The sequence below is a fragment of the Apium graveolens genome, chromosome 5, assembly GCF_009905375.1.
Source record: "Apium graveolens cultivar Ventura chromosome 5, ASM990537v1, whole genome shotgun sequence".
Classification (NCBI taxonomy): Eukaryota; Viridiplantae; Streptophyta; class Magnoliopsida; order Apiales; family Apiaceae; genus Apium; species Apium graveolens.
The window spans coordinates 307,314,571-307,386,659 of NC_133651.1; the positions used below are offsets into that span (position 1 = coordinate 307,314,571).

Consider the following 72,089-nt stretch of genomic DNA (forward strand, 5'->3'; position numbering starts at 1 on the left):
GTAAGTAAAGCAATTGTGCCAACAATTATTTTCACAAAGCCACCTGCTAAAGATAGCATAGATCTAATCAAAGAAGCAACAACCATTTTGAGAGCAGCTAAGAAGAAGCAATTGAGTCCAATCAATTGGAAGAAAATTGATGAGAACATCCAGAAGATATTTGGCCCAATTCAGAAGCCAGACAAAATTTTCAATCATCACTCTAAAGTCATGAAAATCTCTGTGAATGATATCAGTATGAACTACCTGGAAAGGGGTCAAACTTCCTGTGTCAAGTCTCCAAAGAAAAATCTCATCATGAAGGCTAAATGAAACTATCTTAAGGTTTCAGACAAGAATCCTATGGATACAGTGTTTGAGACACCAAAGTCAGATGAAAAGAAACTGTTGTTCTATAAGGATCCAGCTGATTCAGCATTGAAAAGAAGAATTGCCAAAATTTAAAGAAATGGTAAGGAGATTTGTGTGATAGTTGGACACCCACTGTTTGTGGAAGCTAAGAAGGAAGAGAAAGAAAGAAACAGGATAGAGAAGAAGCAAGCTGCTTTGGATGCTAAGAAGCAAAAGCAAAAGAATGAACAAGCTGCTATCTTGTCCAAGCTTCAAGCTGTAAAAACCACAAGAGAACCTCCTGTATAACCAACTGTAATCACTGAACCTAAGGATCTGAAAATGCAAGAAGAATCACAGAAGGTTTAGATACAAACTTCAATCCAAGAGGAAAGTGAACTTTGATGAAGAGGAATTGGAAGATCAGTTTCCCAAAAAGCCTACAACTACAACTCAGACATCAAAACCCTCAGTGGTATTTGAAGAATTCAAAGTGGTTGATCCAACAAGGAATATTCATGGTGAACCAATTATTCCCAAGGATGAGCCAGTAGACTGGGATAGTTTACCAATTTCTGAGCTAAATTTGCCCATCTTCAAGACAAAGAAGACAAAGACAAGAGCTAGCAAGAAAGTGAAGCCTGTATCTCTCAAATCCAAACCTTTACCCAAATCCCAACCCACAGTCAACAAGAGGGATCTCATGTACATTTGTGATATGAAGGAGTTTTCAGACTTGAATCTCTACTTGGATGAACTGGAAGAAGTAAGAGGAATTGATGCTTACAGACATCTTCCAGAAAGACTGGTATTTAGATACAAGGGAGGGAAAGAGATGACATGGCCTCTTCACAGGATTCTCCAAGAAATCCAATCTGTTCTGATTAAAGTCTACTCATCCTTCAAGAATTTTGGATACAATGTGACTGCAAGAAGAATAGTTCTAAAGAGGATTGAGGAACTAAGGAGTATTAGAGCCAAAGATGCACTTCCAAAAACTCTGTCTATTCCCTTTACAGGAAAGAGAGTGCATCCAAGGCCCTACTGGCTGATGGAATTCATGGATGATAAAGGTGTTAGAAGATTTTTCAGATTGGAGGACCAATTGAGTATCTCTAGCAATGAGACTCTTTTGGAAATGCAGAAAATGCTAGATCTCTCAGAATCTGATGAACTTGAGTTCCACAGACAACTCCAGAATTAAATTGAAGAAAATAACAGAAGGATTGGAAATAAATCCAGAAAATCAAGGAAATAAATCTATCTGCTCAGACTAGAGGAACACCTTGATAACAATTGTGAGCAATTTTATTGTGAACTTTGCATTGTTCAATTGTCAGTAAATTTGTAGCACTTATTAGTTTTATCTACTATTTTTCAATCTGTATCTTTAGGATGTTTTGTTTTCATCAAGTTTCTCTTAATTTATGGCTACAATTCCAGTAGACATAAATTGGGGGAGATTGTTAGGAATATGTTGTGTACTTGATGATAAGCCAAACAAAACACCTTAGTAGATTTAACTTAGTGAATTTTATAGCACCCAACGGTTGATCAATTATAGTCCCGACGGATGATTCAATATAGTCCCGATGGATGACTAATTGATATCCATCGGGTGAGTGGCTTATGTAACAATAACTCATGTAGCATATTTTTGCAAACAACTTTGTATAGATTCTGTAGTAGCTTATGAGTCATGTAGACTGCTAGTAGATATGTAGAATAGGTTGATTAAATATAAATATAAGATGTCTTATAATTCTGCACAAATGAAATGGAGTTAAGTGATAAATGGCTACTCGACGGATGATCAATAAAGCTACCCGACGGATGATCAACAAGGCTACCCGTCGGATAACAAGCATGTACCCGACGGATGATCAATTCAAACATCTGTTGACAATGACAACACAGTCACATGCGTTGGGTGTTTGCAAAAGGAATGTGGCGGCCTGTTTAGCAGAAAAATGAGAACAAAGGAGCATTACCATTTTCATGCAAGCTACGAAGATTTTCAAAGATGCTGGAATAGAGTAATGAAGCAGCATAGAGTTAGACTTGATAGTTTTGTTTTATTATCTTGTCTTATTCTATGTAAACTTGGTAATATAAACCAAGTGCAACAAGTAGAACAATAACTAACAAGACTAAGAAAATACATTCTCAGAGAAACATTTGTAAGCTGTATCCTCTAGCATTTCTCTGCAAGTTTTAGTGGTTCATACTTGTAAGCAGCTGTGAGCTTATTTGAGCTACACATGGTTCTCTCTCGATATATATATATATATATATATATATATATATATATATATATATATATATATCTGGTGGATACATTCAAATCCACCAGAAAGTTTTAAAGACTTGTGTTTTTATTACTTATGTTTTGATTTCTATAATTATGTCATTCCGCACCTTGCAAATCAAACACTTATATATATTGTCAAAACCATTTTTCATAAATCTCATAAAGTAGCCAGAATAACATCCAACCCCCTTTCTGTAATTCTTGTTGTATTGTTAGGGAATAACACTCTGTTTGTTCTTCTATCCTGAAAGTCTAGCCTCGAACTTCATCTTCAGTGAAGGCGCCAACTGAGGACGCGCCCAGATATCTGAGAACAAAGGATTGCTCATCTGGCACTGTCTTCTGACGCTTTGAGGGCGCGTCCTCCTTATCAGGAATGTCTAGCACTGTATTGTCAATGATCTTTGGAGGGGGGAAGGAGTCACAACAGGAGTAGGATCCTTAGCCTTTGGATCAAACTTTGCAGGAGCCTGCTTCCTGACTCTCAATTTTTTGGTGGCCCCAATGGCAAACCCTTTAGGAAGAGAAGTCATATCTGCGACATAAATATGGGAAAATATTAGATATGGACGCGACAGGTAAAAAGGACGCGTCCCATGTGATATGATAGAAATATTAAAGTAACAGTAGTGATTTCTCAATTTTAAAAACTCCTAAAATAATTAATAAAATTATGAAGCCATAAAAATGATTTTAGAGATAACCCAAGTATTTATGGAAATAAATCCTGAATAAAATCACCTTTAAATATAAAAGTGAAACAACACAGCTTCACAACGAATTACACAATTGAGACTCGAACACCAACGATCACACCTAATTAACAACAAAATAATATCCAACTGACAACACCCATACACATATTTTAAATATTTACTTATTCAATAATTACACATTTAAATAATAAAAATATACGAGTCGTTATAATAGTTGAGTTTGCAGTTCTTCACAAAATCCATCATTTTGTGATAGTCATCAGACTGTTGAATCTCCTTGTTCACCAAAGCTGAGAAGTTGTTTTTCTCATAGATAAAACTGGTTTGAGACATGATTTTCACTACAGGTGAAAGACATATGTCATAGCCTATTTATTTATTCGGGGATTTAACTCAAGTCAAATAAGAATGTAACAAGTAAATAGTGGTTCTATCGTCAAAGAGATCTCTCAAAGTAACATCTGTTAAAGGATTAAGAAACATTGTTCATCTACAGACTTGAGGAATTAATTCACTGGAAGAAGTTCAAGAAATTGATCAAGCCTCAGTGATATAAATCAAGATTGTGGATTTGATCAAGTGTCAGGGATCTTGTCAGGGTATCAGATAATTACAGGGTTTTAATCTGAAGAAAATCAAGTTATCAAAGTCAAGACATGAAGAAACGTCACGGAAGTTAGTCACTCATGAACCAGACAGTACATCGAGTGTCAACATTGAAGTGGTGGAATTGATTCATAATTTTCAGAAGATTTTCAGAAGAATGGTTGTTGTTCAAGAGTAGTATTAATTCTCTATTAATTAATTAAGTCATATAATTTAATTAAGAAAATAAATTATATCTGTAAAGATTAATTTATTGATTAATTGAATTAATTGATTAATTAATTCTGAATTAATATTATGAAATTTCAGAATTGATTTTGAATTTATATTCAATATTAATTCAACAAGACAATCATTTGAACTGGTATGACAATCAATTGTCATACCGAAAGTCATGCCAGTTCATTCAATAGTCATGCCGATTGTCTTGCCAGTTCATTCAATAGTCATGCCGATTGTCTTACCAGTATAATCAATTATCATGTCGATTGTCTTGCTAGATCAACGAATTGTCTCACTGATTGTCTTGCCAATTCACAGATTGTCTTGCCAGCTCAATTCAGTCCTATTGATTGAATTATAAATGACAACAGCAACAGATCATTAACAGACATCATTCAATACATTTCAACCAACTCAAGAACAAAAGAAGCAGCAGCCGCAAAATATTTAATCTCTCAACTACATTTCATGTTCATTAATTTCTAGTCATTTAAGTAAAATCCAAACCACTAGAAATCATTCTCTTGTTCTTGTGTAACTATCTAGCGGATCAAAATCCCTGGAACTTAATCTCAAATTACCTCTAGCATTTGATCTTTTTATTGCAAAAATAGAAAAAGTTCACGTCGAATTTATTCTAGATTTATGATAATTTATTTGAGATTAATCCCTTGTAAACGATACCATTGTTGTAACACCTTTCAAGTTTAATAATAGTTTTAGTTAACTTGAATTATGTTTCACTTTTTTATTCCTTATTTAATTCGATTAAACGGTAAAGTTTGTATTCAACCCCCCCTCTACAAACATATTGCGACCTAACAATAGGGGGTTAAATATCAAATAAGTCACTTACTGCGTCCAAATGTATCGAGTGAGTCATTGATTACAAATCTGACTCAGATGAGTCACTCATTTAAAAATTTGTATCAAAAATATCACTCTATCATTAGTTGAAATTCTTAAAAATATTATACATTGAGTTTCGCATATTTTTTATGAATGATATTACATCCAAATGAAAGGTTCTAAGTTCCATTATTTTAAATAATATTGTTAGATTTTTAAAATTTTATCAACTATTTATTTTTAATTTTTTTATTTGATTTAAATAAAAATAAATAGTAGATATATTTTTAAAAATTTAAAAATATTATCTAAAATACTATAACTCGGAATCTTTCATTTGGATGTAATATCATTCATAAAAAATGTGAGAAACTCAATATCTAATACTTTTAAAAATTTCAACTAACGATAAAATGATATTTTTGATACAAATTTTCAAATGAGTGACTCATTTGAGTCAGTTTTGTAATCAGTGACTCACTTAATATATTTGGACGCAGTAAGTGACCTACTTGATATTTAACCCTAACAACAGGTGCCATTGTTATAGGTTTGGAATTTGCAGAGAGAGTTTGCTTTTGAGAAGAAAGAAATTAGAGCAATTGAATCTTGAGAATGATAAAAGAAATGAATAAAAGTGAATTTACTTTTATACTATCTCAGAAATAAACTGACAAAAAATGATAAAGTAAAATAAAGTAACCCATAAAAATTGCCCAAAATAGTCATTTTAAAATAAAACTGTAAAAATTCCATCACTTATCCGTCGTGTCATGCTTACAAGCTGTAAGTATATTCGATGGATAATTTTCAGAGAATTAACGGCTAGGATTGAGACAATTCGACGGATGAGGATAAATCAGTTATTCGTCAAGTTATAGAATATTCCAGAAAAATAATTGATTTCATTGACAGATTGTATTCCGACGGATGATCAAACTCGATCGATAATGATCATCCGTCGGGATGTAAATTTTGACTTAGCCAAAATTTCATCCAAAACTAGAAAAGTCAATTAAATTTCTGTCTGCATTACAACTTGCAAAATACCTGAAATGATTTCAAGAGTAATTAAGCATACCTAACTAACTTACCAACCTTCAGAAGGTGAATTCATCCAGTGGCTTGGTAAATATGTCTGCAAGCTGTTTTTCACTTGGAACAAAATGCAGTTCCACAGTACCTTTCATCACATGTTCTCTTATGAAGTGATACTTGATGTCTATGTGCTTTGTTCTTGAATGCTGTACTGGATTTTCAGTGATGACAATTGCACTGGTGTTATCACAGAAAATAGGAATCCTATCCACTTGTAGACCATAGTCCAATTATTTTTTCATCCATAAAATATGTGCACAATAACTACCAGCAGCAATATATTCAGCTTCTGTTGTAGAAGTAGAAAGTGAATTTTACTTTTTACTGAACCAGGACACAACCTTGTTTCCTAGAAATTGACAAGTTCCTGTTGTACTTTTTCTATCTATTTTACACCCTGCATAATCTGCATCTGAATAACCAGTTAGATCAAAACCAGAATCTCTAGGGTACCAAATGCCAAGTTTTGGTGTTCCCTTGAGATATCTGAAAATTCTTTTAATAGCTACTAGGTGAGATTCTCTAGGATTAGCCTGAAATCTAGCACAAAGACAAGTAGCAAACAATATATCTGGCCTACTAGCTGTTAAGTACAGAAGTGAACCAACCATGCCCCTATAGCTTGAAATATCCACAAACTTTTCAGTAGTGTTTAATTCAAGCTTAGTTGCAGTGGCCATGGGAGTTTTTGCAGATGTGCAATCCATTAGATCAAACTTCTTTAAAAGATCATGAATATATTTAGTTTGACTAATGAATATTCCATCACTAACTTGCTTAACTTGTAAACCAAGAAAGTAAGTTAATTCTTCCATCATGCTCATTTCATACTTATTTTGCATCAATTTGGCAAACTTTTTGCAAAAAATTTCATCTGTAGAGCCAAATATAATATCATCTACATAAATTTGAACAAGTATACTAGAGCCATTAACATTTCTAAAGAATAAAGTTTTATCCACAGTACCTCTTGTGAAGTGATTTTCCAAAAGGAACTTTGATAAAGTGTCATACCAGGCTCTAGGTGCTTGCTTCAGTCCATAGAGTGCTTTCAATTGATAGTGGACATGATTTGGGAAATTTGGATCTTCAAAATCAGGAGGCTGACTGACATAGACTTCCTCCTCCAAATCTCAATTTAGAAAAGCACTCTTGACATCCATTTGATAGACCTTGAAATTGGCATGGGCTGCATAGGCTAAGAAAATTCCGATGGCTTCAAGTCTTGTAACAGGAGCAAAAGTTTTATCAAAATCTATTCCTTCTTGTTGACAATAGCCCTTGGCAACCAATCCAGCTTTGTTCCTGACCACTATGCCATTTTCATCCATCTTGTTTCTGAATACCCATTTGGTGTCAATTGGATTCTTTCCTTTAGGCTTGGGTACCAGCTTCCATACTTTATTCCTTTCAAATTGGTTTAGCTCCTCCTGCATAGCTAAAATCCAATTAGGATCCAACAAAGCTTCTTTTACCTTCTTTGGTTCTTCTTTAGATAGGAAGCTGTTATATAGACATTCTTCTTGAGTTGCTCTCCTTGTTTGAACTCTAGAAGATACATCACCAATGATGAGCTCAAAGGGGTGATCCTTTGTCCATTTTCTTTGTTGAGGTAGATTAGCTCTAGATGAAGATGCCACATTATTATCTTGATGTGTGATTGAGTTTTGATTATTAGAAACTCCACCTGAGTTTATGGATACCATTTCTGTGAGTGATCTATTCTGACTTTCAGCTCCTTTTGATGACCCGATGGATGGTGTATTTTGAGTTCCAACGGATGAAGCTGATTGTCTTCCAACGGATAAAGCAAATTGTCTCCCGACGGATGAAGCATTTTGCAACTCGACAGATGTTGAATTTTGTGCTTCATTAGTAGTAGATTTTTCTGCAATATTCATTGTCATTATTTCCTGATCACTTTCATCATCACTATCATCACTAACCATCTCCACATTATCAAATTTAAGGCTATCATGGTAATCTCCATCCTGTAGTCCTTCAATCTTCTTATCATCAAACACAACATGTATTGATTCCATAACAATGTTGGTTCTGAGATTGTAGACTCTATATGCTTTACCAACAGCATATCCAACAAAAATCCCTTCATCTGCTTTAGCATCAAACTTTCTATTTTGATCAGTTTGATTTCTCAAGATATAACATTTGCAGCCAAAGACATGAAGAAAATTTAGAGTTGGCTTCTTGTTCTTGAACAATTGGTAGGGTGTCATACATTTTTCTTGATTAACCAAAGAAATATTCTGAGTGTAGCATGCAATATTTACAGCTTCAGCCCAGAAGTATGTTGGTAACTTTGATTCTTCAAGCATTGTCCTTGCAGCTTCAATAAGCGATCTGTTCTTTCTTTCCACTACTCCATTTTGTTGTGGAGTTCTTGCTGCTGAAAACTCATGCATAATCCCATTCTCTTCACAAAATTCTCTCATAACAGAATTCTCGAACTCAGTTCCATTGTCACTCATAATTCTTCTAACTTTGAAATCTGGATGATTGTTGACTTGCCTTATATGATTGATGATGATTTCACTAGCCTAATCTTTAGACTTTAGGAAATATGTCCAAGAGAACTTTGAGAAATCATCTACAATTACTAGGCAAAATCTTTTCCTTGAGATGGACAACACATTGACTGGTCCAAACAAATCCATGTGTAGCAATTGCAGAGGTTCTTCAATTGTTGAATCAAGCTTCTTTCTGAATGATGCTTTAATCTGCTTTCCTTTCTGGCAGACATCACACAGTCCATCCTTAGAGAACTCCACTTGAGGAATACCTATAACCAGTTCCTTCTTGACAAGCTCATTCATGGTCTTGAAGTTTAGATGGGACAGCTTCTTGTGCCATAACCAACTTTCATCTTGACTTGCTTTACTGAGAAGACAAGTAACAAATTCTGCATTTAGTGAGTTGAAGTCAGCTAGGTACACATTTCCTTTTCTCACTCCAGTGAGAACCACTTTGTTGCTCCTTTTGTTTGTCACAACACATGCTTCTGAATTGAAGGTTACTGAATTGCCTTTATCACAAAGCTGGCTGATACTCAACAAATTGTGCTTGAAACCATCCACTAAGGCAACCTCCTCAATGATGACATTGTCTTTAGAAATCAAGCCATATCCCACAGTATAACCCTTGCTGTCATCTCCAAAAGTAATACTTGGTTCAGCTCTCTCCTTGAACTCTGTGAGTAGGTTAGAATCTCCAGTCTTGTGTCTTGAACAACCACTATCCAAGTACCACAGATTCTTTCTGTTTCCCTGCACACATCAAAACCAAATCAAGTTGATTTTGGTACCCAAGTTTTCTTGGGTCCTGCCTTGTTAGCTTTCTTCTTTTGTTTCTTAGGTTTGATCTCATTTGACTTGAGGATATCAGATTCATCCTTAGTCATCCGAGTTGGACCTTTGAAACCAGTCATTAAAACAGAATTATCATGCACATTTTAATTAACAGGAAATGGCATGCTATTTGCAAACATGTTATTCTAGTAAGACATGCTAAATGGCATTTGAGGCATACTAAATGCATCATAATAATGATTAGGTGCAAATGGCATATTATCAAATTGTGCATTCATATTCTGTGCAGACATAGCATTCATAGGCATAGAAGGCATGGCATACATGTTGGGAAAATAAAGTGGTATAGATATGGGAGTAGGCATAGCAAGTTTACAATTAACAGACAGATGATTAACACTACCATACTTAACACATATTTTTCTTGGAGCATATTTATCAGGTGTGTAGTTGTTATGTTTGTTAATTCCTACCTTCCCATTTCTATTATTTTTCTTTTTAGTTTCTGTTTTAACCTCAATCTTTTCTAATCTGTCATTCAATTGCTTGATAGACAGATGACCAACATTCACTTTCTTCTCCTTCTTCACTTGACTTGATTCTCCTGAAACTAAGTTTTTGGAAACTGATCCATATTTTTCATTTAACTTGACAAGTTTGGATTTGCTCACAGGTTTGCTCACAACCGACGGATGAGGATTTATGTCACCCGACGAATAATCTTTTTGATTATCCGACGGATGACTCTCATCATTCGTCGAGTCCACATCTGTTAGCAATCCTTCAGCCAAATTGGATTCCAGCTTCTGTTTACTTTTTTCCAGGCTGCATCACAAAAGGACTCAATACCTTAAACTTTAGTGATTTGAGCATGAACATCTCTGGATGATTTCCATGCCTTAATCACCTCCTGTTCTCGTTCAAGTTGCTTCTTCAAAATCTCTTCTTTCTTCAAGGACTCAGTTAATTCATCCTTAGAAATTTTACACTCAATTTTTAATTTTTCAAATTCAATAAACTGAGACTCTTGTACATTATTCCTCTCACTTAAAAACAAATTATTTTCTTTGATTTTAGCATTTTCCTTAGTGAGAGACTTAAGAGTAACACGTAAATAATATAATTCTGTAGACATGTCATTAATTGCATCATTACACTCAACTTTAGATAAATGTGCTAGGTTAGTGGTGATTACCTGATTACTTGAAGAACTTGTTTCTGTTTCATCAGACTTGGCCATTAGGGCTAGATTGACATAGCTGACATCTTCATCCTCATCCAAACCATCTGTTGCCCAGTCAATTTCTTGTGTAATGAAAGCTCTTTCCTTTTATTTGAGCAACTCAAAATACTTCTGTTTGTAATCCACAGGCTCAAACTTCTTCTTGATGGAATCTGACTTTCTACACTCACTGGCAAAGTGCCCTGCCAAGCCACATTTGAAACATTTGAATTTTGATTTATCCATCATGTTTCTATTTGGCTTAGCTGCTCCAAAGTTCTTCTTGAACTTGAGCTTGGAAAATCTTCTGGAAAGGAATGCAAGATGTTCATCAATATCATCCATATCATCTTGGCTCAAAGAATCTTCATTTTCTGCTACCAGCTCATTGCCCTTGTTTTCATAGACCTTTGAAGTAGACTCAACAGCTTCTACTTTCACCTCTTTCTCTTTTTCCAACTCAGCAACCAGTGCTATGGACCCTCCTTTCTTCATTCCTTTCTTCATCCTCTCATCTTGCTCTATTTCAAGCTCATAAGTTTTCAGGATGCCATACAGTCTCTCCAAGGTAAACTCCTTGTAATCCTGAGAATTTCTCAGTGAGATTGTCATTGGTTTCCATTCCTTTGGAAGAGATCTAAGGAACTTGAGATTGGAGTCTTTTGACTGATAGACTCTTCCATGCAACTTCAGAGCATTTAGTAGTTTTTGAAACCTACTAAAAATGTCAGTGAGAGACTCACTATCTTCACAATGAAAGTGCTAATATTGTTGAATTAGCAGTTGCATCTTATTTTCCCTTACTTGCTCAGTACCATCACAGATAATATGAATAGTGTCCCAAACCTCCTTGGCTTTTTTGCAGTTAATGATGTTATCAAACATATCACCATCAACTCCATTGAATAATATATTCATGGCCTTCTTGTCTTTCCTGACTTGCTCAATATTAGGATCTGACCATTCATGCCTAGGCTTGGGAACAGATGGTTCATTGCCTGTTGCCCTCTCTCTATGCAATCCACATAGGCCTCATCTTGAGAAAGAAGATGTAAGTGCATCTTCACCTTCCAGTGGTGATAATTGTCTTTGTCCAGAAATGGAATCTTGACTCCAACATCCTTCTTGTTCATCTTGTTGTTTTGTTGTGATCTTTAAATTCTTTGTACTTCAAGAGCTTGCTCTGATATCAATTGTTATTCCCTATCAATACAAAAAGAATTACAGGAGAGGGGGGGTTGAATGTTATTCTGGCTACTTTTTGAGATTTATGAAAAATGGTTTTGACAATATATATAAGTGTTTGATTTGCAAGGTGCGGAATGACAGAATTATAGAAATCAAAACACAAGTAATAAAAACACAAGTCTTTAAAACTTTCTGATGGATTTGAATGTATCCACCAGATATATATATATATAGAGAGAGAACCCTGTATAGCTCAAATAAGCTCACAGCTGCTTACAAGTATGAACCACTAGAACTTGCAGAGAAATGCTAGAGGATACATCTTACAAATATTTCTCTGAGAATGTATTTTCTTAGTCTTGTTAGTTATTGTTCTATTTGTTGCACTTGGTTTATATATCACCAAGTTTACATAGAATAAGACAAGATAATAAAACAAAACTATCAAGTCTAACTCTATGCTGCTTCATTACTCCAGTCCAGCATTATTGAAAATCTTCGTAGCTTGCATGAAAAGGGTAATGCTTATTTGTTCTCATTTTCCTGCTAAACAGGCTGCCACATTCCTTTTGCAAACACCCAACGCATGTGACTGTGTTGTCACTATCAATAGATGTTTGAATTGATCATCCGTCGGGTACATGCTTGTTATCCGTCGGGTAGCCTTGTTGATCATCCATCGGGTAGCTTTGTTGATCATCCATCGGGTAGCCATTTATCACTTGACTCTATTTCATTTATGCAGAATTACAAGACATCTTATATTTACATTTAATCAAGCTATTCTGCACATCTACTAGCAGTCTATATGACTCATAAGCTACTACAGAATCTTTACAAAGTTGTTTGCAGAAATCTGCTACATGACTTATTGTTACATAAGCTACTCACCCGATGGATATCAATTAGTCATCCGTCGGGACTATATTGAATCATCCGTCGGGACTATAATTGATCATCCGTCGGGTGCTACAAAATTCACTAAGTTAAATCTACTAAGGTGTTTTGTTTGTCTTATCATCAAGTACACAACATATTTCTAACACAGAGCAAGCTATGGCGAGAGCAGCAGCCGAGCTCCATTTGCATGCTAGGCAAAGCGCCAACATGGCTGCTAGACTCAGGGCGCGTCTTGCTGTCACTGATACTGCTAAAAGCCAGGCTGAATACAAGATCAGATTTTTGGAAAAGAACACTACTTTGCTCATCCAAGAGAAAGATGCTGAGATCAAGCGGCTGCAGGAAGACAAGATGCGTCTTGAGGGCGAGAAGGCGCAGCTTGAAGGTAATGTTACCTCTGTGGAGACGGCCATGGAGAGTGTTGTAACCTTGAATTCCACCATACAACTGAGCTGCATACTCTAAATGATGACAAGTTGCATGGATGGAAGGAAGAGAAAAAATTGGTTTACTAGAATGGTTTTACAGCCGGGTTTGTGAAATGCTGTTCTGGGTTTATAGCAAATGATCCAGAGTATTCTTTCTCCAAATTTGATGAAGACACCCAAAAATGGGTAAGTGACTTCAAAATCAGAGCTGCGGATTTCATTAAAAGCAAGAGGGTCTTCCTTGGCTTGGAAGAAGATGACGCGTCCCCTGCTCCTGCTCCTCACCAAGATCAGTCTCAGCAAGCTCAACCTCGGCCTTCTCCTCCAAAAGACCAGGATAAACAACAGGACGCGCCTTAGGCGTAGGACGCGTCTTTCTCTTATTTATGAACTTTTATGGACTATATCAAGGGTGCAGGTCCCTTTGAGCCTTGCAATTTGTAATGATTATCTTTGAACTCCGTTTGCCTGTATTTTTATGAGATTTTTCTCCTCTAACCATTTTCATGTGTATCTTTTTTACTTTCTTAATCTTGTTCTGTCATACATATGGGCGCGTCCTAAGCTTAGGACGCGTCGCCTAATTAATCTTGCTATTATCCCCTTTATCATTACAAGCTAAGCAGATGTCTTGTAAGGGCGCGTCCTCGTTTTAGGATGCGTCTTCCTTATGTATTAATCCCACTTTAGCATCATAGACCATAGGGCGCGTCCAAGTACCTGGACGCGTCTAGATTGGTCCATTTACTTGGGCTTTTTTAAATTTCCTGGATGGTATATTTTTCCCAAACATGATAGCATGTCGTACTTTTATATTTAGAAAATGCATAATACAAATGGGCGCGTCCTAGTATTTTGACACGTCTACCTTTCAGTTTTGAAGATAGGTATTGTCGACATATCGTGTTGGGCGCGTCCTTAAAAAGGACGTGTTCTTATTTTCAGTTATGGAATACTAAAATTAAAGGAGAATACGATTAAAGGAGCATCAACCAAGATTACTTGGGCACGTCCTTTGTCCCAAGACGCGTCCTGCTTCCAGTTTTATTTGAGTTTTCCTTTCCACTTTGTTTCTACCTTTTTAAATATAAGACTACTTCTCAGGGCGCATCATGTGATGAGGACGCGTCATGCACCAAAGAAAACTTACAAACAAACAACCATTGGAATTTTTCAAAGTTTTTATTAATAATGCGCTCTAGTGTCAAAAGTGAACCAGTCCCACGACTACTATGCTCTGTGGGGAATTAATTCAAAAAATGATCCTTCGACTAGTTCTAAGGTAGGTAGTACATGCACTACCCCCCTAGACTAGGAGGAATTTTATTGCTTCTAGTCTATAATTTGGGCACAACCCTATATAATGTAAACATGATATGTAAGGGGCCAAAGTCGTGCCTTACTAATAATACTTTCGAAGATGCTCCGCGTTCCATGCTCGCGGAACCAGCTTTCCTTCCAAATCTTCCAGGTGATATGTACCCTTCCACAAAATTGCTTTAATCCTGTATAGTCCTTCCCAATTAGCTCCAAATACTTCCTGTTGGGGATTCTTTGTGTTTGGCATCACCTTTCTGAGTATCAAATCTCCCACCTTCAGCAGTTATCCCTTTACCTTCTTATTGTAATATCTTGCGGCACGTTGTTGATACGCCGCAAGCCTTAATTGAGAGTTTTCCCTTACCTCCTCCAAGAGATCCAAATGAAGCCTCTGGTTCACTTCTGCATCTTCCTCCCTGTATCGATCTCTACGAAGCGACCCTGAGCCAACTTCTACAGGGACCATAGCTTCATATCTGTAAGTCAGCATAAACGGAGTTTCCCTCATAGTAGATTTTGGAGTAGTGTTGTAGGACCACATCACTTTTGGGAGTTCTTCAGGCCAATTCCCTTTGTGCTCTTCCAGTTTAGTCTCGAGGGTATATTTTATTATTTTATTGATAGCTTCCGTTTGCCCATTACTCTGAGGATGATAAACCGCTGTAAATTCCTTCTTGATTTTCAAATCCTCACACAACTGTCGCAACCCCTTGTTGTCAAACTGCTTTCCGTTGTCAGACACAAGTTTGTAAGGGATTCCAAAACTGCACACGATGGAGTTGAAGACAAAGTCTCTGATTTTCTTTGCGGTGATAGTCGCCAACGGCATAGTCTCTGCCCACTTAGTAAAGTAATCAACCGCGACCACTGCAAGCCTGACATCCCCTTTAGCCTTGGGCAATTCTCTAATAAGATCTATTCCCCACTTGGAAAATGGTCAGGGGCTCACCATAGGTGTTAAGAGCGTCGCCGGCATAGATGAATAATTTGCAAAGCGCTGGCAGCGATCGCATGCTCTGACGAAATTTGCAGCATCCTCCTTCATCGTGGGCCAATAGTATCATTGGCATAAAAAAATTCATCGTCAACGAGTTACCCCTCAAGTGATTACCATAAATTCCTTCATGCACCTCCTTTAGGATATAATTTCCTTCTTCTTCATCGACACATCTGAGCAGCAGTTGATTGAAGCCTCTCTTATACATAACTTTATCGTACACCACATACCTTGCAGCCTGGTAGTGGAGTCGACGAGCCTTGAACTTATCCTCGGGGAGTGCTCCCTTGTGAATATAAACAAGAACGGGCATCATCCATTTTTCCTTGGGGGCTTCATCCACTTACATTGCCTCTACCCCCGGGATACTAGGAATCTCCTGGACTTCTAGAGGTATAGATCCCAACAACACAGCCTCCTGCTGGGATCCTATATTCGCCTGGGCATCCGTGTTGCTGTTCTGTTCCCGTGGTACACATTCCAGCCTAACCTCTTTGAACTTTCCAATTAGGCGCTGCGTGCACCTCAAATATAACTCCGTTCGCGGTCCTCGAGCTTGAAACCCCCCATTCACATGGTTTACCACCAACTAAGAGTCGCTTTTTACAATTAGGTTCCGCACTCCCATTTCCAAAGCGATCTTTAGGCCATTGATCAATGCTTCATATTCTGCATCAGCATTCGTTGCATAAAATTTGAAGTGGATTGCACTCATCAGATGATGGCCTTCCGGAGACACGAGTACTACGCCCGCGCCTGCTCCTCCATTATTAACTGCCCCACCCACATGCAAGATTCACCAGGGATGTGGAAACTCCTCTAAAGATTCCTCAGTATGAGGGGGATGCAACACTACCAAAGCCTTATCATCAACCGCATAATCAAATTCCAACAAGAAATTGGCTAAGGCTTGTCCTTTACTTGCAGTACAGGGCATGTATTCCAAGTCAAACTGTCCCAACTCCACAGCCTATTTCAACATTCTCCACGATGATTCTGGTTTGTGAAGGACTTGCCGCAGCGGATATGCTGTACGAACTTCAATTCTATGGGCCTGGAAGTATGGCCGTAACTTCCTTGAAGCAAAGGTCAAGGCATAAACCAGCTTCTCCATGCTTGTGTAGCGAGTTTCAACATCGTGCAATCGCTTGCTCACGTAATACACTGGTGACTGTTGCCCATCTTCTTCTCTTACCAGCACAACGCTGATTGAATACTCAGAAACTGCAAGGTACAGTATTAGAGATTCTCCATCTAATGGTTTTGACAACATGGGAGGGTTTCCCAGTTGTTCCTTGATCCTCCTAAAAGCCTCCTCACATTCTGGTGTCCATGCGAAGTCTTTCCCCGCCAACTTAATTGCCTTAAAGAATTCCTTGCATCTGTCGAACGATTTGGAAACAAATCGATTCAGCGCGGTGATCTTCCGAGTTAAGCTTTGCACTTGTTTCATATTGGTGGGTGATTTCATATCTAGCAGTGCCTTGATCTTCGTGGGGTTGGCTTCAATTTCCCTATGGTTGACGATGAACCCAAGAAACTTGCCCGACTCCACGCTGAATACGCATTTTTGTGGATTCAACTTCATGCGAAACCTCCTCAGAATGTTAAACATTTCCATCAAGTGCTCGAAATGGTCATTCGTCTCCTTGGATTTCACCAACATATCGTCCACATATACCTCCATGGTTTTCCCAATCTGGTTTTTGAACATCATGTTCACCAACCGCTAGTAGATCGTACCAGCGTTGATCAATCCAAATGGCATCCTTATATGGCAATATTACCCTCTATCAGTGATGAAGGATGTATGCTCCTGATTGGGGCCATACATAGGGATCTGATTGTAACCAGAGTATGCATCCATAAAACTTAGCAAGGCATGTCCTGCCATCGCGTCAACAAACTGATCAATTCGTGGGAGCGGAAAACTATTCTTTGGACAGGCTTTATTGAGATCTATGAAATCTACACACGTCCTCCACTTCCCGTTCGGCTTTTTCACAAGCACCGGATTTGTGAGCCACTCGGGGTAGATGGATTATTTGATCAACCCCACTTCCAACAGTCGGTCCACCTCTTCTTTTAAGGCTATCACCCTTTCTCCGCTCACCGGATGATGTTTTTGTCATATGCTCGTACAGTTAGGGAAATGTTTAACCGATGACACATTACCCCTGGGTCGATTCCCACCATGTCTGAATGACACCATGCGAAGACATCGAGATTTTTAATCAGAAAACAGGTAAGTTTTTCCCTCATTTCGTCACTTAGCTGAGATCCCACCTTCAAAACCTTACTTGGGTCATCCTTGTCGACTGAAACAGATATTGTGTCTTCGATCGGCCCCATTCTCTCGGCGGGCATAGGGATTCTGGAATCTAGATAAAAATCAAAGTCCCGGGGGTCCTCAACCTCCATTCCTACATTCGAGGGCACGTCCCTATATGTGGGAGCATCCACCTCAGGACAAGGCATGGCTTTGTGCAATGCAGGTATGAAGGGCGCGTCCTCGTTTTGAGGAGCATCAACCTCAATTTCATTTTCACTTTCCAAGGGCGCGTCCTCATTTTGAGGAGCATCCACCTTGAGGCTACTTCCGAGGCTTTGTAAAATTTCACTTCTTCCTTCCAACTTTTCTCCGTTAACCTCCTTTTGCATGATCCCTTCTATATGATTCACGACAACTTCCTCCACACAACGGATCCTCGAAACATTCCCCAACGTCAAGACAGCGGTCTCGGTACCATGAGTTTCTTCTTCCTCTGGACCTTCCACAAAATAATGGGCATGAACCTCTCCACTTGGTTTTGTCTGAATGTCCGCCGCATCCTCAAATGGAAGATCTTTTCCCTCGTACCTTCTCCTGCGAAATTCTTTAACAGTCTTGTGATAGCAGTCGCGTGACTCGTATTGCGACCCTCTCAAATAGCCCACTCCGTTAAGCGTTGGGAACTTTATCATCAAGTGATGTACCGAGGTTATCACCCTTAATGCTCGCAACCACGGTCTGCCCACTAATACATTGTGCGCGGAGTCCTGATCCAGCAATTTGAATTCTATCATTTGAGTGACAGACAAAGCTCCTTTCCCAAGTGTGACAGGAAGCCTAACCGAACCCATAACTCTCACTGCCTCTCCAGTAAAGCCGTAGATGTGTGCATCTTCAAAATACATGTCACTATCTGGGAAACCCAATTTTTTGTATGTGTTGTAATACAGGATGTTAGTAGAGCTCCCATTATTCAAGAACATTCGATGCACGTTCATTGCCCCAATAAGCATAATTATCACCAACACATCGTTATGGGGATGATGCACCCATCTTGACTCTCTCCCCCTAAACGTAATATCAGCAGATTCGCCTTTGAATATTTTTGAGGGTCTATCTTCCAAACTATGAATGTTGGTGAGTGGCGGGTGTCGTGCCTCTCTTGCATTTCTTTCCAACGCTCGATTGCTATCACCAATAAATGGATGTCCTTCAAAGATTGCACGAATACTTCCAGCCCTTTGGAACTTAATCTCCGCTGTCTTTTCGACATCCTCCGCCTATGTGGGATGCCTTTTATTTTTGCCCTTGTCATCGTTTCCTCTGCGTCGTTTCACCTTATCAATCCACTCACCCAGATATCTAGCCTTGATCAATTCTTCAGTTTCATCTTTTAGGTGACGACACTCGTGGGTGTCGTGGCCGGTAGACTCATGGTAGTCACAATATTTTTTCTTATCTCTACTCTGCCATGAGGTCAGACGGTCTGGTTTCTTGAAAATTCCTCTGTCCTTATTCACCTCGAAGATATGATCAATGGATGCTGCCAGCGGAGTGTAATTGCTTACCCTCTTTTCATAGTTTGACGGTGGACTTCATTCTCTCCGCGTGTTCACGGTGTTCACCCTATTAGGGCTTCAGGCATTCCGCCGGTAATCTGGACTCACAGATCTATCTCTCCTCTTAGCTCGCCCCTTGGAGTTGTGAGTATTATCATTTTTCTTTGTTTTAGCAAGCGATTGTTCAATCACTTTGAAGGATTCCGCCTGCACAAGTACATCATCCAACGACACAGGGTCCTTTCCTTGCAGGTGTTTCCAGAAATCTGTTCCCACGCGTAAACCAGCTATGAGAAGTATTTTCAGCGTCTCTTTAGTAGCGCCTCTCACTAGAGTAGACTCTGCATTGAACCTTTTGAAGTATGAGGTCAAACTTTTCCCTTCCTTCTGTTTCACATTGGCCAGTGTGGTAACCGGTGCCGTATACTTCACCGCAGCCTGAAACTGAGTTAGAAACAAGGTTTTCATCTATTCCCAATATGTGATCACCCCTGGACCAAGTTTTTGGAACCATTGTTGAGCTCCTTCTCTGAAGGTGGCCGCCAAAAGACGGCATCGTGCCAAGTCAGGTACCTGATATACATCCATTTCAATGTTAAAACGTCCCTGGAATTCCACGGGGTCGGAGTTCCCATGAAAACGCAAGTCATTAGTTGTGTTCCTGAATCCTGCAGGCAGCTACGCTTCCCTCACAACAACAGCAAAAGGGGAAGGAGCTTGCGCAGTCGCTGTTACCCTACCTCCTTCAAGATGGTTGAGCAACCTCTTAAGATCGTTCACATTAAACGTCCCTACTCCAGGAATGGTTTGAACATTGAGTTGTTGGGGTTGCTCCGCAACTTGTTGTTGTTCCCCTTGGTTACCCCCCAGGTGTACCGGTAGATCTTGCCGCCCCTCGCCCTGAGGCTACGGCTGTGGTATGTTGCCATCTTGATTTTTAACATTCCCTCGTGCATGAGGTTCCTCCTGACCGTGTCTCGGTATCTCATCATTGTTTTGCAACCTTTCTTAAATTCGCATGTCATCCTGGTCATGAGGACGCGTCTTGTACCCATTGCCTGTAGCACTGTGGGAAGCTACATGAACAACGATAGGGGCTTCTTCAGTGGAGGGCGCGCCATCTCTCCTTCCATTGTATGGTGCCCTTCCGTATTGGTATCCCATCCTTCCTCGTCCATTCCTTTGATAGCCTCGACCATAATTCCCAAACTTTCCTTGCGGAGGGGCACGCTCGTGCTCACGGTGTCACAGCCTATCATCCCTAGGGTATGTAGGGGGAACACGCGTTGTATCACGGGGCCTCGTTTCCCCAGCATTTCCTTCCTTTTACCATTCTACCAGCAATATTCTCAAATCGTCGTCTTCCAACCCTATGTCAAGCCTTCTCTTTAAGGTTGAAAAATCTCTTCTTCTCTCATCTTGATTTTGAATATTTTCCGCACGACGACGCTCGTCCATCGTACGCCCAGACCTATGTGGGTGTGGCCAACCTGTTTACCAAGACGAGGCATTTCTCTACCGTAAGTGTCTTTATCGACAAGCTCCACAATAGGTTCTACATCATCAGAATATTCCAATCGTCGTGAAGTGATTCGCGGGTTTTCTCCGCTGGCCTGGGCATCTCCTTCAACTACGGGTATCTTCCCCACGGTGTGGCCGCGACGGGGAAAACGACGACCCCTCCTCGTCCTGCGAAGTTCCACCGTATCCAGCCTTGAGTGAAAACTGTTAAGAGTTTCCCCCATGCGGCACAACTGCTCTAAGATATCAGCATTGCTGATGAGAACTGGAGGTGTTCCTCCCACATCTAGAGCTCTCGGTGGATCTGCCATGTTTCTGGGCACATAGGGTTCATGGCGAGTGTAACCTCCTTCGCCCTCTCCCTCAGATCTGCTATCACTTCCATCATAAGAACTTCCATCATGATTATGAGACATCTTTTCCTCCCAAGACAATAATCTTAAACATCAGCCCTCCTACATCAGCCCTCCTTCTAGAGCCAATTTATTGATGGATGAATCTGGTAACAACAAAGTTTGAGGTTTCTCGCCAGAATTAAGATCTATGACGGTGGTTCTTCGCTGGAAAATCAAGTGGTGTGTGATGGTTTGTGGTTGTTTTAGGCTTAGATTGATCAGAGTAAGTGGTGGCTCCCTTAACAGCTCTCAACTTCTTACCCCTCTTAATGTGCCTATGTACCCTTTATATAGGGATCAAGCCTAATGTAGTTCTTGGGGAACAAGAAATCTAATGGGCTTAGACTTCTTATTCCTAGGCCGATAGAAGCCTATCCAGAATCCATCTTCCGCTAGCTTTAGGAATGTTCAACTATGAGGCCCAACCGCGAAGGCCCAAGGCTCGTCCGTAATCGTAGGACTTCACGGATAGTGCATCTCCCTGCGCAAGGATAACACTCCGTTATAGCTATCTCCCTTGATTTACGGACGCATGTATAGACACGGTCCACCCCAAATGATGGACGCGTCCCTGTCCCCCAAATGAGGATAACCCACCAGATAGCAGGACAGGTGATCCCAAGCTCTTGGGTGCAAAGTGCAGGATGACTCCAAAGTTCTCCAACAAGGACACCCGTTGAATACAAGAATAGAGTTCCCAAAATACACACCAAAGTTAACCCCGCATCCCCAACGAGGACATCCGTTGAATACATGAGGCCTTCAATCATCAGGCATACCCCTGGAGGCCTTCAAGCTTTTCACGGACATCCCCCTCCTTGACCGTCTCAAGGAGTTAATTCTTTAAAGAGTACCTGCAATAAATACGTTAGTAGAAATAATCATCCATTGCTCCTTACCATGCATGCTTTGTCCTGAGCTCACCCTTAAGAATGCGTTTGCCAAACATAGGACGCGCCATAGAACGAATGGGCACGTCATGTCCTTCATGAAGTCCCATTCTTCCCCAGCAAGCACCTCTCAGAACATTCCACAGAGACGGGATGCGTCCTCAACCTCTAGGCGCGTGCTACAATCTTCATTACCAAAGGACCACATTTACTAAATACTTCCACCATGGTGGACGCGTCTTCTGTTCCCGGACGCGTCCTACACCAGATAGTTGCTTTCAAACCTCCTTACCATAAAAGTAACCTTAGTAAACATTCCCACGAACAGTGGGCGCGTCCTACTTACATGGGCGCGTCTTCAACTTTTTTTGCCAAAGGATCACTTGATGAACACTTCCACCAAAGTGGACGCGTCCTACAGATTTGGGCGCGTCTTCAACCTCTTTTGCAACGCAGTGCCGAGTTTGACCTTAATTAATCCGCATTTGACCCGCATTTGTCCAATACCAAATTTTGGGTATAACAGTTGTCTCCCTCCTTTCAAACAAATTTTAATTATAAAGATATTAAACCAATACAATTAAAACATATCCCCCTTCATATTTCATTCAGAAAATTTTAGGTCGAGTACTCTCTCCCCCTCTCTTCCTTGTTATTTCACACATAACCCTAGATCTCAACTAAGCTTTAAACTCCGATTACAACTTTCACTTTTTTAAATAATTATAAGTTTCAATTGTTTCTCCGTTTTTTCTTTGCTCGATTAAATTCAATTGATTTCATTTTCTTTGTTCTTTCAACAGATCCGGAGCTTGAAGTTTTGGGGATTGAAGTTCGGAGCTCTGAAACTGTTTTTAGAGAGGTTCGATTTAGAACTTAGAGTTCATTTGGGTTCGAGTTCGGGTTTCATTTGGTTCACGTTTGGATTAAGTTTGATGTTTTTAAAGATAGTTAGTTTTAGTTATTTGCTCGATTTTGGTTTCTATAGTTGCATGTATCTTTATGCATGTTTCTACGCTTTCATGGTAAAAGTGTTTATTTATAGTCCCCTTAAAACTATATATATATATATATATGTCTTTAGTTCCTAGATATTATGCGTTATTTATCATTTTTTTTGTAATTTTATATGTGTTAGCAGTGGCTTGCGATTTTTTTTTTTGCATTATCAAATACATGATTCTGGAAATGTCTACTCTGTTGTGCTCATTGTCAAGGCCATAGTGCTTGTTGATTTTTAAAATTTAGATAGAGTTTTCTTTGTGAATATAAATTTAGTTTCTTGCACCCTGAATACACAGTTTTCCTTATTACCTTGTCCATGGTGTGAAATGAGCAGCCATTTTTGTGCTTTAATTTCTTTATTTTGTACTTATAATCATTTACAACTGATTCTGAATTCTCGTATTGCATCTCAATTCTGATTTATTAATCATAATTGTGCAGGTGTATTATTCATGTATATTTGACCTTCTATTGGAGAGCCCATTAAATCTGATTAATTATTTGATGTGACGTGAGGGCATTTGATCTAAGATAATTATCCACTCCTCATGTTACACTACATAGTCTACATACATTTTCACATATAACTAATTTATAGTAGCGATACTTTACATGTATGATCTTTATTTATTAATTTACTATCAATATTGTATCTAGACATTAGGCCTTTCCTTATTGTTATGATCTATGTACAATGCAACTTTGTAACATGTATGATATTGTTTCAACTTTTAGTTGAATGTTTCCTTTTGGTACACATATATTTGCGAAGCAACAAATTGATTTATACACAACTCAAGCATGGCTTCCATAAAATAAAGTTCTAGAGGATAAGGTATTAATTTACAACATTTAATTCTTATACAGAGAAGTTATAAGCAACTTGTGTATAATTTCGCAAGCTCTACCACTGGAAATTGATGTAATTAAAGATGGTAAACTTCTGTGTAGTATATGAGGTTTATTGTGGTTTGTAGTCATACTTCTAAATATTTTTTGTAATTTATTCTGACCACTTTTTAATTTTTATTTAGTGAGAAGGCAGCAGAATTTGGGCCCCTTAAAGATGGTTACACGTTTGAGTCATCAACAGGCCTTTCACGAATGTAAGATATTTCATTTCATAACTTTATTCTTGTGCAACATCCTATTTTTGTACTTCTATGAACAAACAGATTATCACTTTCATATTTTTTTGAAGTTTAAAATCTCAATAGTTTGATTAAACATAAGGTTCATTGTGTAGGTTCTTGAGTTTTCCAGCTTCTCTGATTTTTGAAGCACTTGGCAAGAGGGATCTCGTTTGAGATTGCAGTTGGTTTGAAACCCATTCAAATCAAGCTTTGAATGATCACTTTCAGAAGATAATGCAGGTTTGAATTAAATTTCTGCAATTTTCTCTCTAGTTTAATCAAATAATAGATATATGTTTTCCCTTTACTTCCAAGTGCTAGAGTATCATATCTCAAAAGTTTTGAAAAAGTATTATGCTGCTTTAATATCTTATAATTTTATTTGACAAAGCATATTATTTTTTTATGACAGAGGGATGCTCCTGCTTTCTATCTTATACGTTTTGGTCAAGGTGAACGAGAATTAACAATATATCAATTTACTTATCAGACAGTCATGTCAAGCACAATTTAAATTTTTGAAGCGCTTATTGCTGGTGCATGGAGATTGGTTTTTACTGCTGGTGCATAAGATTTGTAGTGCACATATACATTTTGGAGTTGGATCAGTGTTTTTTACAGATAAATGTTCCTAGAACATTTAGTTTTAACTTTGTTTATAATTGGAGATTAATTATACTATATAGTTTAGATATGTTGTCTGTAGTTGGTCAATTGGATGGATTAGATAATGTAGTTTGTCTATATATTTAATTACCTAAGAAGTTTGTTGGTTTAATTGTTTATATATGTGGTCTATTTAGCATTTAGTACTTTTTGGTGCATATAATACAATCAGTGGAGGCTAATGTATAGTCAAAAGACACCAGTTGAGATATATAGCTTCAGAAAACTGATGTTAATGGTCCTAGACATCTGCTAAACACATCAAATCTAGTTAAGGAACCGATGTCTAACCAAGCCTCTAACATCAGTTTTCATTTAAAAATGATGTAAAAAGGTGACTTTGACATCAGGTTTTTATTTGGAAACGATGTTAATTCTGATTTATACCTTGTAAATCAAGTGTTAAGGTTCATAATTAGATCATATTAAAGCTATATAGAAAAGGTTGTAATGCAATTTATGTTTAAAAGTAGAGAATATACATCGGGTTTTTATTTGGAACTGATGTTAAACCTGTTACCAGACATCAGTTCACAACCGATTTTATATGGGGGTACCATTCTCTACACCCACATATACATCGGTTGGGGAAACTTTTAATATAGCGAATTAACTGATGTCTATTGAAGTTTTTCCAGTAGTGATAGTCAAAGAACAAACGTCCTAGCCCAAAACGTCAACATTGGGCCTATGTTCGTCAATTCAAATCCAATACAGTCGGTACTTATCCCTATAATGGATTAGGCCCCATTACGGGGGTCGAAGGACGTCACCCCTTTATAGGTCATTGGTCTCGAAACCCATTACTTAGTTTTCTTTTTTCCATGGTTCTAGGTTGACATTGACTCCGATGTTCTCGGGTCAATGACTTGACCACAATATTTCAAAAATGTAACTGGGCTTGAGAGGCCCATAACGACTCTACTCAAAGGTGGTGGCCCCGATCAATTAGGGCATCATTAAGGTGAACCGAGGCCACCTAGATTACTTGTTCCCTAATAATTACGTTTGACTTGATCCCCTATACATAGGGGTACGTAGGCACATTGTATGGGACGAAGCAACCCTTGCGAAATAGAGACGAAATAGAGAGAATTCAATATTCGCTCTTGATTGTAATTTGACACCCATACGATCTCAGCCATCCCCAAACACAAAACTCTAACCCCCTAATTGTCATACACCGTTCGCAGTCGTCAACACCGCCACTATTCTAGCAACCCTCCCCGAATTTATTTTCATCAAATTCCTCCGTTAACAGAGCGAAGTAACTAGTTTAAAAAATCGAACTCGTTTATTGAATATTCGGTTCAATTCGGTCCAAATTGGGGTTCCAACTATACCAATTATATCTCCCCTTCCTTGGTGTAAGTATATTACTAGATTAAAGTCTATGTATTAATATTAATATTCTATATTGTTTCTTTTCATATTTATAACTAATTTTAATGGATACCAAATTAAAAAAATGACTTATAATGTATATTGAAAAATATATTGTAAATCATAAGGAACTAAATGATAAAAATTAATTATCATATAATTATAATCTCTCTTTGACTTTATATAATTTTAATTATCATCAAATATAATAAAACAATTCACGATTGATAAGGTTTAAACAATATATTCCTATTTATAATTTTATAAATAATAACATAATTATTTAATTAACACATCTAGGGGAAAAAGATTTTTAATCTCAGAAATCTATCCTATAAACTAAAAAATGGTCAAAATTAGGTAAAAAGAAGTTGATAAAATAATCAGTGTCATTTACTGAAAATAATAGGATTTTTAATGATCTGCACTATTTTTTCAATTTACATGCATCGATGATATCACTGATTAAAATATTTAATAATAATAATTAACACGTCATTTTGTAATACTTTTTTATCTCATTTTTTAACTTATTTAATTTAAAAAATAATGAATTAATTGGGGGCGAAAATTGAAAAGGAATTTTAAGGTATAAAGATTACGTTTAGAATTTGACCTACCTAATGTGATACATGCCTTCAAAAGTTTAATGTAACATAGTTCAACTAAAGAATTTAAGAAAAAAAATCGATCATATAATTCGTGGAATACATATTCCGAGAACGAATTTGTGAATTTAATTCATGCATATCTCAATATGTGCTCTTTTGATTCGTAATCATTTTTCATTAAATACACGATATTATTCTATCAACGATCACATCGATATTAAATACTGCTCAATATATTATCCTCACACACATACTCTCTCTCTCTCTCTCTCACTCACACACACACATATATATATATTCTCTTGTAATATATCATGCGTTGATTTCACTGGAAATTAGAACGTGTTATATAAAAATCAAGCAATCAAATTATAAATGTCTGAGGTGAATGGTCAACAAGCTGTGACACCAGACTTCGTTGAATAACAAAATCTTATTGTCGAAACATGTATTCAGCCGATGCTGATATCATTACATTTTTATTCATGACTTCTAGTACTCTTATCAGAAATTCAGCTGCATTATAAGTCAAAAATCCAAATGTATCAAAAAAATATAAAGATGTGTTAATTATCCTTACACACCTGATCATGCTTGTTAACATTTGCTTCTGCTGCTTTACCCGCCACCTGGTCAATTATAAACACCCCTTTACCAAAATCATTGGGTGGGAAAACTCCTATAAGCTCAATACAAGTATGCTTTCCTGCATTTTAGCTGTATACCAAAATATCAATCGGTCTAAGAGTCGATCTAACTTTCCCTGAAGGGGTGAGAAAGTTAACCAGTGCCTCTTTCTTAGCTGGAGTCCCTGCCCTCCAAAAAATATCAGACAACACATTTCTGACTTGTCATGACGATACATAAAAGCTGGTTGCATTTGACAGTAAATATCATGTTCTCCAAATATATCCCTGTGAGAAAAGCATAAAGAACAATATACACCCTCTGGAAGTAAGGAGATGATCAGAAGTCTGTAGTGCAATATCATCTCATACTCAGCTGGCGTCATACGTTGTGCTAAGCCTTCTATAGGATTAATCGGTAGAAAATCTTGAGTATGTTTAGCCCCTAAGCACTTAAATATTGCTTCTTGCAGCTCGGAAATGTAAAAATATTATTTAGATTCTTACAAACACCGCTAAAGTAACGATATACCAAATAATGTATTGGTTTTGGGGGGACAGACCCTTTAGTAGTTGGCTTTGTCAAATCTACATATGTGAGTATAAGTTGCAAAGAGTCTTTTGAGAACCAACCCGTTTTTCAATGGGAATCTCATCATTGCAATATACGATTCCGCACATTAATAGACTGTATTCGAGAGGCAATAGTTGCAAATAGACTAGTATCACATGCAACATACAAACCTAACCCGCCTACACGAATCGTTAAAGGAGCTAACCTTTATTGAAGAACACCAAAACCGGGTTCTTCAAATGTCACAATATTATCCTAAGTTGTCCTCAAAGAAGCATCGAACCAAGTAGAATACTATAAAAAATTATGGCGGGTAAGTGCGGAGAGCATAATAAAGTTTACTTAACCCCGTACCGGCTCTAAGAAACACCAACTCACATTGGGGGTCATTAAATTGCTCCACTACACCCATAATTTCTACGGACTTGGACACTTTTTTTTAAGAAACCCATCATCCATACTTATAGCTCCCCAAGAAGTTTAACACCATCTTGAGGTCGACTGATATCATAAGAAAATATCCCATCTTGAAAAATAGGCAGATTAATAACAGACCAGAAAACCTTTATCTTCCTGATGTTCGACTCCGATCCAAATTGGGGATTCTGTTGCATGGCCTTTTTGGTTTTCTTTAAAAACATTACAAGTATATGCAGTAAAATAAAATTGAAATTGGTTTCCTTTTTGTTGTACATCATATTTTTATTTCAAAATTATATAGTATACTGATAGAAAAAATATTTTTTCAAGAGGATAAAATCTATTATTAACTTTTGTGAAAATTATGAAATAATAATTATGCAAAAGAATGTAAAAATTAATTTATTTTATAAGAAAAGTTATTTTGTTGTGATGAAGAGCATGTAAATTAATTTTAAGGTTCAAGTTTTAACGTGATTTTAATGCGTGGGATGCTCAGATTAATATTTTTTTATTAAAATTATTTTTATATTTTTAGTTGAAATTTTGTATTTAATTTGTGAACATGTGAGTTTGTTTATGATCTATTGTGACGTCAATTTTTTTAAAAATAATTTTTTTAATTGAAATATCTAAACTTATAGTCTTTTAATTTATTTTTCTATTTTTCTTTTATTATTTGATTGTTTAAAATTTTTTAGAAGAGTTTGAAGTTACAGTTGAACCTTGATAAAATAATAATGGATAAAGTAATAATCTAGTTAAAACAATATTTTTCTCCGGTCCCAAAATAATAAAAATAGTGTATTTTTACTCCCGATAAAGTAACAAACTGGCTAAAATAAAATTTTTTCTCGATTTCAACCCTGTTACTTTAAATAAGTTTAAATGTAGAGGGGAAAATTTAGGAAGAAGGCGGGTGTAAGTAGAATAGATTATAATTGTAACATTAATGTAATATAATTAACAAAATATATAATTATGTTCAGATACATGTTTTAATTTACTTTTTTAACAAATGAACATATTTTAATTTTATTTTGAAGGTCTTAACAAAATTTACATTGTACCGAGGTGACTGGTGAGATTGCAAATAAAGGTGATATATTTCTGAGCAAGAACAGCTAAATTAGGGTTCTTCATTTTCATCGTCTGGTAGGTATAATTTTTCAATTATACTTCAATTTATGTTCAATTTCAAGTCTTAATTCTCAATTTTGTGTTTTTCTTCATATCTTCATATATGTATATATAATAATTTTTTTCTTAATTGTGCTGTGCGCAATTAGTATACTAATTATTCATGTTTTAGAATAAATTGAATTTAGTTGTGCTCTAAAATGTCACTAATTGAATTTTATTACTGTTTATAAGGAATGAACAAGTAAGCTTCAACTCGTAGGCTGCTGCTTTCGCAGTTTGGTTTTATCGAAATACATGCATTGTTGTTTACTTCGTAGTTTCGTTAAAAATTGTAGCTTTAGTGATAAATAAGAAAGAAGGCCCTTGGTTATGATATCGTAAGCTTGTGTTGGAAGTGGATAAATGACAGAGGAATGAAGTAATCCTTGTCGAATCGTGGTTCTATAGGTAGTTTGGTGTATTCACCTTAGAGTTCACAGGTTTTTTTATTCGATTTTTAGCTTTTACATATATAATTAGGAGGTTTAAAAAGATTGTAAAGTGTGAATTTCGTTAGGATTATGAAATATCCATTAAATAATTAATCAACGTAAAACTATAAGAGGTGTGTGTGAGAGAGAGAGAGAGAGATAGAGAGAGAGAGAGAGAGATACCCTTGCGTAATTTTGATATCCACCTAGGAGATTTTCATGTGTTAGAGGCAGGGTTGCAATTGCAATAATATGTTCTTTGTATCATCTTATGTATAGAAATGTAATGATCAGCAGAGTATGTTTTTTTTTCCTTTTCAAACACGGGTATCGTCTCCATTTGTGCATCAACATTATTAATCCCCAATCTTTAACTACTCTACTATTCTGATACATGTATGCCTTAATTTCCCTTTTATTTGTATTTCGATTCTTATCAGGTCAGATCTGGTATATATGTATATGCACATGTAACTCTTAATTATCTATGTGTTCAACAGTAGTCAGAATTGGATTCTGTCTGATTATTTTTTACAACTTGCATTTGAAGCATTCATTATTGCGAATGTGCTGTTTGGTTTATTTGCAGTTCTTTTGGGGGTACTTTGAAAACACGGCTCTTCCAGTGCTCCAGTTCACCAATTGATCGCCAAAGTGCCACAAATCCTAGTTTATCAGTTCTAGGTACGTGTTTAAAACAATTAAGTAATGTGTAGATAATAACTTTATTTTTTTAAAATTTGCAGATGCAGAAGCATTAAATAAAATAATAGAATCTAAAAAACAAGCCTATAAAATCAAACTATTAAAAAGATATAATGAAATGTGATTATGATTATTGAGATGTGATGAATTAAACTATCAGAAAGATGAAATATGATTATTTTATCTTAGTTTGGTTACATGAGAAGTGAAGGACCAAAAAGGATGGTAAGAAATTCCAAAACAATTTAAATTTGGGAGAGGTCTTGTAGTTCCTTATGGGGGCTAGGGGGCTGTCCTGCATCAGTTTCGTAGATGCTTATATGTATTTTTTTGGTTCATAACTCATTGTAGTTGAGATACGGGGTAATTATTTTTCCGTGCATGTTGTCAATGAAAATTTAATTGAAATTGTCTGTTTTGAGAAACTTTTGCTTTTGGGAGAGTAGTCGTAGAAGCTTATGTGTACTGCAGTGGCGCCTATTATGCGAGCGACCAGCATCCATTGTAGATAAAATATTTGGTAATATGTTTGTCACGCCTGTTCTTTAGTGTGTATACACCTGTGTACTCGTTCTCATTTCTCCCACAAAATAACTTAAAATCAAAAAGGACGCACTTACTCATTATCCCTCTTAAAGAGCACGATGTGAGGAGGGTAGGATGTATGCAGCCTTACCCAGTTTTGTGAAAAGCGTGCCTATGCGCAAAGCGCACCAAAGCGAAGTCAAAGCGCCTAGGAATGTATGAAGCACATACAAGCGCGTGCTTATGCCCGCATAGCGCGAAGCGCAAAAAAGCGTGAAGATTTAAAAAAACACGCTTCATTGAAGCTTGACAAAAAAATAGGGTTGTGTTACTCGATCAGTTAAGGCCCAACAATTTTAGCCCAGATAATATATAAAAATTTAGAAGTCCAACATAAGTAAGCATTGCAGCAGTTTTGAAAAGGAAAAAAAACCATAACCGAAGATCATTTAGCACAAATCAGGAGAAAAAGTAAATCAGACGAAGATAATTATCTTGTCTTCGCTGATAATGATAGATTAGGTTGGAGAGCGTTTGCAAAAGCTTCCGGTGTTGGAGAGCCTCAGTACTCCTAGTCACAATCAAAATCAGGCTCAGAAACCTAAACAGTCAAAATTAACTGTATGCTTCAAGTTATGTGTTCTGGTAAATTTTGATTGGGACAAATTAAACACTTGAAGATGATTGGGACAAAGATTTTCAAGATGAAAATGATTAATATAATCTGGGAGCATAGAGCTTACGAATAAACTTTAAATTTTGAATCTTGATATTAAAATTTAGAATTGCTTTTGCCCGAGAAATCTAAGTTAATATATTATGATGTATTAAAAATGTTTATTTTCCTTTAGAAGTATGATTTAATATTACGAAGTATAAAATTTGTGATAAAACTATGTCATTATATGTTTAGTTTGACATAAATATTTTAGAATTATTTTCAAGTGTGCGGCTCGCTTTGCTTTTGCGCTTCACGCCTAGGCTCCGGGGAGGGTTTGCGCTTTGGTGCGCTTAATGCTTTTGATAAACTGCCCCTGCTGAAGAGAGTAGGGTGGCTGATTCCAGAGATTGACCCCCGGCATTTCGGATACAAGAATCTGCTCATAATCTCTTGGTCATGGATAACCACAGACCAGTGCGACATTAGTTCCCACAAGATAAAATGATTTATATAGATTTGTGTTAAAAAATCTATCTTAAACTGACTTTTTCTTGGTAGGAAAAATCTTGATCCGGATTTTCTGATTTAATGTTCTCTTGTTTCTTCTAAACTTGTTGCAAAATCTTTTTCCATGTGCAGTAATTTCCCTTGTAATACACTCCCATTCCATTATAGTTTCAATTATTATTTTCATTGAAGATGATTCCGTTGTTTTTGTTACTTTTTAGATATGGGAATTGTGGATGCATTGAACTCAAATGTAAAAGCAGAACCAGTATATCAAGACCTCAATGGTGATGAGGTGGTGGGTTTTGGGCAACGTGTTGATAGTATGTTCACAAAGGTTGATAAGGTGTGTAAAATGAATTTGACATTGCCTTAACCATTAAAAGTTGTTATCCGAATAGTAACATGATTTGATTATTTCCCGTTGAAGGGTACCAGCATTTTGGCCATAATAAATTTTATATTATGTGGTGCATTTTCTCTGGGAAACTTGTAGAAGTTTATATAAATCATGCACCAGTTTTATAGGATTTTTCTTGTGCTAAAATTTATTCACAGGATTGTAGAATTTTTTTCCCATGAACCTACTTCTCCTAACTTTCTCTCTTTAACCTGTATCAAAATCCAGAATGTATAAAAAAATTAAAGGAATTATGCAGCAAATTTGAATTTACTTTTCGTAATAAATCCAGATTATCCATCGTCACATCTAAAAGTTTAGTACCAACCTCTTTATAGGACGAGACGACCAGTAGATTGGTCTTGTTTTTAGACTCAAACTTTAAACGTAGATAATAATTGAAAAATCTAATTATTCAGATTTATATTGTAATACTTCATAATAGTATGTTATAGATGGTGTTCCAGATAAATTTCTGCAAGATATAGCCTATTGTATCGGGAGTGAATTAAGATAACGACGATGTTAGAAAAAACATTTCAATTTCCCAGCTGATCATGAAAACTAAGTTACTGTATATACTTTCTCTTAGATATGAGAGCCTATAATATTTGATATCTGTAACCTCTATAATATTTTATATCTGTAACCTTTACAACATTTTTGTAAAACTGTTCCGTTTATTTTCTTGCAGCTTGAACAAACATTAAACAAGGTTGAGCAATTCTACTCAACATCAAGTAAAAAGCAGTTAACTACTTCAAAAGGTAGCTCAATCCTAGCTAGCTACAGAAAGAGGCAACAGAATGCATCACATAGAGAGTCAGTTGCGGCAAAGAGAATGCAAGAGCTTATGCGCCAGTTTGGGACGATAATAAAACAGGCAAGTTTCTCTTGAAACTGCGTGTTCTCTGAGAATTTTACCCTGGCTACTTGTTCCCTACAATTTATAATATTTTTTTTGATGTTTTTAACTTTTTAGAACTACTGTGAGAATGCAGTTAGGAAGATATTATACTACATGTTTCTTCTGTAGTACTATGTAAGTTTTTCGGTTTATCAAGTTGTTGGTCAAGTATAAAAGTCAAGACTATGTTGACCACAAAAACTTTTAGTTATAGTTAGTATAGTGATTCACAATTTATTAAAATTATTAGAGCTATAAGTTACAAAGTTATACCAAAAAGATATGCCCTTAATTTGTAAGAGTTTGGAATAAATTGCTCTTAAGAAAAAGTGTACTGTTGCCAAATAAATTTGGTACAACTGAAATTAAAAAGTAAATTATGAAAACTATTAATATACTTGCAAAATACATTTATAAAAGAATAATTAATCCTAAGTTAAATTATTTTTTGCATTAATTATTAATATGATTTTATGTTAAAGTTCTGGTATAAAATAGTTTTCTTGATGTCTTGATGTATGCCAACTGATTATATGAAATTTAGAAGGTGGTGAAAAAGTCGTGGTTGGCTTTTCTGTCAGTGGGTATGTTTACATAATTTTCGTTACACTAACTTTTATCCCATGTGATGAAGGAATTATTTTCAAGTTTTTATTAAATATTTATTTAAATTTGTATCAAAATCTTCATCATTGATTTTAATATTGATTTTTAAGTATTTGGGAGGGGACAGTGAGGTTTTGAACCCATAATATTTAGCCTCAGAGACGACGGAAGTTGGAAGAAGAGCGGAGCCTTAGGGGAAGGGGAAAAGAGCCTTCCCAGTCACCACTAGACTATAAACAAATCATCATGGACAAGTCATTATTGCTGGAAGGAGTGGAAGATGATAATTCATGGACATTTATCTTTGACCCAATAATCCAATATTTCTTTGCAACTTCTCTTATATTATTTTTTACGCATGTCAAAGCAGATCAATAGTGTGATTAATATAAAGCGAAAATGAGTAAAGTCATCTGACATGCCAAAATTTTCTTGTCAGATTACTCAACACAAGTGGGCAGGTCCTTTCATGCAACCTGTGGATGTTGTAGGTCTTGATTTGCATGACTATTATGAGGTACAGCTTTTGACTCCTTTTATGATTGTTCACTATATGAAGCGCATCTTAATGCCAGTTTAAGTATTAATAAAAACTAGACATCTGACTTTACTTTTTCATTTTTCTTTCAACATTAGTTCTTTAGATAATGTGTTTAAGATGCTGTATATTAGGTGATCGAAAAGCCGATGGACTTCAGTACAATCAAAAACAAAATGGAGTCCAAGGATGGTAATGGATATAAAAGTGTAAGAGAGATATATGCAGATGTGAGATTAATTTTTAAGAATGCCATGAAATACAATGATGAAAGGGATGATGTTCACGTTATGGCAAAAACTTTGCTGGGTAAAGTTGATGAGAAATGGCTGCAACTTTTGCCAAAAGTTGATGAAGAGGTACACATCTTGCTCCCAGACTATTAGGTTTCTGGATCTGTCCCTCTGGAGTATTTCTACGTCTATAACTAGTAATTAATGTTCTATTTCTCTTTCAGATGTTACAAGGTGTGTTAGAATTGTATGATTTCTTAATTTTCCCCCATTTTGTGATTTTAAAATGTTTTTAACATCATTACTTTCACTACAGGAAAAAATTCAAAAAGAGGAAGAAGCAGATGCTCAGATGGATATGCAGCTAGCTCAGAACGCAACTCATGCAAAGATAGTGAAGGATTTAAGCATTGAGGTTATTTTCAGAACAAAATATAATATTTGTGGACATGCTAATTTCTACAGAAACATCTTTTAGCTATGTATATTATTCTTTTAGATAATTATATTATATAATATCTTATATTATGTGGTTTATCCAGATTGAAGAGGTTGATAGGAATTTGGAAGAACTAAGAAATAGGGTCCTTCAAAAATGCAGGTTTGTTCTTTCATTTTCTAAATTCAGTTTCTTACATTAGTGTAGAAGAGTGGTGTTAATCATTGAAAATATCTGTGTACTAACTAATAATCATCAGTAATCAATTGTGAGTCAACCCATAGGAACTTGGCTATAATATTATCTGCTATTCCCTCCGCTTCTTCTAAAATTACGAGGGCGGATGTGGTCTAGACAAGTCCCTTTGACAAGTTTGTCCTGCAACCACCTTAGCACTCCAAATCTGTTGTGTCTGATTATTAGAGCAAATACCAATTCTACTCCAAACTTAAACAGTTTACTCTATATCTTTGTTAAATCAACCCTACACACTACACTATATATGCGAATTAGACATAATCCAAGGATGTTTTAAACATGTACAGATATAATATGTATGTTTTGTAGTGATTTATATATATACATAAACAAGATTATATGTTTTGTAGATGAGACGTTTACTGGATGTATTTGGGGTACTCCAGGAAATCATCGTACCTACCTCGTAATTTGTATGTGATTCTGAAGTCATTTTAACACCATAACTGCTCTACACCTCGTAAATTAATTTCATTGCCTCCAATGCGGAGGGGATGCACATCAGCATAATACAAAGCTGGGCAAAGCGCGAGCTGAGCTATGTGCCATACTGAATTGAGAAGCATAAATTCAGGAAAAAAACTGCATATCAGCATGTATGCACACAAAAACAGTTATATTTTATGATTATAAGTCGATGTAGAGTTTAAATTATAAATGAAAAACTGACAATATTTTTTGGGTAATAAGGAAAATTAAATATTAACACAATGTTGATGATTTATTTTACTACAAAGCCCAGAACTAATTAAGTATTTTACTTTTTCCAAGTTCAGCAATTTAATTCTCCTTAATACCTTCAAATTTATTAGTTATTATAACATAGAGTTGAAAAGGACAGTGTAATACTGTAAGTCTATAACAAAGAAGAGGAATTCAAATTTTAAGGCAGGGCCTCACTCTTTTCTTCCCTCCCCCCTGCTCTTCTCAAGCTGAGGTGGGTGGGCAATGCCAACTTCAAGATGGTATGTGTGTGTCTAGGCGAGGGTCTAGGCTGACCTTCACAACATGACCCCCAACACGCTATGTTTACCCGGGACTTAGGTGCGGGAATGGGAAACTGGAATGTATCCAAGCGTTCGATTCCAAAATTTTGAGTTATCAGGATTCTTGGATATTGAATTGTAATTGGACATGGATGCAGGGACTCGACATGCTAGCTTAACACAAGCTGAGTTTATGCAATCCTATTTAGCAAAAAAATTGTTAATATCATCTAAATTTGTTAACATTTTTAGTAGTTTCTTCTACTAAAAAAGTATATGCACTCAATAAAATATGTATGAATGAATCATAGCATAAAATCAGTAGATATCAATAAATGAAGTCCCTCATGGGCGTTGTTTACTCTGTAAACAAGTTGTCATGAGTCAGTTTTTATACCCACACTGTCATCGTTTCGTTGTATGTGGAGATTAAGAGAGTCCGCCAGTGCGGGTAATGAAGGGCCCCGCTTGATACCTTCTTGCTGTCAATTATCATGAACTTTACTATGTTTGTGCAGCAGCGACTTAAGCTTGTTAGATTAAGTTATTGGAGGCATTCTACTCATTTTCCTTTTTGCATTGTATAGAGTTCTTTGTCTTCCCATCACGAAACACAAGTTAAATTCTTAGTAGGAAGATTTGGGGATTATGAAGATGAATTAGTTTATCCAATTGGAAAATTGTGTAATACTAATAATACATTTAGCGTAATGGCTACAATCATACTAAATTAAAAAACTTGTACAGGAGGATGTCAACTGAAGAGAAGAAAAAACTTAGTGCAGCTCTTACAAGTTTGTCCCCTGAAGATCTTGACAAGGCACTTCTAATTGTTTCCCATGATTACCCAAGCTTTCATGCAACTAGTCAGGAGGTGGACCTTGACATTGATTCCCTGGTACCGATTTGTCAGATTCAGTATATGGTATTAGAAAACTACTTTAATTGTATTTATCTGTGTTTCTAATGGTATAATTTTATGCAGAGTGAATCTACATTGTGGAAATTAAAGTTTTTCGTGAAGGGTGCTCTGCAGTTTCAAGGTAGAAGCCCAGCAAGCATGGGCGGAAACAACCAACAAAACAACAAGCGGAAGATTTATGATGCTCTTGCCATGTCTTCCCAGAAAAGGAACAAAAAGTGAACATGTAATTTATGAAAATAGTATATATTATGGGTTTTGGTCGGAGATTTTACCAGAGTTTTTCTAATTTAATGTTCTGCGGTTTCCTAATTTCTATTGAATATCACTATTCGGGGGGCTGGTGCAGAGCTAACAGTTATTAAAGCAAACACAGCCCCCATAAGATAAGGAATATGAATTAGATCTAGTAGTTTGTTTTGGAAGTTAAAATTCCAAGAGATCAGATATTACTGAAATAGTAGATTTATTCCGACCTATATAGCTGTAAATTGCCCATTTAGTGAGGAGTCTCGGTATTAAGCTTCAAAAGCGACACTCTTAGCGATTTTGTAGTAGGATAATTCGTTTCATGAGGACTAATCTAAAGTGATAAAACTACCGTAAACTATGACTCTTCTGATTCAAGTCAAAATGCCAATTGATTCGAAAGGTAAAATAGTTGTCCTTTTTAACTGAATTAATATGGAACAAGATTAATACAACTATGCCTTAATCAAAATATCCATTTTTGCTCAGAAATAGCTTAACATTATGCACTTTAACAAACAATTTCTTGTTAAATAAAAAAAATTAGGAATGTTCATGCACGAATTTTGCATGTCTACCATCTCACTACCATGTCACTTGCGAAGACTGAAACTAATTTCTTTCTGTTGATTGGTCATGTTGAAGAATCTTAAATTGGTAGTTTAAATTAGAGACCTTAAAAACTAATTTCTTTATGTTGATTGGTCATGTTGAAGAATCTTAAATTGGTAATTTAAATTAGAGACCTTAATATAGTTTTTTGAATTGGCAGACTTGTATACCTTACAAAGTAAGTATTTATTCTAACAAATTTCAAAAGTGAGAGAGAATCAAATCTAATACATGGGACGACAAAAGATAAACTCGTTAAATTTGATTGTGTTTAGTTCATCAGTAAGATCAACGTTGGTATATATCCCACTAAGGATGTGTTCACTTGGTGGGAATGGAAAGAGGAAGGAATAGAATGAAAAATTATATACAAACTTTATGTAGAAAAAAGTATATATGAGTGAAATTATGAATTAATATAAGGTAGTCTAAATTTTCTATGATGAGGATTGTAGGAAAATTGATGCAGAAATGGAATGAGAATTCCTTCCAAAACATGTGTGTTAGAATTCTAGTTCAAATAGTTTGGAATGGAATGGAAGAAGTAATGAAAATTTTAAACATTTTCCTTAACCTCACCCAAATAAGAGTTCAAATTTTATTACATTCTCTCATTCCATTCCATCAAAGTGAACACAGTCTAGGATTATTACACTCTCACAAAAATTGCAGAAAAGGTCGATAGCCGTTCTTCACATACAATGTGTGTTTTTAATAAGCTAGAATGTCTAATAAGCTTCTCAAGTTTCTTGAAAGTACATTTCATGAAAGTTGTCCATTACATAAAAGCTGATCCATAAACAGAACTTGACATTATGCTAACAACACCAAACGAATGCAATGATACAGAGAGATTAGTCAATATTCTCGACCTTAATTCTAGTTGGCCTGCGATAATCCCTCTTCTTTGGATTGCAGAGATCTTCCAGTTCCCTCCTCTTGGAATTATATGTCACAACTTTAGCACTCCTGTTTGCATTAACCCAACGAATAGCCTCGTTAATAGCTTTCACGGCTTTCTTCCAGGCATTTCCATGAAGATTACGATTATCTTTAATGGTACTCCTCATTTCATATGCATAATCTTCCAGTTCATTAATCGCTGCAATTTTCCTTTTGAATTTCTCATCTGCAGACTTGTACCTCTCCGAGTCTTTTATCATTTTCTCAATCTCTTCCTTTGTAAGTCTTCCCTTGTTGTTGGTTATTCTTGTATTGGCCTTCACTCGACCAATCTTGCACTCTGCAGTAACATCTAACACCCCATCTGCATCAATGTTAAACGTGACTGAAACTTCAACTTCACCTCTTGGTACACGAGGGAGGCCTTCGAGTGTTATCTCTCCCAGTAAGTTGTTATCTGCTGAATTTGGTCTCTCACCCTCATAAACTAGAAAGCAGATAGCATCCTGATAATCTGCAGACGTAGTGTACTTGCGTTCTATGCTGGCAGGAATTCTTGTGTGCCTTGGAATGACAGTACTCATTACCTCTCCCTTCACCTTGACTCCAAGTGAAAGAGGAGTGACATCAAGCAGTTCTAGTTTACTTGTATAAAGATCTTCCAAACCATTTAGCACAGCAGTGTGGACAGCTGCACCATAAGCAACTGCCTCATCGGGATTTATGCTCTTGCACAACTCCTTTCCATTGAAATATGTTTGCAACAGCTGCTGCACTTTAGGAATTCTAGTAGATCCACCCACAAGAACAATGTCATGGACACTATCCTTGCTCATCTCTGCAGCTTTCAGACAATTCCTCACGGTCTCCACACAACTGTTAAACAGATCCTTGTTCAACTCCTCGAATTTGGCTCGAGTAATTCTTGTGTGGTAGTCAATTCCCTCATACAAAGAATCTATATCAATATCGGCCACACAACTGTTTGACAGAAATCTCTTGGCCTCTTCACAAGAATTTTTCAATCTTCTTAGAGATTTAGCATTGCTACTGATATCCTTTTTGTACTTCTTTCTAAATTCATCAACAAAATAGGTAACTAAACGATTATCAAAGTCCTCACCTCCAAGGTGACTGTCGCCTTCAGTAGCCAGTACTTCAAAATTGTTCTTTCTAATTCTGACGAGAGACACGTCAAAAGTACCACCACCAAGATCAAAAACAAGGATGATTCTCTCCTCTGCCGATCTACTTGTAAGCTTCTTGTCAAGACCATAAGCAACTGCAGCAGCTGTTGGCTCCACAAGAATACGCAGAACATTGAGGCCTGCTATTGTTGCTGCATCTTTTGTAGCCTGGCGCTGTGAGTCATTGAAGTATGCAGGGACTGTGACCACAGCATTCTTTATACTCTTTCCCAAGTAGTTTTCAGCAATTTGCTTCATCTTACTTAGCACCATTGAAGACAACTCCTCGGCTGAGAGTAGTTTTAACTCCTCACCTTTTTCATTGACAACTACCTTGGCTTTGTTAGCAGAATCACCAACTACCTTAAATGGCCAGAGCTTCATGTCGCTTTGTACTGCTGAATCCGTAAACTTCCTTCCGATCAACCTTTTAGCATCTGTATAAACACTCATTGAAGCACATACAAGTAACTTTGTTAGTTTCAATATATCTCGGTAATATGCTGTTTATTTTCTAAATTTTCACCGGCAAAGTTTGTTAACTAGCTAAAAGCCTCAACATGTTAAGTTTTTATTGCTAAATTATTATCATTAGCTTCTACATTCAGAGGCGGATCCTCTAAGGGGTAAGGGGGTCATCCGACCCCCTTAATTTTTAGTTTAGTTTAATATGTATATTCAAATTATATAAAAGTTAAAAATGACCTCCTTAATTTTTACAAAAAAAAAAAAGATTGCCCCTACTTAAGGTTTTTTAATGTTAAAAGTTTTTTCATTGGGGCAAACTCGAGCAGAACATGCCAAATGCTCAGCTCGAATTCGTTAAAAAAATAATTCCGACACCCCTTATATTCGAGGCTGGATCCGCCACCGTCTACATTTCAAGTTTTTGTTAGTTAAACTTTGTCATTCGAATCTTATCTATGTTATTTTAAAAGAGTGTCATTTTCATTATTTTGATACTAAACAAACGATCAAAGAATCGATATTGTTACTTATCTTAAGGATTTTGATACTAAACGAACGATCAAAGAATCGATATTGTTACTTATCTTAAGCAAGTTGTAAGCAAAACTTTGAATTTAGGCCATTGTACAGCAAAGATAAACAGATCATAGATGAGTAATGAAGTACCAAAGATGGTGTTGACAGGATTTAAGGCTGCTTGCTTTGTAGCAGCTTCTCCAAAGAGACGGCCATCATGGGTGAATGCAACATATGATGGTGTAGTTCTGTTACCCATATCATTTGCGATGATCTCAACCCGGCCGTGTTGATAAACCCCAACGCACGAGAATGTGGTGCCTAGATCGATCCCAACAGCAACTTCATCTTCACTTTCAGACATTTTTGTATGCAACTACAAATATGAGAACCTCTAGTTGAAAAACAAGCAATATTACTCTAATACAGGTAGGTTATGAAAAGAGTGCTCACAAAGTTGTTTTTACATGAAATGTCTTTTTACTTGTTGCTTCTTTTTTTTTGACAAATAGGCCTTATAATTTTACAAATAATTATCTATTTTCATAAATTCTCTAGGCATGTGATGATCGAAACAGGATCTAGGAGGATAGATGATAAACTCTTGACCACACGACCGTGCTCACTTATTTCAATTGAGAGATTTGTTTGATTTTTTATGGTTAAATTGACCTTGAACATGAATTATTACATAGGGATATCCAGGTTTACTTATCTTTCCTTCTCATTTAGTTGTTATTGAGAACTTTTATGTTGGTCGGAGCTGTTTAGTTTATTGGTCCAAGGGTTAGAGCAAATTCATTAACGATGTTAAAATGTGGTTAATTTGAAGTAAAAAAGTGATTTTTGGTACGGCCTGGTACAAAATTATTATACATGCTTGTTAAATAGTATATTTTCTGTTACTAGGAGTTACCAGTTGGTAATCCATGCTCCGAAATTAAAAATAATAAAATCACATTATTATTTATATAAAACTGAAATTCATAATTTATACAAAATAAAGATCTAAATATAATATATAAAATGTTATTAAAATATAGTTAAAAAAATCGAAATTAAGTGTAACTCTAAAATTTCATCGTATAGTTCTAGTTATACGTGCACCTAATTATTTACTTATATAAATCTGACATGTTAACTTACTAATACGATTATTTTAAAGTAAACCGAAGCTGGGATATACGGCAACAAATAAAAATTGAAGGAAAATAAAATTTACGGAGAGTAGACTTAATTTTTGTCAGTTGAGATTTTATTAAATAAAATTTTAAAAATAGTTGTATAATTTTCCAGCGAGTGCCAAGATTTAAGACTTAAACATGGTTTCCTTATTAGTATAGATAGTTGATAACCCGTGCTAAACATGGACCCGAGATTAAAAATATCGAATTAATATTTGTAGAGAATTATTCATAATTCGTGCGAAACACGAATTAAAATTAATATATTAATATCAATATTAAATTGGTACTTGCAAAAAATAATTATGTGATTAAAAACAATCGAATCCGTTATGAAATTTCCACTATAATTCTAGTTTTGCATTGTTTTACTTGATATAGAAATCTAACATATTAGTTTTATTTTTGTGAAATGAATTGTATCTCTATCTTACGAACCAAATATCTGTTTTTTAGTTAATTTAATATTAAATAATATAATTTGATAATTATCTTATAATTAGCCTTTTCAATATAGTTATTTAATATTACTTAATTATCGATAAAAATTAATTTACAAATTAAAAGTAAATAAATGTTATTAAACTTAATTTAATATTACTTAATATAATCTAAATACTGCCCATAAATTTGTTACTGCTAAAATATGTTCTTTTAATTTAAAGTAAATAAACATTGTTTTGGACAGTAACAAATACAATCGTTAAATCAATATTTTTCAGTTTAAAAGTTAATAAATGTTATTAAAGTCATTGGCTATTACTTAATTATTTTTAAAATAATACTATAGAAAATAAAGTTTACCGATAATAGAAGTCAATTCGTGTTAATAGTTTACTTTGTAGTTAGTAGTTTTTTAAAGTAATAGTAAATATATGTTATTTTACTTAATTTAATGCGACTTAATAAATTTTTAATATAATTTCTAAATAAATAAAGTTTATAGAGAATATAAGTCAATTTGTGTTAGTAGTTTATTTAGTAGTTTATAGTTTTTCTAAAATTAAAAATAAATATAAGTTATTTTACTTAATTTAACGTAACTTAATAAATTTTTAATATAATTTACAAATCGTTTAAAAATATTTTTATTTTATAAAGTAAATAAACAATTGTATGAACACTAACTAAAAAGAAAATAAAATTTACAAAGAATAGAAGTCGATTTGTATTAAAAACAAAGTTTATTGAGAATAGAAGTCAACTTATGTCATGTAAGTACCAAAATTTGATACTTTGATACTTTTGGCACCAAATTATACATGGTTTCGCTTATTAATAAAGAGTTAGATTTTTGTTGTGTATATAGCGACTTTGTTGCATAGGAGGTAGGTATACATGTTACTCTATTAAAAACCAATTTTAGGAAAAAAATTAGAAGTTAAATATTTTGTTTTAAATTATTTCGAAATATAACACATATAGTATGCAAATCGATCGTTGAGAGATGAAGAAAAATATAGTGAAATCGGATTTTAAAACAAAATTACCGTTGACGGAAAAAAAAAACGGAAGTGAAAAGCTGAAATTGTGTGTGAAAGAGTGCATATTAGTTGTGTGTGGTGTTTTTAGGGGGAATAGTCACTTAATAGTTTGCTTATAAATATTGTATAAAATATTATCTCATAGTGATTTAAGACATGATTTTGAATTTGAACTTCAATAATGATTCTTATCTTCATTTCTTATTATAATAATAATAATAATAATAAATTTGAATGAGATACAGAAAAAAGAGAGAGAAAAGAACTAAAAAGAAAAGAGAGAAATTAATTTTTTATTCATAAAAATAAAATAAGGGATGCCTTGTGGTTCCTTAAAGATAAGGCATGAGAGAGAGGTGTCTTAGTGATATAACGAACCACTGTTACACCATTGGAGTGCAATTTTTTTGTCATATTTCTTATATTTGGAGTTAAGAGCTTGCTTAAGGGAGTTGTTGGACTTGCTCTAATAACTTAGATTAGTTTTTAGTTTTTATTTTAAATTTAGTTTTTATTTAATTATTTGCCTTATTACATATATAAAATGATTAACAACAATTATAAAAATTATACTTTAAATAAAATTTAAAGTATTTGCTCACTAATAAATGTTTTAAAATTTAAAGTATTTGCATGATATAGTGTATGTTAACGGCAGTTACTTAAATAAAAGTTTTTATCAATTTAACGAGTTGATTGTAAGTTTTTCGAGTTTGGTAATCTAAATACAAGTTTTTATCATTTTAACGAGTTGACTCAGACTTTTTACTCAGTTACTCAACTACAGGTTATGTAGTAGTTCAATTACGTTTTAGCTTATTAACCCCGTACACATTCGATGTTTCAGTATTTTTAATATGTTGACGTCTCAAAAGTTTATAGTTATGCGTAAAAAAGTTTACATGGAGTATTATTCAATGTTGTGATCAATAGACACGTCATGTATTTAACTTGATGGGATGAGAAGTAAAGGTCACATCCTAATGAAGATTTACTTAGATTTACTTATACATGCTATTATTTCATTGATACTTCTACAGTTCTACTTCTACTTTTTCTCACTTTTTCATAATACATACATCTAATCAACTTCGAGATTTCTATATATTATAGTTTCATAATGTTTTTTTAATTATTTTTTTGAATAAAAATTTAAACATAAAACTTTTATTCAGAAAAAAAAATTAAAAAAATACTGTAAAATTATGTTTTAAATGAGCATTGAAAAACGTGCCAAAAAATAATCTATAGAATTAAATGGGTTAGAGGAAGTACTATTTGTTCATGGTGTTACATAAAATGGGTAATTTCATTTATCTAGCCAATTTAACTTTAATACAAAATTCACAAATTTTAAATTTACCCATATTCATCAAAAATATTAGTCCAAAATGTGTTGAACAGTCAATCATTTTTAGTGCTTTTAAATTATTTCTATAATTTTATGGTCATATTGTAAATTATTTGAACAAAAGTGAATGTTGATAAATTAATTGTATTTATTAACTATAATAAATGAGGTTGATCTAGGAAATATAAATAATAGATAAGTAAAATAGAGTTGAATTTGAAAATATAAACTTGCATTCAAAGTTGAAGTGGGCAATTACAACAAATTTTTCTTTTATAAGTGTATATTTATTTTGAAACGGGGGTACTATTTTTTTCAAAAAGATACTCCCTCTGTCCAGATATACATTTCCTATATTGACTTCAGACACTATTCATGCTAAGTAATTGACTGTTAATTTACGTCTAATCTATAAGCTCAAATATAGTCATGAGTGATCTCCGTTGGATTCGTATTTATGAGTAATTTAATATAATGAAATTTTTATATTTAATACTATTACGAAATTAAAGATATTAACAATTAAAAAATATATTGGTATTTAGTAAAAAATAAAATACATTGACAAAGATATTCAACAAAAATAAGAAATGGTTTTAGGAAGGGACGAACGAAAACTGATGAAATAGAGTACTTATTTAAACAGACTAATGTGTATAGAATCCAAAGTTTAAGAAAGAAACTTATTGCACTAGTAAGTGTCACATCCGTTATCAAATACTCCCTCCGTCTCAAAATGAAGTTCCTATATTGATTTTTTGTACCGTTCATGATAAGCGATTGACTACTAATTTACGTCTAATCTATAAAATCAAATATAGTCATGAGTGATTTTGTTGGATTCGTATTTATGAGTACTTTAATGCAATGAAATTTTTATATTTAATACTAATATAAAATTAAACATATTAACAATCAAAAATGTGCATTGACAAACGTGTCCAACACAAATAGGAAACGTTTTTAGGGACGGAGGGAGGGATGGAGGGAGTAGTAGTAATGCATTTATACCTGCACAAGCTATCATTTACCTCATTTACGTGCTTCGCATAGGCATGTATTGTACTTATTTTGTGAAAGGAAAATATATGTACCACATCCACACAAAGCTTGAAAAAAAATAAAAGGTTCGGTTGACTTTTTTAAAAATATGCAACTGATATTTGTCGAATAATCGATTTTTTCTACTATGAATTTGTTTACTTCTACTATGAAATTGTTTACTCAACATTCACAAAAGTTATTTGAGTAGAAAACTTCAAGAATAAAAATAATAAGAACATGGCTTTTACCATTATTCAATACATTCAATCTTTATGTTGTATGGTAAAGTATAAGAAAAAATTATACTAAAATATAAAATATAAAAATCTTGCAAATTCGTAATATGGTATCAACTTAAATTTTGTATTAACCTAAGACATTTCTCTTCATAATTCGAGACATTACATAATAAAATATAATTTTTATTTAGATAAAAATTTGATATTTAAATGTTCCCTCCGTCCCACCCATTTGTTTACATTTACAATAGTATGTCTGAGACACATTACATATTAAAATATACTTTTGTAATTCATTTCTACAATTTTATTTTTTTAAATAAAATTGAATGTAAAAAATTTTATTCAGAAAATAAAAAATTTAAAATAAATTATATAACTATATTTTATATATATCTTAAAATGTGAGAGACTCTCTCATAAACGTAAACAAATGGATGGGACCAGGTGAGTATCATATTACCTGCTCTAAAATAAATATGTTATGAAAGAGTGCTCATGAAACTACTTGTTTCTTAGAGAGTCTTTTAAAATTTCAGTTGACTTTCGAATGGCAGTATCACTATTTAATTTTGTAATATTTTGAAGATCTTCTTTTAACCTTGAAATTATAATTAAAATTTGTTTGATAGTTAATATTTTTTCCCTTTTTTACACAATTTTTTTAATAAGTCACTTCATTTATTATTCGAGACTTGACTCTATTTCATATCTTTATTCAATGCAAATTTTCATATTCATCCTTCTATTTTTATCATTTTCAATGCAACTTTACTACTTATATATATAATTGTTATAGCCAAAATTTGGTATTGGAGAAGATCATTGTACTTCATTCGCGCCCTCACATCCTCAATAATCTGAGTGAGTTTTCAGGACGCGCCCTGAGCATATCTGGCTCATATGTTAAGGCTTTTTCTTTCGATATGACTGCCAAGGTCATCTGGTTGTCTTTAGCAAAAAGGGAATGTGGGAGTTGCATTAGTTCAGATGAGGAAGATGAGGCTACAAAGTACTTTTGACAAGGTGCACGCTCGGGGGTAGGTTACCTCTCATTAGTTCTGTGGTGTTACATATTGCCACATGAGTAAGGTACATGGCTTTTCCTAAAAATAAGAGAGATGCTTAAGGTCGGAAAATTACTCATGTTTAAGGAAACGCTCAACTTCAAGAAAATGTCTCAGAGAGTGAGATGCCCTTTATCAGATGCCACTTCGTGAGATGCCTCGTTGGGAGATGTTTCAACAAGAGATAGTTTCTGCATCGCTTGAGCTTTGTTGAAGACAAAAGCCTTCTAAAAATATTGATCTTTGATTTAGTTTTGTTACATGAAGATTTTGTAGAAGACCCTTGTCGAGGTAGATGCTCATCTTACAGAGGACGCGCCCTCCAAGGATGTTAACTTGTCGAGGTAGACGCGCCTCTTACAGAGGTAGCTCCCTCAAAGAATGATTTCCCTTGTCGAGGTGGATGCGTCTCTGACAGAGGACGCGCCCTACAAGGATGAATACCCTTGTCGAGATAAGACGTTCCTCTTAGAGAGGACGCGCCCTCCAAGGATGAAGACCTTGTCGAGATAAGCCGCTCCTCTTAGAGAGGACGCGCCCTCCAAGGATGAAGACCTTGTCGAGATAAGCCGCTCCTCTTAGAGAGGACGCGCCCTCCAAGGATGTTAGCTTGTCGAGGTAGACGCGCCTCTTACAGAGGTAGCTCCCTCAAAGAATGATTTCCCTTGTCGAGGTGGATGCGTCTCTGACAGAGGGCGCGCCCTCCAAGGATGAATACCCTTGTCGAGGAGGATGCGTCTCTAACAGAGGACGCGCCCTCCAAGGATGAAGACCTTGTCGAGATAAGCCGCTCCTCTTAGAGAGGACGCGCCCTCCAAAGATGAAGACCTTGTCGAGATAAGCCGCTCCTCTTAGAGAGGACGCGCCCTCCAAGGATGTTAGCTTATCGAAGTAGACGCTCCTCTTAGAGAAGACGCGCCTTCCAAGGGTGATTCCCCTTGTGGAGGTGGATGCTCCTCTCATAGAGGACGCGCCCTCCAATAATGATACCCTTGTCGACGTGGACGCTCCTCTCATCGAGCAAGACGCTCCTCGTAAAGAGGACGCGCCCTCTAATGATATTAATTATTTGAGGAAGACGTCGCCTCTTTAAAGGGCGCGCCCTCTAAAAATAGATGATTGAAGAAGATTGTAAAAGTTTTGACTTTGATTTGAATAAATGAATCACGCTATTTGTGGAAAAGATGAGATCAACGGTTTGGAGTCATGATTTGGAAAGAAGCAGGAAATCAAATATAGAATGGTATTGTGTCATCGGTGGAAGGATCACTATCACCAACAAGGCACGTCCTCCTTGCGTCAAAGATTATTTATTACTTGAAGATCAGGGAGCTAGTGTTTTATTCTGGTCGCGCTTTCCTTAGAGTGCGCCCTCATATAATGACCCTTTCAGTTTAAGGCGCGCTCATGGGAGACCAATATTAGGATGAAAAAGTTAGAGAATCCTCAAACCTTTGTTAATGGATTGTGCTTTTCCAAGGTATGTGAGGTGCACACTTTTGTACAAATTCTCTTATTTCTTACGCAGAGTTAGCTCATGTAAGCTTAGATATATGGTACATAAGTGGTAAACCTGTCTAGACAAACCAAGGTTAAAGTTATCAAGAAGAGAAGGGGTATTCATAGGTGAAGGCAGGAAGAAATGTGAATGACAATTGTGAACGCGGCAAAGAGTGAGAGCGCGCCGTCATGGTCAATAAGGAGGATAAGATTCCGAAGACGCGGCCTTAATTGAGAATGCGCCTTCATAGAGAAAGATGCAGAAGACGCATACTCATACGAGTGGAGCATGACACAAATTTTTGCTTGGATGTAGATATTAGAATTCCAATTTTGTTTCCAACTTCATATGGAATTCGGGGGGTAGTTGTTATAGCCAAAATTTGGTATTGGATCATCTCGGGTCAAATACGGGTCAATTGGAATTGAATTGGGGCAAGAAGATGAATAATTAGGTTTTGGTCTACATTGTATGAAGCGAAGACGCGCCCTGTATATGTAGGATGCGTCCATGATTGTGTAGGCTGTATTTTGGGTTATCATGTAAAGAGATGAAGAGGAAGATATTGAAAGGAGGAGGACGCGCCCAAGGCGCAGGACGCGCCCTGATAAGTAAAAATAATGGGATGAGCTGTATAGGTAATAAGGTTGCCATGCAAGGAGAATATGTGTATTTTACAAGGGGAGGGCACGCCTCCTGGAGATGCACACTTTGGGATGGTTGAGCTTGTTCTCATTCAAGACAAAGCAAATAGAGATACTTGGAAGATATAACAATATGTGGAGTTCGTAGCGTCAGGACACGCCCAATCGTTCAGGACGCGTCCTATGTGTGAAGAATGCATGATCAAGAGTAAGTTTAAAGCAAGACAAGCGTGGAAGGAGCAATGGAGGATTATTTTCACTAACATATTTGTTGCAGGTACTCTTTGAAGAATTCCCTCCTTGAGACGGTCAAGGAGGGGGATGTCCGTGAAAAGCTTGAAGGCCTCCAGGGGTATGCCTGATGATTGAAGGCCTCCTCCTGTATTCAACGGGTGTCCTCGTTGGGGATGCGGGGTTAACTTTGGTGTGTGCTTTGGGAACTCTGTTCTTGTATTCAACGGGTGTCCTCGTTGGAGAACTTTGGAGTCATCCTGCACTTTGCACCCAAGAGCTTGGGATCACCCGTCCTGCTATCTGGTGGGTTATCCTCATTCGGGGGACAGGGACGCGTCTGGCATTTGGGGTGAACCGTGGCTATACCTGCGTTCGTAATTCAAGGGAGATAGCTGTAGCGGAATGTTATCCTTGCGCAGGGAGATGCATTATCCGTGAAGTCCTGCGATTACAAATGAGCCTTGGGCCTTCGCGGTTGGGCCTCATAGTTGGACATTCCTAAAGCTAGCGGAAGATGGATTCTGGACCGGGCCTGGGAATAAGAAGTCTAAGCCCATTATATTTCTTGTTCCACAAGAACTACGTGGGCTTGATTCCCTATAAATAGGGATAGGTAGGCAAATTGTGAGGGGTCGGAAGCGAGAGCCATAAGGAGCCACCACCAACCCTAAGCAATCTCAGCCCCCAATTTATCACAACCACCTAACTCCGCTCACTTTTCAGGCGAAGAACCACCATCGTAGATCTTGATTCCGGCGACGAACCTCAAACTTTGTTGATACCAAATTCCTCCGTCAACAATAATATAACTAATGCAATAGGTAAAGATAAGATTTGACAAATATATTTTAAATATTTTTCTTAATCTTCACTATTTCTTCTCAAAATAGATTAATGAAATGTACGGAGTACTTCATTTGAAGAGACTAATGTGTACTGGACACATAGTTCTATAAATTATCTTTCAATTTTTTTTAACAAATTTTATTTCCCTACAATACTATATTGAAAATTATTTACATAATATTGTTCAATCTTGAAACTTGTCGAAAATTGAATAAAATTTAATTTCCTACAACTCTATACTGAAAATTTATTTACATAATATTCTTTAATTTTTAAACTTGTTTTGAGAGTGATGAGAGAGTAAAGGTCATGTCAATACAAATTAACCGCACAAGATCAACGTATTATTTTTGTCATACTTCTAATTTATTAGTTTCAATGTATTACTTTTGTCATTATTGTTGATACAGTGTACTTGCCATTATTATTGATACATCTCTTCAAAGCCAACCTCACAAAACGTAAATTGGTTATTTTTTGAATTTCCAAAATCTTATATCAAGAAACTGACAATGTTTTAAAAATTTACGTGATTTTCTCACGTGTGTTACATCTCTCTGTCATAGATAATCAAATTTCCTTATTGTCTTTCACTCTTTGCAAACATTGTAGACCTAATTCTCATACGATTCACCATGGATCATCATTGTTTCTCAAGCTGATGATCAACATCTACAAAGATATAGGCTGATGGATTCTCAAGAAAAAACTACATCACGTCTTTATATTCATTTTTATAATTACTTATAATAGTATTATGCATATATCTGATTCACTTATTTTTTTGTATAGATTTAAAACGTCATTAATGTCGATAATTCGTTAAAGAATTCTTTGTACCAGAAAATCAAGGTATTGGACACATAGTATCATTCTCCTAAAATCTATCATTCAAATTGCAGTGGTGTTGTGTTTTAATACCCATTTAAGGTACAAAACGTCGTATGCGTGGACAAAATGTGGACAAGGTTATCTCACAAACAACAAATAGAAATGATTTATGTAAGTATTTTTTATGAATCTTCGATTTTACATCCATATTTTTCTTAACAATCCAAATGATGTAGTCACTCATGTGTCTTCTCGGATTGAGCATAATCCTAATGATAAAAGAAAATACTACTCCAAATACACTTTTCAACAATCCATGTTTGAGACGACTCCCGGAGAATGTGCTTCAGCGCACTTGTGCACCGAATATGTAGAGCAACTGCAATACACCAGTACAAAGTAATGGTAATATTTTTTAACAATGTATTGTCATATACATTGTTATACGTTATATTTTCATTTATTTGATCACATGGCAGCGACGAAGTAACCACAAAACTGGAAACAAACTCCAAATTTTTGTTACGGAAAAATGTAAGAGACACTTAACATAAAAAAACTGTAAGAGAAACGAAAATGAAAATGAAGAACCAAAGTCCTTATTTATTATTTAAAAACAGAGCAAAGTTATGGAATTAAGATAGTTTTGTGCACTCTTACGGCACCATAAAACTCTTTCACAGTATATGAAACTCATAATAGTGAGTGACTATTTATCTTTTTTGGTCCGTCAATAATAAACAGTACAAACAAGTTTCTACATAAGTAAGGTAAAGTCATAATAAATATATCAGCAGATGATAAAGACAAAATCAATTAATAAGTATGATGACGTTCATGTCATCATATGTTACTTGAATAACATTCATCTAAGCTCAACGAGTGCAAGTGATGAACTAACTTAAGTTACAAAAGTCATTAGTGTGTATCACCAATTGATGATGTAGTAATAAAAAAAATCTACAATCCAAAAATAGATTTTGGCTTGGTTGCATAGCCCATAAACGGCTACGGATTATGGATTGCTCATGTCTGACTTTGTCATCCCCAAAATTGACCGAGATATTACTTGAGACCACTCTATATTTTACTATTAAGCTATATAAAAAAATTGAAGTACACATCGAAGCACCCTTAAACCCCAAAATTATGTTTTCCGAATTTCGAAACACCCAAAATTAATTAAAATCAAATAAGCCCACACACGACAACACCCCCCAGAAAAATGCATAATACATACCTTGTGTTTAATTACCAAAACTTCTAAAAGAAATGTGTTAATTGTACAATGTTTAACAAACAAAATCAAAGGTTGTCCCAAAAAAACAAACTTCTAAACAAAAATGGTTGATAAAAAACTCATGTTTTAAGGTTAGTACCAATCAAATAAAGTATTAAACAACTTGCAAGAACAGCACAAGTATACTATTTTTTCCATTAATTTTTTCAAGTTGCTATTAAGTCTGAGAACTGTTGTATATCATAAGACCATTCAATAATTTATTACACATAAAACCATAAACATATACAACGTATATACACACACATGCACAACTGAATAAACGATGATTCTGTTTGTATATATGTATGTATATCGTGATTATGATGAGACAAACATAACAAATTACAGTTGCATGAATACAAAAAATGGGGTAAGAGTTCAGTCAATACATGAGTGTGTACGTGTGTGAATCTCACCTCTATAACTTGGATGTTATCTTGTTCTGTCTGTTGGATAACAATGAACACATCCTGTACAAATTATGTGTAAATAAATATTGTATGTTATTACCTAGATTCAAGATTTTATATTTTTGGCAAGATTATACTAGGCCAATCCAATTATCTTACATGTCACATATATTTGAACAAAATTAAATTTTTTTATAAAATTAATTCAATCGATCCGTATAAATTAGTAATTATTCAAAATTATTTCAATCAGTCAGTATCTTTACATATACGTTAGAGTTCTTAGAAAATTTTATTTAATCGGTCGTATCTTTACTGGGCTAAGCCAATTATCTTACATGCCACACGTATTTGGATAAAATTAAATTTTTTTCCAAAATTAATTCAATCGATATGTATAAATTAAATCTTGTCCAAAATTAATTCAAGCAAAGTTCTTAAAAAAATTATTCATTCAGTCGTACACATAATTTAGTTAGGTTAAATATTAATCTGGTCACAAATAAAGGTTAAATATTACTTTATTCTCTTTTCTTATTAGTATATCATTTAATCATATAAACACCTTCAAATATGAATATGATAGAGAAATTTTAGGAGAATAATAAGATTATAATTTTTGGTAATAAGAAAGTTTAAACGAATATGAGGTAATTGATATATTTTTAATATTTATTAATTCAATAATTTTTTTTTATCGTAGATAACCCGCAGCCGCTACCCTTCGGGTGCGCACTGGGTAACCCTACGGGCTCACGCAATAGCCTGCAAACCACGTGAACCAAGGTAAACCGCATTTAAGCGACAGACTCTGACTCAGGAGGCATAATCAGAAATTCTCCTCCCGTGGGATCGAACCTGTGACCAAGAGGATAATTATCCCCTCTTTAACCAACTAAGCCAACCCTTGCGGGCTAATTCAATAATTTTAAAAGTTAGAAAAATAGATTGATACGATTTGAGAGGCACCACATCAATGCCCTCGTCTTCTTCTTTATATAAGTACTAGTATACTAAGATGCGATTTGTAGCGGCATTTTAAACGTGTTTTTTTAAAAAATATTTAAGAAAATTAAAAAAAATTATTTTTTTGGATTTCCAGTTTCGTGTTGGTCATCCTGAAATCATGAATAATAACTTTGAAGAAGAACGATCAATTTTTCTGAACTTTTTTACAATTTTCTCGCCATCGGAACTCTTTGATTTTTAATCAGTGTATAGTAAATTGCGATTTGTAACGCCCTTATTGAATTCGGGTTTTAGCGTCGTACTCCGAACATCCATCAATTTGATAGACTTACATGTTTATATTCAATGATATTAGAACAAACCTGAAAACAAAATAATAATCTTAATTTATCAAACAAAAGTACCTTAAAATAAACCCTAATACCAAACCCCTGGAATTATAAGCTGGAACACAATGAACAAAATATAAAATTAGTATATTCACAATTTCAATCATACCATACAATAAAAAATAATCATAAAATTAAGAGCTTAATTATGAAATAATACTTACATATATACTTACATGTACAAATATACATGAAACTATGGAAGTACACGGCTCATCATTATTGCAACTTTAGTGTTTTCCCTAGAGACAATAATATAATGTTTTAGTTTAAGACATTTGGATTATTAATGTTTATGTTATATTGATTATTCCCTTTATAATTTATTATATCTTAATTTACTATGATATAAATGTTAGATTAATAAATATTCTTGGAATATGATATGAATTCTATATCTCTAAGTATGTGACTTAGAAATGAGATTATGAGAATAGTATCAAATTCCTAAAGGTCCCTAGTCGAGTATTATTATTAAGGGACAATAATAATACATTAAGACTGATGTGTTTGTTGAATGATGATCACCTCATTGATCATATGTATACTGATACTAAAGTAAAAAATACAGACATATGTAAATGTACATGGTGCTGGACAGACCCAGTATGAGATTATACATGTCTGTTGTGTCATATGTAATTCTCACTATGATAATGATGTAATGGTCCTTAGATTTGAAATCGTTATATTTTTATACGAGAATCAATGTACTTTGATTACATTATAAGTTACCTTTGACTGGGTAATGATAAAAGTGTATTTCGGGTATATTATGAATTGTTTGAAATATGTTGTAATTTGTAGTATTCAACGGATAACCTCGGTTAGTCTATCCGTTGAAGGAGTAGCTTATGTCATAAGTATGTAGCACATTCTGTACACTATAATAGCTAAGGGGTTTGGGAGTTTTAGGTATTTCTAAGTCATGTTGACTACTAGCAAGATTTACAAATAGGTGGGTTAAGTGTAAATATAAAATGCCTTGTAATTTTGTATAAGTGAAAGAGTATCAACTGCTTTGGAAACATCTTCAACTGCTAAATTACAAGTTTCAACGGATGACTCTACAAGCTTCAACAGATAACTCATATTCCCTCAATGGATAAGCTAGTCAGGAAGCCTTCAACGGATATCAGATAAAGCTGTCAACGGATGCTATCAAGAAAGCTTCAATGGATGATACTAACACAGTGTCAACGGATAACATCTATGAAGCTTTAATGGATAATTAACAAGATAGAAGTTGATAGTGACTTGACAGAAGCTGACAGAGTCACATGAGTTGATAGTGTACAAAAGGAATGTGGCAGCCTGATTGCAGGTTTTAGAAGAAAATGAAGCATTTCCATTTCCATGCAAAACAAGCTCTTTCAAAGATGTTGTTTCTAACTTGGATTACATTAGATATGAAAATGAAAAAGCATGTGCTTGGACCTAGTTGATAGGAATATTATTCTTGTCTTATTGCACATGTATACTTGGTGAATATATATAAATCAAGTGTAGCAAGTATCTTAGAACTAACTAGAACAACAAGTAGAACAAGCAAGCTGTATCTTTAGTACTCTCAAGTTCTAAGTTGTAAGATATACTTGTAAGCAGCTGTGTGTATTTTGCATCAAAGAGATTTCTTCAATAGATACATCTCTAGTGGAAAGACAAATCCACCAGAAAGTTTTTAAATTTATGTTTATTTACTTGGTGTTAGTTGAATATTTTAAAATCCCTATTTGTATTCTTGCATATTCACAAACAATTGCATATTTAAGAAAGAGTTTTTCAGAAAAGCAAAAAGAAACCAGAATTCCATTCAACCCTCCTTCTATAATTTTGTTGTTGTATTGTTAGGGAATAACAACTGGTATCAGAGCAAGCTCTTCACATAGCAAGAGTTCAAAAATCAAAAAAAACAAACAACATGAGCAGAAAGTATGTTGGAGTGAAGATTTCAATTCTGGACAAAGACAACTATCATCACTGGAAAGTGAAGATGCACCTTCATCTACTCTCTCAAGATGAAAGCTATGTCAACTGCATAGAAAATGAACCTCATGTTCCTCGCAGGGCTGCAACAGAAGCTGGTGAAGCAACTGGAAATAAACAAACTATCCCAAAGCCTAAATCAGAATGGACTGATGAAGATATTAAAGCTGTTCATATAGATAAAAAGGCCATGAACATTTTGTTCAATGGTCTAGATCAAGACATGTTTGACAATGTCATAAATTGCAAAATTTCTAAGGAAATTTGGGATCAAGTTCAAGTACTATGTGAGGGAACTGAGCAAGTTAGAGAAAACAACATGCAACTTCTCATACAACAATATGAACACTTTCATTTTGAAGATGGTGAGTCCTTGAATGATACTTTCAGTAGATTTCAAAAGTTTTTAAATGGACTAAAGTTGTATGGAAGAGTCTACCAAATCAAGGATTTCAACCTAAAATTTCTATGGTCTTTACCAAAGGAATGGAAGCCAGTGACAGTCTCTCTCAGAAATTCACAAGAGTACAAGGATTTTTGTAGCAACTGGGAATTTCGCGACGTGATTAAGTGAATAAAGTATAATTTTATGTTGTAGTTGTGAATTTATGTGAATAAATAAAAGGCTAAGTGATTATGTGGTAAATGTCATTGTTGTATAATAATAACTAGGAACGTAAAGAAACCTGTTCCAGTTTGATGAGTCAGCTAAGGGATTAGCTGTATTGTGGGGTCGTCAAGTTGAACGGGACCCGTATTAAAAGGGATTAAAGTGTTTAAGAGTGTGAATATGAATTATATTTAATGATATTGTGTGTCTGCATGATATTTGATGTTTACGTATTCAAATTTGCACTCGGTGGTATTTTAAATGATTTTAAAAGGATTTTATGGATCTTTAATCATCGTTATAAAATTATACGAATGCGATCAAGGTGCGAGATTTGATTTATTATCTGTAAAATAGTCCAAGGGACTTTTTAAAAATAATAATTGGATTTATTTTAATGATTTGAGTTTTTTAAAATGATTTTATAAAGTTTAATTCTATTATTTGGATTTATTTGTAAAATCTATAACAAATAATCTATTCTCTTAAAAAATTATTTTAAGATATAAGAGAAGAGCTAATTTTATGCTTCTTATTTTAAAAATAAGATTTGGTACATTTTATGATTTTATAAAGAGGTTTTATATTTTATAAAAGAGAGATTTATTGATTTTTAGAATAAGAGAGAAAAGAAAAGAAGTTTCTTGATTTAAGTGGAAAAGACTCTTCTGCCCCTGCCATTTTCTTATATAAACACCTCCCCCCCATTTTCTTCCTCCTTCTTCGACCTCTCTCTCTCTCTCTCTCTCTCTCTCTCCCATGCAACCTCAAGAACTAGTTGGGTTTCAAAGATCTTACCACCAATCATCATCTTTTCAATCCTCTACACTATACACCTTTGCATGTAAGTGTTTGATTGAGTTCAACGAAACCCTCTTTTAGAATTTATTCAAGAAAATATGCTTTCTTGAGGTGGATTCAAAGGAGTGCATAGTTCACTAGTTTTATTATAGATTTAAGGTCTAAAATTCGAAGGGAGACCCATGCATGGGTACCCTCGAGTTCGACCACCATCGGCTGTGATCAAATGAGAGACGGTGGGTTGTAAAATGTGATTTTCCAAATGATTTTTGTATAAACAAAATATGATATAGATTGCATGTTGGTTGTTTGATGTTCACTTGAGTTTTTGGTTATTAATCAAGTTTTTATGCTTAGAAGTTTGGGTATAAGGATTATTGGTAGATGATTATGTGTTTAGTTGGATAAAGTGGATGCATGTCATCAAAACCTCTATGCATGTTACTAAAAATCATTGCATGTTGATTTCCAAGGTTTCATTCAATTTTGAACACATGTTAGGTTCGAATTTTTGATAAAAATTGTGTGGTGAAATGATTTTTGAAGTTAGTGATGTTTGGTAGTGTGAATGTTAGTTTTAAATGGCTGCATGTGATTTTGTTTGATTTTGTTTTTATGTTGGGGTTCGAATTTTTATTATAAAAATGGGAGGAGTGGTTGCTTGTCAAGGGTAATTGATGTTTAAATGGTTAAAGGATCTTTTGATATGATTATGCGGTTTTGAGTTCGATTTTTTACTAATAAAAAAGAGGTTTGATTTTGATTCGAGTTTTATAAAGGATTTTGGTTCAAAGATTTGATTTTTGGTTCAGTTTTCTTTTAAAAAGGTTTGGATGTAAATCTAGATTATGCATGATAACATTAAGTGGTTGCATGTTGAATTCTTGGTTTGATTCCATTGTTTTGGTTCGATTTTTTGATTAAAAAGAAAGTAATGAGTTGTTTTATTGTCGAGTTATACGAATCGTGATTGTTTGTTAAGGTATAGATCCTTAAGTAGAAGGTATATGCTACTAAGTGCTATGTGAGTATTTTGTGATTATACTCAGCTATACGAGTTAAGTATTATCGAATTAGGGTAATCGTTAGGCGTTCTGAGAAACGCCGAGTGTTGAATAAGTTGCTAATTAGGGATTCTGTTTTGGATTGTAGATTCTGATAGCAGAGGCATTCAGGCTAGGAAGGGAAAAGATATCTTAGGTGGTAGTATCTCAGTACCCGTTAAGAAGGAAAGAGATTTAAGGCAAGTAACTCTGCCTTCCCTTGTGAATTGATTATAGAGAGGAAATTATTGATGACATGATAAAGTAGTGACTTTTATTGCAATTGTGATATACCTGTTATTGATTCTGAGAAACCCTGATATTGCTTCTTGTGACAACTTGATATCAAACCCTGTTCGACCCTTTATATTAACCCTGTTGATTTACACCTTGATTATCTTATTATTTCCTTTGTTATCTTATGATCTTGTAAACCCTAAAAGAACCTTTATGAATTCCCTTACTTAATGTCTTGATCAATCTGGATTCTTCGATAACCTGTGAACCCTGTCATATGTTGATCTTTGAAACTATTCTAACTATTCTAACTTAGAGCTAGTACACCCTGTTTATCATTTGATCCAGTTCCTTAGTATTGATTCCTGTTTATATTTGATTCGTTCACTTTCCTTGAAATCTTAATTTGAACTTAAGAATTATTTTTGACTTGAATGAGTTCAAATGATTTCACATTCTTGGTAATGTTAAAATGAATTTAGTCAACTCTTTTCCTTCTTCCAACACAAAGGTTTTCCAAACGAATTCCTGATGGATTGGATAGAGGCGTAAGAAACCAGTGGGACTAGTCCAGTCATGTAAGAGGCTAGCGGGGCTAGTCCGATAGAAGGCTGAATAATGCCATAGGTACCATAACGACCGGATGGAGGTCTGTACAGGCTGATCACCCGTATTATAATAAGATGGATAATTCCAATGAAGGGTTCTGTAATGTTTTATAAATGAGAAAATGAACTTATTCTTTAAAGCAGTTGCTTCTGTCAAATAAAATGAAATGAAATGGATTGAATCCTATCTTCGATTAAGCTGTGAAATTTGAGAACCCTGTTACTTTACTTATTCATTGAATCTCGAAGCTTATATTATTGCTTCTGTTAATCGATAAATTCTTTCAAAGTCCTGTTATTGATTTGTGATGAATGTGGGCTTTCACCCTATCCTGAGCCTTGATTCTTGAAGCCCAAACATTTCTTCATAACCTTTACAAAATCAAAGATAGAGATCTGCCACCTAGAGTTTAAAAGTAGAATGCCTCAGATACTGCTATTGCTAATGTTATTGAATTATATATTTGTTATATAGTTACTTGCTGAGCTTTTATGCTCATTTATTTGCTTTAATCTAACCATGACAGTTAAGCGAGAAGATGTCCATACTTAGGCGCACCGCTCGCAAGACCGTTCCTGGAGGTCCCTACCGTGTCGTAGGTTTCCAGATGCCAGAGCAGGTATCAGTGTGTGTGAACAAGCGTAAAAGTTGGAAGAAATGTATAAGTTGGATCGGATACAGTGGGTTATCTGTCAGTTCCATGTCGGAATTGAATGAATTTGAATTTATTAATATTTTGGGTTGTAATATATTTATGATGGTTGGTAGTCGTAATCTTGTCTCAAACTTAATCCTGTTTAGATCCTGTTAGTATTTAATCAGGGTTTATTATATCTGTTGTTATTATTAGTTTAATGGTGTGTGGGTCCTCATTTTCTAACCCCGAGATTGAGGGCGTCACAATTTTACTCTTGAGAGACTGTATGGAATATTGAAGACCTATGAGCTTAAAATGGAACAAGACGAGCTGATAGAGAAAGGAAGGAAGAAAGGTGGGTTTGTGGCATTGGTAGCTGAGCATGAGAGAGTGGTGGATATGAAGGTTGAAGTTGTTAAAGCTGCACCAAACATTAATGTTTGTGATGGTAGATTTGAGATGAGCAAAGGAAAAGGGTTGATGGATGAAGATGAAGATTGTCCAAGCTAAGAAGACATGGATGATGTTGATGAGCATCTAGCCTTTATGTCAAGAAGATTTGCAAAGCTCAAATTCAAGAAAAAATTTGGAGCTGCAAAACCCAACAGAAATATGGTTGACAAAACTAAATTCAAATGTTTCAAGTGTGGGCTAAGTGGTCATTTTGCAAATGAGTGCAGAAAATCAAATTCTAAAAAGAACATATTTGAGCCTGTAGACTACAAAAAGAAATATTTTGAGTTGCTCAAACAGAAAGAGAATGCATTCATTACTCAAGAAAATGATTGGGTAGTTGATGGAGATGATGCAGATGAAGACATGAACTATGTCAACCTTGCTCTCATGGCCAAGTAAGATGAAACAGAGGTTAGCTCATCTAGAAATCAGGGAAATAGAAACAATCTATGGTATTTGGACAGTGGATGCTCAAGGCATATGACGGGAGATTCTACCCTGCTCGCAGAGTTTAAGGAAAGAGCTGGCACTAGCATTACCTTTGGAGATGACAACAAAGGATATACTATAGGATATGGCTTGATTTCAAAAGGGAATGTCATCATTGATGAAGTTGCACTGGTTGATGGACTCAAACACAATCTTTTGAGTGTCAGCCAACTATGTGATAAAGGCAACTCAGTTACCTTTAATTTTGAAGCCTGTATTGTCACTTGCAAAAAGGACAACAAAGTGGCTCTTACTGGAGTAAGAAAAGGAAATATCTACTTAGATGACTTCAACTTCACAGATGCAGATTCAATTACTTGTCTTTTCAGCAAAGCAAGTCAAGATGAAAGTTGGCTATAGTACAAGAAGTTATCTCACTTGAATTTCAAGACAACGAATGAATTGGTCAGGAAAGACCTTGTTAGATGCATTCCTCAAGTTCAATTTCAAAGGATGGACTGTGTGATGCTTGTCAGAAAGGAAAGAAAATAAAAGCATCATTCAAAAGGAAGCTTGAAATAACAATTGATGAACCATTACAACTACTACATATGGATTTATTTGGACCGGTCAATGTATTGTCAATTTCCAAGAAGAGGTATTGCCTAGTAATTGTAGATGATTTAACTAAATTCTCATGGACATATTTTCTTGGATCAAAGGATGAAATAAGTGAAATCATCATCAATCACATCAGACTAGTCAACAATCATCCTGATCTCAAAGTTAGAAGAATCAGGAGTGACAATGAAACTGAGTTCAAGAATTCTACAATGAGGTTGTTTCGTGAAGAAAATCAAATCATGCATGAGTTCTCAGCTCCAAAGACACCACAGCAAAATGGAGTGGTTGAGAGAAAGAACAGATCATTGATTAAAGCTTCCAGGACTATGCTAGAAGAATTAAAATTGCCAACATATTTTTGGGTTGAGGCTGTCAACACTGCATGTTATACTCAGAATATTTCTTTGATCAATCAAGCCAAAGGCATGACTCCTTATCAATTGTTCAAGAAAAGAAAGCCAACACTGAATTTTCTTCATGTTGTTGGATGCAAGTGATATATTCTAAGGAATCAAGCTGAGCAACATAGAAAGTTTGATGCAAAAGCTGATGAAGGTATCTTTGTTGGATATGTTGTTGGAAAAGCATATAGAGTCTACAATCTGAGCACCAACATTGTTACGGAATATGTACATGTTGTGTTTGATGATAAAAATATTGAAGGACTGGAAGATGAAGGTTTCCATGAAAGCATTAAATTTGACAATATTTAGATGTATTGTGATGATAGTGATGATGAAAGTGGTCTAGAAGAAATGGCAAAAGAATATTCAAACTTGTCATCAAATGAAGCAACAACGGTTGATGCACAGAGTGCTGCATTCATTGATAGACAAAGTGCAGCATCCATTGAAAGACAAGGTACAACATCCGTTGAAAGACAAAGTACATCATCCATTGAAAGACAAAATACAACATTCGTTGATGATCATTCTTCAATAGGCGCTGAAGGTCATTCTAGATCATTGTTTGACAAAACCCCATCTTCTAATCAAACATCCACCAACTCAGGGGGAGTGTCATCTAGTCAACACTCAGTCACACATCAAGACACAAATGAGCCCACTTCATCTAGAGCAAATCTACCACCTCAAAGGAAATGGACTAAATATCATCCATTTGAACTGATTATTAATGATGCAGCATCTAGAGTGCAAACAAGGAAAATAACTCAAGATGAATGTCTGTACAATAGCTTTCTATCACAGGAAGAACCAAAGAAGGTAGAAGAGGCTCTAATGGATCCATATTGGGTTTTAGCTATACATGAAAAGCTAAACCAATTTGAGAGAAACAAAGTGTGAAAGCTGGTACCCAAACTTAAAAACAAGAATTCTATTGATACTAAATGGGTATTCAGAAATAAGATGGATGAAAATGGCATAGTCATAAGGAACAAAGCTAGATTGGTTGCAAAAGATTACTCACAGCAAGAATGAATAGATTTTGATGAGACATTTTCTCCAGTTGCAAGATTTGAAGCTATCGGAATCTTTCTAGCCTATGCAGCTCATGCCAATTTCAAAGTCTATCAAATGGATTTAAAAAGTGCCTTTCCGAATGGAGAATTGGAGGAGGAAGTCTATGTTAGCCAACCTCTAGGTTTTGAAGACCCCAACTTTCTGGACTATGTATACTATCTATTGAAAGCACTTTATGGATTGAAACAAGCACCTAGCGCCTGGTATGATACCCTGTCAAAGTTTCTTTTTGAAAATCACTTCACTAGAGTTACTGTTGACAAAACTCTTTTCTTTGGAAATGTAAATGGCTCTAGTATGTTCAAATTTATATAGATGATATAATATTTGGCTCTACAGATGATAAACTTTGTAAAAAGTTTGCCAAATTGATGCAAAGTAAATATGAAATGACCATGATGGGAGAACTAACTTATTTTCTTGGTTTACAAATTAAGCAAGTTAGTGATGGAATATTCAATAGTCAAACTATATATATTCATGATTTTTAATGAAGTTTGATTTAATGGATTGCACATCTGCAAAAACTCACATGGTCACTGCCACTAAACTGGAATTGAACACAACTGAAAAGTCTATGGACATTTCAAGCTATAGAGGTATGGTTGGATCACTTTTATATTTGACAGCTAGTAGGCCATATATAATGTTTGCTACATGTTTTTGTGCTAGATTCTAAGCTGATCCCAGAAAATCTCATTTAATAGCTATACGAGGATTTTCAGATATCTCAAGGGTACACCAAAACTTGGCATTTGGTACCCTAGAGATTCTGGTTTTGATCTAATTGGCTATTCAGATGCAGATTATGCAGGTTGCAAAATTGACAGAAAAAGCACAAAAGGGACATATCAATTTCTAGGAAATAAGCTGGTGTCTGGTTTAGTAAGAAACAACACTCAGTTTCTACTTCTACAGCTGAGGCTAAATACATTATTGTTGGAAGCTATTGTGCACAGATTCTATGGATGAGAAATCAATTGTTGGATTATGGTCTGCATGTGGACAAGATTCAAATTTTTTGTGACAACATAAGTGCCATTGCCATTACTGAAAATCCTGTGCAGTATTCAAGGATAAAGCACATTGACATCAAGTATCATTTCATTAGGGAACACGTTATGAATGATATTGTGAAACTTTATTTTGTTTCAAGTGAGCATCAACTTACAGACATCTTTACCAAGCTACTTGATGAATCAACTTTTACTAGGTTAGTAAGTGAGTTAGGTATGCTAAACTACTCTTAATTTACTATTATTGATGTCTATGCAATTTGTAATGCATCCAGAAAAAAATTTGATTTTCTTAATCAAGTCATGAAAAAGTGAAATTTTGGCTAAGTCAAAATTACTCTTTCAACAGATAAGGATTATCCGTTGATAGTCAAAGATATTTCAGGATACATTATCCCTCAACAGATAATGGTATATTTGACATCCGTTGATCAATTATAACCGTTGATTCTAAAACATCATCTTTTGATGTATATTTATAGTCTTGTATGTATACAGTGATGGAAAATTTTAGAATTTCTACAGTTTACTTTATTTTTTAAACGGTTATTTTTGGCAAATATCATTGGGTATTTATTTTTATTTTTAATCATCTGTATGTATTAATTTGGGAAAGTATAAAAGCCACTTTTATTTTCAGATCTCACTTTAATCTTTCTCTGATTTCACAAGGCAAATTTTACTCTCTTTCTACCCCAAAACCCTTTTTCTCTCTGTAACTGCAAACTTAGCAAGAATGGCACCTGTTGTGAAGATTATGTCTTAGACAGGATTCGTATATGAGAAAAACAACTTTGTTGCTCTGGTAGACAAGAGTGTTGCGCATGAGGACTATCACAAGATGACAGAGTTCATTAACAACTGCAAACTCAAGTACTCTATGCTCGAGTCACCAGTCATCTTCTGTGAAGTTGTTGAGGAGATTTGGACCAATGTTATCTTTGATTCAAAATACATGACCATTTCCTTTACTCTTAAAGGTAACAATTATTGTGTAAATTCTGATACGGTCCAATCTTGCTTTAAATTGCCTGAAAATAACACAATTACTCCACACACTTACACTGATGTGATTAACATGCTTAAGTCCATGGGTTATGCTTTAGACATTGCTAGTCTATGTAGCATTAAGAGAAAGGGACTTAGGAAATAGTGGAGTTATTTGTGTGATGTTTTTATTAAAGTATTTTCTGATAAAATTAGCAATTTTGATGCTATTACTTCTGCATTGCTTAACATGCTTCACATGCTCTTATCTGATAAGTACTTTAATTTCAGCAACTATGTCATGCTAGAGATAGGGTATAAACTAGGGGATATTCAGAAGAGACCTATAAATGTGTATTATGCTAGATTTTTTTATGATGCTGGCTAACCATGTTTCTAAGGATTTGCAAATTGAGGACCCAAACAAGTTAGATTGTCGGGTTCAAGAAAAGAGAGTGCTTGCAGATCTTATCAGGAACAACCTCAACAGTGAGGTGCCTCTCAATTATCTTCCAATCTTTGAAGCACCTCAGGTAAGTCAGGTAAACAATTCTCTCTCTATCTCTTCCTAACCTCAAATTTCTTTGCCTTCAACAGTGGCTATGGAATCTGTGACAGTGACCAAACAGATTCCTACCAAAGCCACTAAGCCAAAAATTTCTAAATCCAAGCCAAAGAAAACCACCTCTAGCGTCTCTCAAAAGCACTAGTTGTAAAAACCACCAAAGCACTTAAAGGAAGTGAACATGGTGGTGAGAAAGGTGAGGGAAGGGGTGAAAATCAAAGAAGCCCAAAAAATAAGGAGGGTGAGGTCAGTGTAACCCAAATTAGCCACACTGCAGTCTGCCAAAAGACTGTAGTGATTCAAAAGGCAATTAGCACATCCCTAGTTGCATCCTCTCAAAAGGATGTGACTATTGAAATAAGCTCTTAACCAGGAGCATAAAACAAAAGGGGAAAGGACACTAAAGATCTAGCTCAAACTTATATTAGAAAGAAGAAATCAAAAACCACGGGGAGTCACTTTTGGGTTTCGAGGCATAAAATATAGCGAAAATAGTAAATAAAATCGTAGAAACAGAATAAATCGAAACCCACCGCAGGATCCATACAAAAAATAATATTTAATTCGTGGATAAGATGTTTACCTTAAAGAGCTTTACGATTATGGTTATCAAAAGGAGATCCTAGATTTAACCGAACACCACGTATCCCGCCTTAACGATCTACGCCGTAGAGGTATCCACACGAAAACTGGTACGAAGGAGGCATGTACTAGCCCCAAGAACGGACCTGTTTCCCCCTCCTCTCTCTCACCTTTAGCTGCTAGAGTTTAATATTTTTTATCTAATAAAAACGTAACCCTAATTTTAGCCTTAAGGATGTTTATATAGAGAGGCAAAAAAAAACAGTCCTAACCCTAATCCAAGTTAGAGTTTATTAAAATCTGAAATTCTATTTATTTAATAATTAAGTTTAACTCAATTATTAAATAACAACTGAATTTTGGATTTAATAATATAGAAATTCAAAATTCATTTATCCCATTAATTAAGTCCAACTTAATTAATAATAAATAATTCAAATTTTCCTTTTTAATTCAGATCTGAATTTGAATTAAATATTCATCCATGCTTTCTTTGTGTGACCCTATAGGTTATGATTATGTTGACAATAATTTAAATATCTTATATTTAAATTATAAACAATGAGTGGCATCTAGTAATACATCATTGCTACCCAAGTAATAATAATTAAATTGGTGATCAATTAAGCTTTTCGTGAATAATGTATAAAATAATATAATCTCTTTAACCAAATATTATAGATTAAACTCGAGGCATGTTATGTGTCATCCTCTTCATGATTTAATCCAGGTTTCCTTGATCAATGAGTAGACTATCATTTCAAATCAACATTTGAGCACGGCGCCACACATTTCATAGTCTAGCTCACACAAAAGGCCAATAACATCTCTTCAATAATTAAGAGGGTTAAATCCTTTCTAGATCATTCATATTTCTCATATGATTCTTAATATACCCGAAGTCCACTTTTATATTACCCGGTCAAAGGCAACTTTTGATGTAATAGAAATATAATGATTTCAAGTCGAAGGACCATTACATCATTATCACTATGAGAATTACTTATGACACAACAGACATGTAGAATCTCACATTGGGTCTATCCAACACCATGTATATTTACATTTGCCTGTATTTTCGACTTTAGTATCACTATACATATGATCAATGAGATGTGATCATCAGTCAACAAATACATTAGTCTTAATGCATTATTATTGTCCCTTAATAATACTCGACTAGGGATATTTGGGAATATCGATACTATTCACATAATCTCATTTCTAAGTCACGTACTTAGAGATATAGAATTCATATCATATTCTAAGGACATTTATTAATCTAATATTTATATCGCAGTAAATAAGACTTAATAAATTATTTGAAAGAATAATCGATAGAACATAAATATTAATAATCCAAATGTCATAAACAAAACATAATAATGTTGTCTCTAGGGCACAAACACTAACAATCTCCCACTTGCACTAGAGCCAATCACCCATGTATCTAATACCCATGGAACTAGTATGACCGTCGTGCTTCTGCTGCGATAAAGCCTTAGTCAGTGGGTCTGCAACATTATCATCAGTATACACTTAACATATATGTATATCTCCTCTCTCATTAATCTCTCGAAGAAGGTGATATCTTCTAAGTATATGCTTTGCTCTGGAATAGGCCCTTGGTTCTTTAGCCTGCGTAATGGCTTCATTGTTATCGCAATAGAGATCAACTGGATCTGCGATCGATGGAACCACACCAAGTCCCGTTATGAATTTCTGTATCCAAACAACCTCTTTGGTTGTTTCACTAGCAGCAATATACTCAGCTTCCATTGTAGAATCAGCTACTATCTCTTGCTTTGAACTCTTCCAGCTTATAGCACCTCCATTAAGGCAAAACACAAAACCTGACTGAGATACTGAATCATCTCTGTCTGTTACAACTAGCTTCTCATCTCCTCCATACACCAAAAATGAATCTTTAGACCTCTTTAAGTACTTAAGAATATTCTTGATGTTAGGAATATATGTGCATTAGTTTGATGATATGTTTAACAAAACACTTAAGTAGAAGTTTAGTGTTTGTAGCCTCAACGGATAAGACCACTTTGGCTATCCGTTGATGGTGCAGCTTTACTTAGAAATAAGTCTAGTGTTGTAGCACATTCCAGTCTCTGTATTTAAGATATAATTCTTAGAAGTTGAGAGAAAATATATGTCATGTTGACTACTAGAAGATATGCAAATAGGAAGGCCAATTATAAATATTTCATGCCTTGTAATTTTGTATAAATGAAGTGGTATCAACGGATATCTTAAAGACCTTCAACGGATGAGAAACAAAGCTTCAACGGATGTCTCTAAAGCTTCAACGGATAGAGATTCAACTGCTAACACATCAACGGATAAAGCCATCAACGGATGAAGGCTTCAACGGATGTTCTGTTAAATAGCAGTTGATAAGTGGTAGTTGTAATAGCAGACAGAGGCATATGGGTTGACAGAGATAACTGAAATGTGGAAGCCTAATTTCAGGAACATCAGAAAAAGCAGCCGTTCTACTCTAGTACAAAGAGGCAATAGTCAACAAAGTACTTGAGTGATATGGAGAAGAAACAAGTGGAGAACTTATTTTATTATTGTATTTTTATCTTTGTCTTCACTTGTACACTTGGTGATATATAAACCAAGTAGCAGCTAGTAATTAGATAAGAATTTTTTCCAGTGCTGTTTAGAAAAATCTTGAGAGAAAAATTATCTAGTTTGTACTAGGACGCAGCTGTGATCAACATCTAGAATCACAGATTTTCTGAAATACCATCTCTGGTGGAACAACAATCCACCAGAAAAGTTTTTAAGGTCTGTTGTGTTCTTTACATTAGTGCTTGAATATATATCTGTATGTATTAGCTTAAAGCAATTCACACACTTGTTTATCTTGAACACAAAGCCTTTAAAACTGCTCAAAACTTGAAAAAGTTTTGAGATTTACATTCAACCCCCCTTCTGTAAATCTCATTGTTAGTCCACTAGGAATAATAATTGGTATCAGAGCAAGCTCTTGACACACAAAGAGTTTAAAGATCTTGGAAACTAACAAAGATGAGTAAGAAGGATATTGGAGTAAAAATCCCAGTTCTTGACAAAGACAGTTATCACCATTGGAAGGTGAAAATGCACCTTCATCTACTCTCCCAAGATGAAGGTTATGTAAACTGCATTGAGAATGGTCCTCACATTCCCCACAAAGTAGCCACAGTTGCTACGGCCACGATTGCTGTTGGTCAATTGTAATAACCCCAATTTTTGGAAATTTTTTGAAACCCTTATGAATAGTGTTTTTGCTGAATGAGAAAACTTTTCATGCCACACTATGTAGGGGTTCTGTTATGAATATTCTGGGATATTATTAGTACTCTATGAAGTATATAAGTGTATGTAAAGATCGTCAGAATCCAATTCCGAACACTTTGATTTTTCCCGGAAATCCGCTAGATACGGAAAGAATTGAGAAAAAGGTAACAGGATAAAAAGGATTTAAATTAAAGGATTATAAGAGAGGATCATAAAAGGAATATAATGTATTGAGAAAGGTTAAGGGAACCCAAGTAATAAGATCCCGGGTATGATCCCTCAAACGATAAACGAGAACAAAAGTTAAGCGAACCGTAAAATAAATAAACGGTCAAGAAACAAGCTTGTAAGAGAAGCAAGGGAGATTAATCAAGTGGAGTAGAAAATAGATGACATCATCAATCCATAAGAATTAGACAAGTGGCTAGATGGTGAGGTAAGCATGGTGATGCAAGCATTAGTCAAGATATTTATCCAAGATTAAACCTCCACCAAGTATTCTAATCACATTTTTTAACCAAGTAATCAACCAAGCAACTCATTTCTTCTCTCCCCACCTTGTAGCTTCGACTTTTTCATGAAAAATGGAGGTTTAGAAATTCAAAGTCCAAGCTTGGCTCATTCATAATTCTCAAGGTAATTCCCATGGCTTCTTGATATTATAACTTAGTTATCCTAGAAGTTTGAGCTTCAAAAATCATGTCTTTCTTAGCTAATTAATTCATCAAAGATGATGATGAATAGTAATGAATAGTAACTTTCAAGAACTAACTTTGATTTCTTGATTTCTTTTGGAAGTTCAAGGTTGTTTAAGCTTAGATCAGGGCTCTCTTAGGAATTTCAAGGCTCTTTGATGATATTAAGAAGCTCCAAGAAGGTATAACCAAGCTTTCCCCTTTGATTTAAGTTATAAGTTTGTATGAGCTTGGATTGTAAATGGAGGTTTTAATGGTTGAATTAGTGAATGAGAGATTAAGCATGTTTAGTTATGTATGTAAGTTATTGTAGTTAATTATTGAGCCGTTATCATACTTGGTATTAGAATTATGATCCATGGATGTTTTGACTTAGAAAATGGTGGAGTGGTAGGTTGGTTTGTTTGTGGTTGATGTTTGGATTGTTGTGGTTGGTTTGGTGTTGATTGGTGGGGATTTGATATTGAATTGATTTGGTAAAATTTGGGAATCGCTAAGGTATAGCCGTCGTAATGCCCGATTTTCCTTAAACTGTTTTGTGCATGACTTTTGCACCCGAACACTAACTACCATGAACTGACCATTGCCATGATTAGATAGTTCATGTTTCAAGCTTCGTTTTGATATGTAGTTCGTTCGATTCCGATGCACGGTTTAGGAGAAACGACCGTTTTAAGTAACGGTGTTTCGCGAACGAACCTTTACCCCTCGCCTTACTTTGAAACCTTGGTTAAGGCCCTTAAATGACTAATC

At 35.1% G+C, this 72,089-nt stretch overlaps 3 protein-coding genes across 4 annotated transcripts; 1 reads left to right on the top strand and 2 right to left on the bottom strand.

Annotated features, from left to right (window-relative positions):
• Positions 1-14,799: 14,799 nt before the first annotated feature.
• Positions 14,800-15,826, bottom strand: LOC141661185 (uncharacterized). The gene is made up of 2 exons (XM_074468168.1): positions 15,466-15,826; positions 14,800-15,350 (listed from the first exon to the last, which is right to left on the bottom strand). The coding sequence occupies exons 1-2, from the start codon at positions 15,824-15,826 to the stop codon at positions 14,800-14,802; spliced, it is 912 nt and encodes a 303-aa protein (XP_074324269.1).
• Positions 15,827-29,594: 13,768 nt separating this feature from the next.
• Positions 29,595-38,300, top strand: LOC141659343 (transcription factor GTE6-like). Of its 2 annotated transcripts, none has more exons than XM_074466153.1 (10): positions 29,595-29,723; positions 30,771-30,865; positions 32,801-32,925; positions 33,674-33,862; positions 34,932-35,009; positions 35,165-35,389; positions 35,580-35,678; positions 35,806-35,864; positions 37,694-37,844; positions 37,932-38,300. In XM_074466153.1, the coding sequence occupies exons 3-10, from the start codon at positions 32,803-32,805 to the stop codon at positions 38,088-38,090; spliced, it is 1,083 nt and encodes a 360-aa protein (XP_074322254.1). In that variant the 5' UTR covers positions 29,595-29,723; positions 30,771-30,865; positions 32,801-32,802; the 3' UTR covers positions 38,091-38,300. The 2 variants fall into 2 exon arrangements, with proteins under 2 accessions (XP_074322254.1, XP_074322255.1); XM_074466154.1 differs by having other exon boundaries at positions 29,617-29,727.
• Positions 38,301-39,346: 1,046 nt separating this feature from the next.
• Positions 39,347-42,167, bottom strand: LOC141659344 (heat shock 70 kDa protein-like). The gene is made up of 2 exons (XM_074466155.1): positions 41,954-42,167; positions 39,347-41,256 (listed from the first exon to the last, which is right to left on the bottom strand). The coding sequence occupies exons 1-2, from the start codon at positions 42,165-42,167 to the stop codon at positions 39,584-39,586; spliced, it is 1,887 nt and encodes a 628-aa protein (XP_074322256.1). The 3' UTR covers positions 39,347-39,583.
• Positions 42,168-72,089: the final 29,922 nt, after the last annotated feature.

Coding starts and splice junctions, on each gene's coding strand:
- LOC141659343 (XM_074466153.1), top strand. CDS start 32,803: ATGGGAATTGTGGATGCATTGAACTCAAATGTAAAAGCAGAACCAGTA. Junction 33,863..34,931: donor TTGGGACGATAATAAAACAG/GCAAGTTTCTCT, acceptor TTTTCTTGTCAG/ATTACTCAACACAAGTGGGC. Junction 35,390..35,579: donor TGCCAAAAGTTGATGAAGAG/GTACACATCTTG, acceptor CTTTCACTACAG/GAAAAAATTCAAAAAGAGGA.
- LOC141659344 (XM_074466155.1), bottom strand. CDS start 42,167: ATGTCTGAAAGTGAAGATGAAGTTGCTGTTGGGATCGATCTAGGCACC. Junction 41,257..41,953: donor TCCTGTCAACACCATCTTTG/GTACTTCATTAC, acceptor GTGTTTATACAG/ATGCTAAAAGGTTGATCGGA.
- LOC141661185 (XM_074468168.1), bottom strand. CDS start 15,826: ATGCCCGTTCTTGTTTATATTCACAAGGGAGCACTCCCCGAGGATAAG. Junction 15,351..15,465: donor CGACGCTCTTAACACCTATG/GTGAGCCCCTGA, acceptor CTAAGTGGGCAG/AGACTATGCCGTTGGCGACT.